General features: G+C 44.9%; 2 protein-coding genes across 11 annotated transcripts; one reads left to right on the top strand and one right to left on the bottom strand.

Moving 5' to 3' along the window:
* The first annotated feature begins 735 nt into the window (after positions 1-735).
* LOC129821131 (serine/threonine-protein phosphatase 6 regulatory ankyrin repeat subunit B-like) lies at positions 736-29489 on the top strand. 3 transcript variants are annotated; one of them, XM_055878463.1, is made up of 27 exons: positions 736-1220; positions 7048-7131; positions 10204-10282; positions 10517-10587; positions 11204-11404; positions 13099-13186; positions 13489-13631; positions 13749-13961; positions 14838-14916; positions 14989-15103; positions 15263-15345; positions 17171-17234; positions 17475-17543; positions 17931-18071; positions 19156-19221; positions 19569-19680; positions 19949-20020; positions 20282-20483; positions 20796-20883; positions 22600-22717; positions 22852-23071; positions 23996-24083; positions 24195-24278; positions 25027-25255; positions 26823-26905; positions 27061-27152; positions 27705-29489. In XM_055878463.1, exons 1-27 carry the CDS (start codon positions 1179-1181, stop codon positions 27956-27958), a joined length of 3180 nt encoding a protein of 1059 aa, XP_055734438.1. In that variant the 5' UTR covers positions 736-1178; the 3' UTR covers positions 27959-29489. The 3 variants fall into 3 exon arrangements, with proteins under 3 accessions (XP_055734438.1, XP_055734437.1, XP_055734439.1); XM_055878462.1 differs by having other exon boundaries at positions 17108-17234; XM_055878464.1 differs by having other exon boundaries at positions 17108-17234; positions 27802-27926.
* A 246-nt stretch (positions 29490-29735) lies between these two features.
* LOC129821128 (1-phosphatidylinositol 3-phosphate 5-kinase-like) lies at positions 29736-58608 on the bottom strand. Of its 8 annotated transcripts, none has more exons than XM_055878448.1 (46): positions 58243-58608; positions 56551-56741; positions 53194-53355; positions 52686-52712; positions 51919-52028; positions 51414-51585; positions 50604-50814; positions 49732-49758; positions 49447-49536; positions 47877-48015; positions 47038-47195; positions 46770-46881; positions 46364-46520; positions 45897-46064; positions 45275-45334; positions 43175-43304; positions 42474-42654; positions 42054-42128; positions 41828-41935; positions 40991-41131; positions 39995-40121; positions 39060-39730; positions 38805-38966; positions 38155-38532; positions 37707-37807; positions 37490-37561; positions 37151-37322; positions 36732-36910; positions 36450-36563; positions 35927-36035; positions 35588-35742; positions 35345-35435; positions 35172-35232; positions 34936-35073; positions 34653-34773; positions 34471-34512; positions 32822-32917; positions 32591-32674; positions 32410-32510; positions 32222-32281; positions 31915-32091; positions 31603-31706; positions 31209-31406; positions 30782-30974; positions 30563-30637; positions 29736-30392 (listed from the first exon to the last, which is right to left on the bottom strand). In XM_055878448.1, exons 2-46 carry the CDS (start codon positions 56729-56731, stop codon positions 30277-30279), a joined length of 6306 nt encoding a protein of 2101 aa, XP_055734423.1. In that variant the 5' UTR covers positions 56732-56741; positions 58243-58608; the 3' UTR covers positions 29736-30276. The 8 variants fall into 8 exon arrangements, with proteins under 8 accessions (XP_055734423.1, XP_055734424.1, XP_055734427.1 ...); XM_055878449.1 differs by having other exon boundaries at positions 32222-32278; XM_055878452.1 differs by lacking the exon at positions 34471-34512.
* Positions 58609-60948: the final 2340 nt, after the last annotated feature.

Raw genomic sequence — 60948 nt, 5'->3', positions numbered from 1 at the left:
TTTCTCCCCAATTTTGTGATTATGATCTTGTCTCCTCGTTGCACCTCCCCAACGGGCTCCGGAGAGGCGAAGGTCGATTCATGCATCCTCCGAAACATGACCCACTAAACCGCGCTTCTTAACACCCGCTCGCTTCACCCGGAAACCAGCCGCACCAAAGTATTGGAGGAAACACTGTTCAACTGAAGACCGAAGTCAGCCTACAGGCACCCGGCCCGCCACAAGGAGTCGCTAGAGCGTGATGATCCAAGTAACTCTTTCTTGGTAATTCACCTGTAGTGTAGCTAGCTGTAGACCACTGAACATTACCAAAGCAATTTACAATTTTAGGCTCCCTAGTGGCGCAGCGGTTTAAGGCACTGCATCTGTGCTAGAGGCGTCACTACAGACCCTGGTTCGATCCTTGGTTCGATCGTGGGCTGAATCACAACCGGCTGGAATTCAGCTGTGAGTCCCATAGGGCGGTGCACAACTGGCCCAGCGTTGTCCGGGTTAGGGGAGGGTTTGGCTAGGGTAGGTTGTCATTGTAAAATAAGAATTTGTTCTTAACTGACTTGCCTAGTGAAATAAAGGTTCAATATAAAAAATTATAAAATAAAAACTCTCTCTTCCATAACTAAGAATAGTTGTTTTTCCTATTCTAGCCACTGGAGGGGAGCAGAGGGAGAGATCTACCGAGCGTTGCTGCTGACAATCAGCGATGACTCTCCTCAAATTCTGCATCTGAGTGGAGGAGAGAGCGAGAGGCTGGAACTTCCTGTGTGCAATCTCTGTTCACCCGTTTTACATACAGTACATAAGAATATTTCCGGAGCTGCAAAGTGAGAGAGAGGGCGTGTATGGCGATTTAGAGAGAAAGTCCTCAGTGCAGAAGCAGTAAATGCAGATTGTTTACATTAGTCGGATAAGCTTTCCTTCTTCTGCGCACTGTGCCGGCGGTTGCCTCGACTCACCTTCGCCGCAGATAGCGTCAGTGGAGCTGGCCATGGGGCCGTGATACAGCCCGGGCCCTGACCGAGGATCTGCGTTGCATGAGAAAACTAACATTATTTACTTCCCTGACTGCTGCATCAAACAAGAGCGATAAAGGAAAAAACTGCTTTTTTCGAACTGAAATATTGTTCCAAGACAATTGCATGATCTGATGTTTGAGGGAGTGTGTTGATGTGCGGACCAAGATGACCGAGATTATTATGGCTGTTCTAAAACTCGTCGAGCAGGTAGCTATGCCAATTCGACTAATAATTTAGATTTCGTTTTTCATAGATGGTCTATAAGCATTACTATTGTGGTTACTCTATTGACAAAGAAATGCCTAAGTAAGTCCTGGGCAAGCAGAATGTTTTTGGAAACGTATTTGAGAAATGATTCTTAATGCATCGCATGCAAGCGAGAGGAAATTGATTTTCTGGTGCCTATAAGGAACAGATGCGGTCCGCTACGCGAGCGAGGTGTGCTTGGCATCTCGCGCTGTGTTATCGCATTTTATAGATGCATTTGTAGTATTTCTTTAGTTCTTTGTTCCGCTCACATTTTTAAAATTAGGACAACGGATTCGGGTTGACTTCCTGCTTGCTCTTCTGTTTAAGAATCTGTACCCTGGTTATATCACCGCCATCGGAATTCAGCTGTGAATTCCTTAATCGTCTCTAATGATAATGTTGCTGTCTGCCCCTGTTTATGATATTTCAAGTTATCTCAAGTTGATACTTGCTACACTCTCTTTATGACTACTTTTAACTCGCCATTTTTTTTCAAAAGACTGTGTTCTGCATTTTGAGCTTGCCTAATCAAGTTCCCCATTTCTTTCTTCCTCCTAAATTAAATTCAGCAAGAAGAGTAGGATGTTGAGAAAAATTGCCTACTTGTGTCACTTCAAACTTCACCATCAGAGCATGGGAGCATATACAATATTTTTTACACCCATTGGCCACAATGCAATGTTTCTGGCACCACTAGCATATTTGATTGGTTGTTCACCATGTAAGGGTCTGTTTTGGTTTTAGAGGTGCTGAGTGACAGGGTCAAGGGGATAATAATGACATCTACAGAGGTCAAACAAAAAACACTGATTTCAAAGTTTAAAGGTCTAATGCAGCTGTTTTGATCTCAAATCAAATAATTTTGGGGTAACAATTACCTTACTGTGATTGTTTTAAATTAAAATGGTAAAAACAAAATAGCTTCTTAGCAAAGGGCAATTTCTCAAACGAGAATTTAGATAGGATGTGTTCTGAGTGGGGAGGGGAAAACAGAAAACTAGCCGATATTGGCAGAGGTTTGGAATTCTCTTTCTTATTGGTCTTTTAACTAATTTACCGCATGGAGATGTCACCATGGAAGGCCATAACTCCATCCAACCAAAAATGTTCAACCAGCTCTTACACTAAAAGTGTGTTAGAATAATTTTCACAGTATTATTCCAACCTCAGTGTGGAAATGTATATACAACACAGGAAATCGTGTGTTTGACTGTACTGAGCCTTTAACAAACCATGCAACTCTGTGCTCAATTACCACTTTGAACAATTTACACAGTAAAACATTTTTTACTTAAACTGTGCAGATGCAAAGTTTGGTAACAGAATTACAATAAAGTCTCCCTCAGTGGTATTCTGTCTGTGATCTGCATAGTTCTTCCTAAAGATGTGTTTCTGTAAAAATTTTGAAATTGTTAAAAGTATACATTTTGCATAGAGTTCTATGGTTTGTGAAACTTTGAAATCAATGGTTTTTGTTTGGTATACATTTTAAAGTGAAAATTTGGACTCTGTGTAGCTTCCTTAACATGGAATTGCCCGTATGCATAATGAGTCAACTTTGAGCACCTCTATCTCCTGATTGTTCTGGTATTCAGGTCCAAAATATCACTTTCTGACCACTTCTACCATGGACGAACATGTATGGAAGGTTTTGTTCAAATCAAAAGGGGTGCAGTCCAAAAGTGGTTGGAATCATATGGAACCAGCCAACGGATGTGTATGTTTGCAGAGAGATTATACAAGTGTATGGCTCTGTCGGCTGTGTGTGTGTACTGTCCAGTGAGTGTTGTGTCCAGTGTAATCCCTCTTCTGTGTTCAAGGAAAGGGACAGGACGTTATTGGGTCTTATCATCCCCCTCCCATTTTCTTCATTTTTCTTTTTACTTGATCCCATGGGTTGTTCATCTGGGTGTGCATGTGTGTGTGAGCATCTGTGTGTGTGGGATCTGTGTGTGGGTGCTCATGAGATATTGTCCCCCCCCCCCCCCCCCCCCCTTCTTGTTTTGAATGCCGCTGGGCTTCCCGTGTTGAGATAGAAATATCTCCTTAACAGGAGAAACGCCTACACGACCCATATATGTGCGTTTACTGTCATAGACAGACGCACACACAGACAGACTTATCTTTTCCCTCTCTCTTTCTGTGAGGCGCTGCCAACAGTGAGGGAAGGAGAGGGAAACACGGTCGTGCGCAGCATGGTTTTCATTCTGCAATTCATTTTTAGTGGGACATCATCGGCATCGGCAGCGTTTCATTTTGGAGCTGTGCTGTGGGAGTGGAGATTCAGATCTGTTCTGTACCCTCAGGCACCAATTACAATGCGGCTCTGATTATTCACCATCCTTATGTTATGGAAGAACAATCGCAGAAAAGCCCAGAAAGTGCTTTTGTGTGTGTGTCAGTGTGCGCATGCATGGACGAACCAGATTGCATGTGTGTTGTTTGCAGATTAAAGAATGAAAACAGAGTTTATCAGATGTAGGAAGTATGTGTAGGATGAGGTCAACATAGAGAGAGAGATGTAGAGAGATTGAAGGGGAAACATCCATTTGTTTTGTCAAATGCCGGGGACCGCTCTTGATTCCATTGGGACTCTTTGAGACAGGACTAGTTGATTTAAGAGGCTGGCCCTACGGCTGTTCTAAATGTAGACAAGGAAGATGCCACTCTCCTATTGGACAATTCCTATTAGTTTTGAGAACATTCGTTGGCCCTTGGAGTCAGGAGGAGGGAGGAGGATGAGGGTAGTGTGCTGTGCCATGGCAACAATGGGCTCAGTGTTAGAGGCTTTTGGTTTGCCTGGAGGGGTGGTGGTTTGGGGAATGTCCTCATTCAGGACGACTGCTTGCTTTCAGCCAGGACCTCCCCTCCCCAGCGCTTGGTAGCACTGTCCTCCAAATCCCCAGTGCAATTACAAAAAGTGACAGACACCAGCTTTGTGACCAGTAGGTGATGCCAGCTGTTTGTGTGTGTGTGTGTGTGTGTGTGTGTGTGAGTACTTGAAAGAGACAGCAAAACATAAAGCAACATGCTGCCAAGTGCTCTCTCATCTCTGTTTTAAAGGCACAGCTCCTCTTTGCCTCAACTTCTTGTGTGATTGTGAACCATATCAAGCCTATTCTCTTTAAGGACTTGTGTCGCCCACATGGCCACACAGATCCTGCTATTAGTTGCATTTCCTGTCTTAGTAGAGTGAAATGAATTATGGGTGTGGGGGTGTGAGAAAAGGCAGGAAAATGTTCCAAATCAATCCATAAGGAGGAGAGCCCCATTCATATAAAACACTCCTCTGGCAGAGTGGCCACTGTGGTTGTTTAGATCACCATGGGAAAGCTGGGATGTGGGGAGGCTGTAGGGTATTACGCTGTGGCCTGCCCGCCTTTGTCTCTCTACCTGCTGTTTCATATAGGCCTACACATTTTCTGTGCAGGTCCTTGCAGATTATAGGATCAGTAGGCTAGTGTGGGTGTGTGTGGTCTAGAAGCGGAACTGAAAATGCAGAGTTAGCTAGGCTTCCTCTCTGCGTGTCGATTCTGAGAAGGTGACAGAGTTTAACAGGAAGTCAGGCGGTGAGGTGGAGGAGGGACAGCAAGTTAAGATGCAGCAACATGGTCTGGTCTGACTGTAGTACATAGGGCTCAGTCAGTCATGGCTCCAACTCAATCCTCTTCCTGTCTCTCTTCATGAACTTTTATGTTGTATGTAACTAACAAGCTGTGGAAACAATTTCCCGCTCAGTCATCATCACATGACGAGGGCCTGCTCTGCAGCACCCAGAAACAGCATCAATATGGAACCAGTCTGTCTCGCCCTCTGAACCATGTCTCCCCTTGTCTGTCACAAAGACTTAGCGCTAGGAAGGTCCGGTAGGGATACTTTAAAAACTGGGCGCCTTTCTTTCCTCCCTTCCTTGAGGGTAATTGTAATCTGTGTGTTCTCGGATAAAAGAAAGGCAGAGTTTCTACTACATTGCTTTCACCAATCAAACCTGGTCAGATCAGTGACTAGTGACTTTCAAAGGAGATGGGTAGGTAGGGATATCTCAACATTTTGGGGCCTTCCTTGAAGGATGGATGTGTAAGGAATGAATCTATTCTACAGCCTACAAGTATTAGAACATCGCCAGTCCCCATCATGCCGTGGCCAGTCCCCATCATGCCGTGGCCAGTCCCCATCATGCCGTGGCCAGTCCCCATCATGCCGTGGCCAGTCCCCATCATGCCGTGGCCAGTCCCCATCATGCCGTGGCCAGTCCCCATCATGCCGTGGCCAGTCCCCATCATGCCGTGGCCAGTCCCCCATCATGCCGTGGCCAGTCAGTTAGCCCTTTCCACTGTGTCTCTCAGAAAGCTGACTGAGTGTGATGATCTAAGGCCAAGTATTGATTGACACTCTGATAATTTGTGCCTGCATGCCGGCGACGTCTGGGACCTTAATTTAGGTTGTGGAGAGAGAGGCAGGAGGCACTGTGACCTCATTCACTAGACTAAGATAATGGCCTCTACATGCTGCTGTACTGTTCTCTTGTTGAGTTTGAGGTCTTTTATATCCCTCTTTGTAAATAACTACATACAGTTGTCTTATAAAACCCACCACAGTCTTAACTACACCACTGTAGGCCTATACCAAATGTAGGCCTACAGTGAGTCTCACTCAGTCACTCAATTCTCCAGCTTTTTAAAAACAGATTGAAGTGTCACACTGCTGCTCATTTCCAAGCATTTCGCTACATCCGTAGTAACATCTGCTAAATAAACTTGGAGGTGGAGGGTCCATCAAGGTCTGGGGTGGTGCATCATCGGACTGAGCTTGTCACTGCAGGCAATCTCAACGCTGTGCGTTACAGGGAAGACATCCTCCCTCATGTGGTACCCTTCCTGCAGGCTCATCCTGACATGACCCTCCAGCATGACAATGCCACCAGCCATACTGCTCGTTCTGTGAGTGATTTCTTGCAAGACAGGAATGTCAGTGTTCTGCCATGGCCAGCGAAGAGCCCGGATCTCAATCCCATTGAACACGTCTGGGACCTGTTGGATCGGAGGGTGAGGGCTAAGGCCATTCCCCCCCAGAAATGTCCGGGAACTTGCAGGTGCCTTGGTGGAAGAGTGGGGTAACGTCTCACAGCAAGAACTGGCAAATCTGGTGCAGTCCACGAGGAGGAGATGCACTGCAGTACTTAATGCAGCTGGTGGCCACACCAGATACTGACTGTTACTTTTGATTTTGCCCCCCCCCCTTTGTTCAGGGACACATTATTCAATTTCTGTTAGTCACATGTCTGTGGAACTTGTTCAGTTTATGTCTCAGTTGTTGAATCTTGTTATGTTCATACAAATATTTACACATGTTAAGTTTGCTGAAAATAAACGCAGTTGACAGTGAGAGGACGTTTCTTTTTTTGATGAGTGTATGTGCCAATACAATTTGATTTGATGTTGGCAGTGCTCTAATTCCATACCATGGGAAGGACCACTCCCCCTCTTCCCTTGTTTACACTCACAGCTGATAAATCTGATATCTTAAGATTTATTGTAGGGTCACTGTTTAGACACGTATTGGAGAAAGACCTGGTCAGTATTTGGGGAGACGTACATTTGCCCTGCTTGTGTTTTGGACATGTATCCACGTGTGTTGATGTTTGAATGTCATACGAGGGCAATACAGGTTTCCTCTACTGTTCTATTATTAGGCTAAGTAGGATCGGTGAACGACCTTGGATCTATAGAGGAGGATTAGTGAATGACTTCAGTCTGACCCCTTCTTCTTTCTCTCTTCAACTCAGCCTCCGCTGGTTCAGGCCATCTTCAATGGAGACCCTGAGGAGATACGCATGCTTATCTACAAATCGGAAGACATCAACGCTCTGGTAAGACCACTAGACATTCACTGTACTTCCATGCTCCGGAGCACGCAAACGGAGCATGGATACTGTCCGGTTATTTAGTTTCCTATGGGCGGTTGGCTGCTATCAGAGGCTCTACAATGAGAATGCTGTCAGTAACCAGGTTGCCAACCTTTTTATGCGATTAAAATACATGTCGGATAAAAAATGTCAGGACCGGCCTGATGGAAACAGCAAATGTCATGGTAAACTTTCCAAATGTCAACAAAACAAAATACGCTAGATACCGTGTGATCTTTTTGTTTCTGTAAAATTAATTATGTTGAGAAATGGCGGTGAAATGCTTTTATTCGCAAATATTAATGTAATAATCATAATATTGAAGTAAACTTGGAGTCACGCGATAATATGTTGTGTGGTCCTTCCACTACGACTCAGGAAAGCTTGCAGTTTATTAAGCTACAGATTAAATAAATTATGACGAACTTCACAGGGTGGTGAAAGTGCACAGTGATGAGCTTGATACTTCTTTCCAATAAATATTGAGGGTCTTATTCTGGTGACATGATGATCGATTCTTGGCTGCCGTTTTACAAATAAAATGACTCTCGCTATTTTGTCGTTAATAATCTCATCATGTAGGCTATACCCTCACTGTATCTGCCAGCTGTTGGAAGGAGCGCACGTGCCAAGACCACAGTGGGCACATTTGCTATTCAGTATAACACAGAACCTAAACCGGCTGCGCGCGTGCGCCATCGTGCATAAATGTATTTTGTCCCTCCACACCAAACACGATCACGACATGCAGGTTAAAATATCAAAACAAACTCTGAACCAATTATATTCATTTGGGGACAGGTTGAAAAGCATTAAACATTTATGGCAATTTAGCTAGCTAGCTTGCACTTGCTAGCTAATTTGTCCTATTTAGCTAGCTTGCTGTTGCTAGCTAATTTGTCCTGGGATATAAACATTGAGTTGTTATTTTACCTGAAATGCGTATGGTCCTCTACTCCACCAATTAATCCACACATAAAACGGTCAACCGATTCGTTTCTAGTCATCTCTCCTCCTTCCAGGCTTTTTCTTCTCTTGACTTTCTTGCAATTGGCAACTTTCATAAATTAGGTGCCTAACCGCCACTGACCTCGTTCATCTTTCAGTCACCCACGTGGGTATAACCAATGAGGAGATGGCACGTGGGTACCTGCTTCTATAAACCAATGAGGAGATGGGAGAGGCAGGACTTGCAGCGGGATCTGCTTCACAAATAGAACTGACTTCTATTTTAGCCCTTGGCAACACAGATGCTTGTTGGCGTGCGCGAGCAGTGTGGGTGGAATAATTGAATAATATAGATTTCTAAATTTATTTTGCAACGCGAGCGCACGCGACGTGAGCGGTGTAGTCAGCCTGTAACGCAACATGTTTTGTGACAAAACTATCAGTGGAGTTGAAAATGCGATGTAAACCCATTTACCTCTTATGTTTTATCCGGTACATGGGAATTTAACCGCAAAAGTTATTTTATGTGCACTCCGTCACCACACAGCCTTTAATCTGTAACAATTCAATTTGATGCAAACACATCTCTGATGGGAAAATGCACATATTGTTTTTATGTGTATTTTAGAATATTTGCATGAAAATATGTTGCCAATTTTGATGGAAACCTAGCCAGTGTCCGGTTTTAGATGTGTTTTTTGTTTGAGAGGCAGTGGAGTGCCGGGCCAGCTGGATTTGAAATAAAATACATCCATCCAAACAAACAAACAAATGTCTGTAGTGCATCACTCACATCACTCTGCTGGAAGTTGGCCTTGGCAGCGTGGACAAAGTCAGGTCTGTCGACAGTCCAGATCCACTTGTTTTTGGTGGCCTGGTACTTCTTCCTGTAGTCCAGCTGGAAGGAGACAAGTCAGACAGGAACAGAACCGTGAGTGAGTGAAGGGCCTGTCTCAAGCAACCATTCAAGTGGGGTAGAACACATCAGGTATAATGCCTGTCCTTAACAAGCCACATTCTTTTATTTTTATTCATACATGCATTTATTCATTGTTTTGTGTGCTAAATGGCCAGTGGCCACCAGGACAATAGATATTTTGACCCAGCGCAGTAACCATTAGCTTAGCTCATTGCATATATTAACTGTTAGAGCCTCTTCTGTGCTCGGCTAATTCTAACTCCACTCCAAGCTAACTGTCATACCCATGGGCTCTGGAAATGTTTCCCTTGCCATTGTAGATGGAGTTGAGCTCTGGAAATGTTTCCCTTGCCATTGTAGATGGAGTTGAGCTCTGGAAATGTTTCCCTTGCCATTGTAGATGGAGTTGAGCTCTGGAAATGTTTCCCTTGCCATTGTAGATGGAGTTGAGCTCTGGAAATGTTTCCCTTGCCATTGTAGATGGAGTTGAGCTCTGGAAATGTTTCCCTTGCCATTGTAGACGGAGTTGAGCTCTGGAAATGTTTCCCTTGCCATTGTAGACGGAGTTGAGCTCTGGAAATGTTTCCCTTGCCATTGTAGACGGAGTTGAGCTCTGGAAATGTTTCCCTTGCCATTGTAGACGGAGTTGAGCTCTGGAAATGTTTCCCTTGCCATTGTAGACGGAGTTGAGCTCTGGAAATGTTTCCCTTGCCATTGTAGACGGAGTTGAGCTCTGGAAATGTTTCCCTTGCCATTGTAGACGGAGTTGAGCTCTGGAAATGTTTCCCTTGCCATTGTAGACGGAGTTGAGCTCTGGAAATGTTTCCCTTGCCATTGTAGACGGAGTTGAGCTCTGGAAATGTTTTCCTTGCCATTGTAGACGGAGTTGAGCTCTGGAAATGTTTCCCTTGCCATTGTAGACGGAGTTGAGCTCTGGAAATGTTTCCCTTGCCATTGTAGACGGAGTTGAGCTCTGGAAATGTTTCCCTTGCCATTGTAGATGGAGTTGAGCTCTTTGGCCTAACTCTGCCTAAAATGTCTGACTTCAGTTGGTTTAAACAGAACAAAAAATTGTACCAGTGCTCCTGGATGTTGTACACACAGAGATCAAATATATATAAATAATAATAAATAATAATACATCTCTCCCTCCCTACCACTCTCATCAGGATGCAGACAAGCGCACCCCGCTCCATGCTGCAGCCTTCCTGGGTGATGCTGAGATCACTGAGCTTCTCATCCTCTCTGGTAAACCAACTTCCTTCCACTATCTCCTCCTCTCTCTCTCCCCTCACACAATATCCCCTGTTTTACAGCCTGAGCAACAAAAAAATAAGAATTGATATGGTTACAGTGTATGGAGTAGATAGTATCTTTTGTCACATTGTTTGGAGAATGTGGCTCCAAAATCTTAAATTTTCCCTCCCTGCTAATGCTACATTTCCTCTCTTTATATTTCTCTCTGTCTGTCTCCATCTCTAGGGGCGCGGGTCAACGCCAAAGACAACATGTGGCTCACCCCTCTCCACCGCGCGGTGGCATCCCGTAGTGAGGTGGGTTGGTGGACACACACACACACACACTCTGCATGGGGTCTACTCGGTGTACTGTGGCCTTGACACACACATTTCTCATGACATACAGTGACAGGCCAAACAGCATGGCGACACATTCTCAGGGCCCCATGCTGAGACTCAGGTGGTAAGATGCTAAACCAAGCCTAAGCTGCCCAGCAGGATCTGTGGTGGAGAGGAGAGGACACTCGACTACCGTCACCAGTCTGACCATTGTCCACCACTCTTTGCACATTCAGCATCAAAACTAGATCCAGACCGATAGCAGAGCCGTATCAATTTATCAACACAGCCAACACAATACTCTGTGTCAGTCCCCTGGAGTGAAAGTGGCAATTCAACATGGCTAGGATAGCTTAGGATCGACTGACTCACTAATGTGTGTGCCTGTGTATGAACTATGAATAAGTGCATCTTGGCTTATGTCTATAAATGAATGAATATGTTTATTAAATGCCTAGTTGTTGAATGTTTGTGTGTTTTAAAGGCATTTCCTGTATACATGTTAGTCTCTCTATGCTGCTTACAGAACACACACATTGTACCGTCTCTCCTCTCCTCACACGTCATGTTGTTCTATCACGCTGGTCTACAGGAGGCCGTTCGCGTGCTGATCCGTCACTCTGCTGATGTGAATGCGCGGGATAAGAACTGGCAGACGCCGCTTCACGTTGCCGCGGCCAACAATGCCCTGCGCTGCGCTGAGGTCATCATCCCCCTGCTGAGCAGCGTCAATGTGTCGGACCGCGGGGGGCGCACCGCCCTGCACCACGCTGCCCTCAACGGGCACACTGAGGTACTACAGACTGCGGGACATAATATATATTTTTTTACATCTCTTATGTACAGCCATACAAATGCTCACAGTTAGGCTCAGGCCCAATGCATTTCACTTCCTGAAATCAACCCCTAGTGAGACTATCACCTAGGGCCTAGGCACTCCATGTACACTGAACAGAAATATAAATGCAACATGCAACAATTTCTAAGATTTTACAGAGTTACAGTTCATATAAGGAAATCAATCATTTGAAATTAATTTATTAGGCCCTAATCTATGGATTTCACATGACTGGGAATACCGATGCATCTGTTGGTCAGAAATAGCTTTAAAAAAGGTAGGGTAATGGAACAGCAAACCAGTCAGTATCTGGTGTGACCACCATTTGCCTCATGCAGCTCGACACATCTCCTTCACATAGAGTTAATGAGACTGTTGATTTGTGGAATGTTGTCCCACTCCTCGTCAATGGCTGTGCGAAGTTGCTGAATATTGACGGGAACTGGAACACGCTGTCATACACGATCCAGAGCATCCCAAACATGCTCAATGGGTGACGTCTGGTGAGTTTGCAGGCCATGGAAGAACAGGGACATTTTGAGCTTCCAGGAATTATGCACAGACCCTTACAACTTGGGACCGTGCATTATCATGCTGAAACATGAGGTGATGGAGGCGGATGAATGGCAGGACAATTGCCCTCAGGATCTCATCACGGTTTCTCTGTGCATTCAAATTGCCATCGATAAAATGCAATTATGTTCGTTGTCCGTAGCTTATTCCTGCCCATACCATAACCCCACCGCCACCATGGGGCACTCTGTTCACAACGTTGACTTCAGCAAACCCCTCGCCCACACGACGCCATACACGCTGTCTGCGGTTGGACGCACTCCCAAATTCTCTAAAATGACGTTGGATGCGACTTATGGCAGAGAAATTAACATTAAATTCTTTGGCGACAGCCTTGGTGGACATTCCTGCAGTCAGCATGCCAATTGCACGCTCCCTCAAAACTTGAGACATCTGTGGCATTGTGTTGTGTGCCGAAACTGCACATTTTAGAATGGCCTTTTATTGTCCCCAGTACAAGGTGCACCTGTTAATGAGCATGCTGTTTAATCAGCTTCTTGATATGCCACACCTGTCAGGTGAATGGATTATCTTGGCAAAGGAGAAATGCTCACTAACAGGGATGTAAACAAATTTGTACCCAAAAATTGAGAGAAATACGCTCTTTGTGCTGGAAATTTTGGGGGATTTTTTATTTCAGCTCATGAAACATGGGACCAACTCTTTACATGTTGCGTTTATATTTTCGTTCATTGTAGATCTGAAAGACATGGGTAGAGGTGTAGGCAATGTGGTAATAGTGCCATCTTGCCCTCGGAATGGCTAGTGAGTGACAACTGTATTAAAATATTTTTGTGTCCAGAAAAAAACAGTCCCACACAAGCATCATAGTAGGTAGTAAAGTCACACAGGCACATATTTGAATTGCTGATTTTGCTTAAACACTAGTCTGATTGAAGTATTTAGAATGCTTACATAAAGAGCCTCGTCCACTCTTGGCCCTCTGAGGTACACACACACACACACACACACACAGACCTGACTCACCACTGAAAAACACACCGCTCACACACTCCCCTCTCCCTCCTTTCCACTCTCTTTCTGTCTCTCACTATCTTTTCCCCTCTCCATTTCAGATGGTTAACCTGCTACTGGCTAAGGGAGCCAACATTAATGCCTTCGATAAGAAAGATGGCCGCGCCCTGCACTGGGCAGCATTTATGGGTGAGACATATAGACATTATAGAGTGTACCTCTCTGTACCAAGTCAGCCTCAGGCATTCATATCGTCATTCGTGAAATGGAAATTATATGTATGAGTCACCTAATAGTCAGAAAACAGAGCCAAACAACATTGGTTGCTTTCTTGTGAGATTTCTCATATTCCTGAACATTTGATGGAAACATTATGATTTTGAATGGTTACTTTCTTGTAAGATTCCTCATGTTGCTGAACATATGATGGTAATATTCGTTTTTGAAACGGAGAACTGTACAGTGAGTGTGCTGTGGTGTGCCCCCTGCAGGTCATCTGGATGTAGTGTGTCTGCTGGTCAGCCAGGGGGCAGAGGTCAGCTGTAAGGATAAACGTGGTTACACCTCTCTACACACGGCCGCTTCTAACGGTCAGATCGCTGTGGTCAAACACCTGCTCAACCTGGCCGTGGAGGTATGGGGAAATGGACACACACATACATACACACATACATACATACATACATACATACATACATACATACATACATTGGTGGATGTTGACTTGCTCTCCGCTCCTCTGTGACTGCAGATAGATGAGGCCAATGCGTTTGGTAACACGGCTCTGCACTTGGCCTGTTTCAACGGTCAGGATGCTGTGGTCAGTGAGCTGATAGACTACGGGGCTAACGTCAGCCAGCCCAACAACAAGGGTTTTACCCCCCTGCACTTCGCTGCAGCCTCCACCCACGGAGCCCTCTGTCTGGAGTTCCTGGTCAACAACGGGGCTGACGTCAACGTGCAGGTGAGGATAGACACTGTTTCTATCTTGGAGAGAATGGATGGTCTGACTAGCTAGGTTTCCATCAATTTGTGGAAAGATTTTCAAGCGAGTATTGTAATATTCGCACAAAAATATGGGAATTTTACCAGCAGTGGTGTGTTTCCATCAAACTGGCTTCTTGTAGTGCAAATAAAAAGCACTTTGTCGTGTAACTGTTCATTGACCAAATAAAAAGCAGAAGTTCTATCAGACTTTTTAACTCTATCAATGGTTATAACGCTATCAATGGTTATAACGCTATCAATGGTTATAACGCTATCAATGGTTATAACGCTATCAATGGTTATAACGCTATCAATGGTTATAATGCTATCAATGGTTATAACGCTATCACTGGTTATAACGCTTATCAAAATGTCTGTGATAAACAGCAAATGTGGCCACTGGCACATGCGCTCCAGCCAACAGCTGGTAGATACAGTGCAGAGTGTACATGATGAGATTATGTTTAAGAGCAGGATCATTTTTATTTGTCAATTGGGAGCCAAGCACCGATCATCATGTCACCAGCTTACAAATGAAGACCCTCAATATTTATTGGAAAGCAGCATCAAGCTCATCACCGTGCACTTTCACCACCCTGTGAAGTTCATCACAATTTATTTAATCTGTAGCCTAATAAAGTGTGCATGCTTTTCCAAGTCGTAGCAGGAGGACCATACAATATAGCATTGTGTGTCGGCAAGTTTACTGCGTCATGGTTATTCTATCAACTGCCATTTGTCGGGTGATGGTTAATGACTGTCTCTGGATCGGTCTTTCTGTGACTGACTCTCCTGTTAGTCTTTATGTCAGTCTATTCCACTGCTGGTATCACTCGCATATTTTTTCTCTCAGAGTCGGGATGGGAAGAGCCCCCTCCACATGACAGCTGTCCACGGCCGCTTTACTCGCTCCCAGACACTCATCCAGAATGGTAAGACCTGTGTGTGTGAGTTAAGTAGTATTATTGTAAGTATCCTTATTAACCAAGCTCTCTGTACTGTAGGTGGGGAGATTGACAGTGTGGACAAGGATGGAAACACTCCTCTTCACATCGCTGCTCGCTATGGTCATGAGCTCCTCATTAACACACTCATCACCAGTGGAGCCGACTGCACAAGGTGTGTGTGTGTGGAATGGATGCTTGGATCCCTTTTCTTTCACTTGTTTTGGTGTAATATATAGCAGTACAGCATGTATTTATAGTAAAGACCTCCTCTTGCTCTCTGTCTCGCTCTCTCTGTCTCGCTCTTTCTGTCTCGCTCTCTGTCTCTCTGCAGACGAGGAGTCCATGGTATGTTCCCTCTGCACCTGGCTGCTATGAACGCCCACTCGGACTGCTGCCGGAAGCTGCTCTCCTCAGGTAACCTACCAGCACCGGCACAAAGCATTGGCTGTGTGTACCCTGTTTTACCCTCTTCCTTGGACGAAGGACAGGAATGTCTTACTGCTGCTTTCCAGTCCTGAATTCCTCTACAGGGGGAACAATTCAGCCTGGGTCAGATTGAAGTCACATTGTTCCTCTAACAGCAATACAAGGCAATGGGCATACAAACACAGGCAGGCATTGGGCCAGCATACAGAGATGGTCTGATCAGGCATTGAGCCAGCATACAGAGATGGCCTGATCAGGCATTGGGCCAGCATACAGAGATGGCCTGATCAGGCATTGGGCCAGCATACAGAGATGGCCTGATCAGGCATTGGGCCAGCATACAGAGATGGCCTGATCAGGCATTGGGCCAGCATACAGAGATGGTCTGATCAGGCATTGGGCCAGCATACAGAGATTGTCTGATCAGGCATTGAGCCAGCATACAGAGATTGTCTGATCAGGCATTGAGCCAGCATACAGAGATTGTCTGATCAGGCATTGGGCCAGCATACAGAGATTGTCTGATCAGGCATTGGGCCAGAATACAGAGATTGTCTGATCAGGCATTGGGCCAGAATACAGAGATTGTCTGATCAGGCATTGAGCCAGCATACAGAGATTGTCTGATCAGGCATTGGGCCAGAATACAGAGATTGTCTGATCAGGCATTGAGCCAGCATACAGAGATTGTCTGATCAGGCATTGGGCCAGCATTCAGAGATTGTCTGATCAGGCATTGGGCCAGCATACAGAGATTGTCTGATCAGGCATTGAGCCAGCATACAGAGATTGTCTGATCAGGCATTGGGCCAGCATACAGAGATTGTCTGATCAGGCATTGGGCCAGCATACAGAGATTGTCTGATCAGGCATTGGGCCAGCATACAGAGATTGTCTGATCAGGCATTGAGCCAGCATACAGAGATTGTCTGATCAGGCATTTCTAGCGGTTTCTCTCCTTGCAGACAAGAATTTGGCTAAGCCAGTGCTCCTCTTGAAATAAGAGGCCTGATTGTTTGATAGATACTGGCAAACCTTTATCTAGAGACAATTTTGGCTCCAGTCTGGAAGTCTCAGGCTCTGTTTGAAAGGAGCTGTGCAGTTTCATTTGACTGTGGGGTCAGACCCATACGGTAGGAGGAAGTTGAGCTCTGTGAGGGCTCTGAGGCCTCTACTGTAGGAAAACAACAAAGGCCTTTGATGTTGAGTGATTTACATGAGCTGGAGCACTCTGCACAGTTTTATTTGTGCTGAGGAGACAGCCGGCTTGAACCGCAGGGTTAGAGGGGTGGTTTTAAGGGCAATATTCATAGCCTTCAGTATCCATAGCTGTTAACCCCCCTCCCCCTTAATTGACTAGAATGGTTTGACCCAGCATACTCCGATTCTAGGCAGGACCAAAGTGTGACAGCGTGATGGGGATGCAAATAGAACTCTGCACGAACACTCCTTAACTTATAGCATGCTTCCCCTGCCTACAGTCTTTCTCTCTTTCTCTGTTTTGTGTGCTTTCAGAGTAGAAGTACGTGTACAAGTCAGAGTATTAGACTATATCTCAGCATGTGTGTTTTCTAGCCTGCCTGTCTCTCACCTTACCTCACCTTGTAATCCTGTGTGTTTTCCTGCGTTAACAGCCGTCTCTTTCTCCACCTCCCTGTCCCTTGTGTCTCTCCCACTTTCTTCCTCTGTCTGTCTTCCCTGCTATGTGGCTGTATGTTGCCTCTCTCTCTGTGTACATCACCACCTGTAGGAAGGAGGTATGGCATAATGTGTCCCCTCAGTAACGACCCCTCGTCCTCGGCCCTGTCTGCAGGCTTCCAGATCCACACCCCAGACGCACTGGGGAGGACCTGTCTACACGCTGCCGCCGCTGGGGGGTGAGTCTCTCTCTCTCTCTCTCTCTCTCTCTCTCTCTCTGTATGTTTGTGTGTGTGTGTGTCTGAGTAAGATAAATACCTGCACACTATTGTGTATGCTCCTGTACATTATTTCAACATTTCTGTCAGAAGGGCTTCATCAGTTGTTTGTGTCTGTACATTTTGCTTCATGTCACTGTACTCTTCAAAACAGAATTTGTCATGATTATAAAATGTCTTCTCCTCTGTCTCGTTCTGCAGTAATGTTGAGTGTGTGAAATTGCTTCTGAGCAGCGGTGGGGACCATAACCGGAGGGACAAGTGTGGCAGGTGAGTTCTCTTAGAGGGCAGGTAGAAGGGTGGGGGGAGGTCTGAAGAAGGGGCAGATGAACAGGGCCTTAGTGGGGACAGTGAATTGGTGTGTATGGATGACAGTTGTTGAAAGCTGGTTCTTACTGAACTGAGGACCCTGCTGAAAGGAGATCATGGAGAAAGAGAACAGAGCTTAGAGTGGTGGCTGCATCCGTTTGTGGTCTTTTTCTGTCAGTTCCTCTCCAGTTCCTGTGTAGGTGTGTTTGTGTGGTCACAGCCACTCAGTCCTCTGACTCAACACTTTAGTTAACTCTCTTCAACCTTTTTAGATCTCTAAAGTGTGACTCAAATCAATGTGCAGGCATTTAACACTGTCCTCCTGTGTGTGTGTCTCTCTCTCTCCAGGACCCCTCTCCACTATGCGGCTGCCAGTCGTCACTATCAGTGCCTGGAGACCCTGGTGTCGTGTGGGACCTGCATTAATGCCACTGACCAGTGGGGGCGCTCTGCCCTGCACTACGCAGCTGCCTCCGACCTGGACAGGAGGTGAAACTCCCTGACCAGACTTAGTGACGAATCCTAACTTCCGCATGAGAGTTAAATTCCCACTTGTCTCCCATTTACAGCAATGCATGACTAAGTGAACATTTGCCTTACATGCACACCTCACCTGCCACGATGCGTGCACGAGCGTTGCAAAATAAATGTACACTTACTTGTTATTCAATAATTTCACCCACACCTCTCACTCATGTGAACGAGCGTCTGCATAGCCAAGTGCCTAATAGAACATGGTTCTAATTGAGACGCTCGATGCGCTGAGAGTCCCCTCATTGGTTATCAGGAAGATACAAACACACGTGGATGCTTGAGAGATTCATTAAAGATGACTAACTATAAACTACCTAGGTGTCTGTACGTACTCGGGATGGGCACAGTTATTCGAATATCCGAACGGACGTTAGTATTCGATCACGTGTAATTATACATTTTTATTTTTATAGTTTGTCAACTGTCAACAGCCTACAGTTCTGAGGACGCACAAAGTAATTGTTTTATTTTCAAGTTAATTTTCTCTCGTGTTGCGCTTTACATGAAAAGGCATCCAGTGCATTTCACCCTCCAGTCAGCCCTGACAACTGTAGCCTGCTGTATTTTCCCCACTTCAAATAGCCTAGTGATAACAGGCACACATCTAACGGAGATTTCACAATACCTGACACAGATCAATGCAGAAAGTTTTTGGAACGGACTCTATCACGGTGAACATCAGACATCTCTGTTACTCTGTTGTTAGCTGAAAACTACCAGAGAATACCAATACCAATACCAGGATATCCAAAGAAATGTCATGATATTATTCGAATAGTGAAGTCATTTCAAATGTCCATGCCAAGTCTGCTGCATAGTCTGTCCAGTGTTCACACCCCTGAGTAGTCTAATACCAGGACATTCAGACTAGCACAGCTGTAAACGCTAGATGACCCTGAATACGAACCCTGAATAATAGATGGAGGGTCCATCTAAACCCCATTTTTCCCATAGGTTTTATTGTTGCATAAGCTATTGTCAGAAAAAATGGTATATTGAGAATGTCTTAATATTTTTCTGCTGTGTGTGTCTTGTGAAGGCGACGTCAGGCTCTGGAGCCAGAGAGTGAAGGGGTCCAGGCAGAGAAGGAGAAGGAGGCTGCACTGTGAGTATACTATTTTATTTCTAGGAGTATTACTCCCTCTATCTGAGCATTCAGGTAGTCAGTCAGCACAGACTATGACTCAGTGCAAACCGTGCCTCTGGTTCTAAGTGTTGTAGAATGACCCTCTCTCTCTCTTTCTCTACTCCGTGTACACAGACCAGTTCAGACAGATAATACCTTCTGTCATTGTCTCTCAGCTTGTTTGAATAGCTTTTGCATATGTCTGTTGAACATGTCTGACTCTCTCTCTCCCGCATATCATCTCCCAGTCTGAGGCTTTGTTAACTTTTGAAGTAACCTTTCATTGTTGTGTTTGCGTCTGACGATATTGTGTCTTTTTGTACTAGATGTCTGGAGTTCCTGTTGCAAAGTGGTGCTACTGCCTCTCTGAAAGATAAGCAGGGTTATAGTCCTGTCCACTATGCTGCAGCCTATGGCCACAGACACTGTCTGGAGCTGGTGAGTACACACACACACACACACACGCTTATGCAAAATCATCTGCGCGTGTACAGCCACACATGAAGAAAATCTATTTTTTGGGGGTTATATAATCTAGAGATGGCTCTTGTCATTTGCCCCATCTGCTAGTTAATGGAATCTGTGTGTAGAGCTTCAACTACAGTCTCACAAGATATCGCCAATACACACAGCTCACAAATACCACTTACCGAATTCAAATGATTTGTTTTGATGTGAACTGTGTAGTCTGTGGTTGTGGTTTCAGCTGTTGGACCGAGACGAGAGTCACCAGGAGGACACAGAATCTCTGAGTGCCAGGAGCCCCCTGCACCTCGCTGTGAGTCAGTATCATACGCAGGCATACATTATCACATATCCACTCTAGCCATGCATTATAATGGGGGTTTTCTTCCTGATCTTTTGACCTGAGCAGGAGAAAGACTAGTTATTTGGTCAGGGCACATGGTCAGGAAAAAATGGATAACTGGCATTATCACATACATACAGCCATACCACAGAGTATACATCGCAAGGACTGTGTCTTTGAAAGCCAACAGCTGGCATGTGTGTAATCAGTCTGTGTCTCCCCATCCTCCAGGCGTACCACGGCCATGCCCAGGCTCTGGAGGTGTTGCTGCAGGGGGAGAGGGAAGTGGACCAGGGGGACGAGGCTGGTCGTACTCCTCTGGCCCTAGCGGCCCTCAGGGGCCACACTGACTGTGTTCACACCCTCCTCAGCCAGGGGGCCTCGCCACGCACCACAGACACCAACAGGGGACGCACCCCTGTACACCTAGCAGGTAATGGAGACCAGTTTGTGAGAATTTGAAATACTATTTTGTTTGTGGTCCGTGTCACAGGAGGTTGGTGGCACCTATATTTGGGAGGATAGGCATGTGGTAATGACTGGAGCTGGAGTGGAATGTTATCAAATACATCAGACACATGGTTTCCAGGTGTTTGATGCCATTCCATTTGCTGCTCCATTCTGGACGTTATTATGATCCGTTCTCCCCTCAGCAGCCTCCACAGGTCCGTGTGCACTAGATCTGTACTCAGTTTCCTCTGTCTGACTTTCTCGCTCTCTCTCTCTCTCTCCTCTCTGTCCTTAGTGATGAATGGCCATACTTCGTGTGTACGCCTCCTGCTGGACGACCAAGACAGTGCAGACCTGGTGGATGCTGCAGACTCTCGGGGACAGTGAGTTGACAAATCCATTCCTCTATCCAGCTATTGTACATCTATTGGATTGGTTTTAGAAATATGTTGACCATTCATGTACACTGAACAAAAATATTAATAGTACTTCTGAAGTGTTGGTCCCATGTTTCATCAGCTGAAATTAAACATCCCAGAAATGTTCCATACACACAAAGCTTATTTCTCTCAAATTTTGTGCACAAATTTGTTTACATCATTGCTAGTGAGCATTTCTCCTTTGCCACACCTGTCATTCACAGTTGTGGCATATCAAGAAGCTGATTAGACAGCATGATTATTACACAGGTGCACCTTGTGCTGGGGACAATAAAAGGACATTCTAAAATATGCTGTTTTGAAACACAACACAAGGCCACAGATGTCTCAAGTTTTGAGGGAGTGTGCAATTGGCATGCTGACTGCAGGAATGTCCACCAGAACTATTGCCAGAGAATTGAATGTTCATTTCTCTGCCATAAGCTGCATCCAACTTCGTTTTAGAGAATTTGGCAGTACATCAACCACGTGTAACCACGCCAGCACAGGACTGCCAGATCCAGCTTCTTCACCTGCGGGATCATTTGAGACCAGCCACTGGGACAGCTGATGAGACTGGGTTTGCATAACCAACGGATTTCTGCACAAACTGTCAGAAATGTCTCAGTAAAGCTCATCTGCGTGCTCGATGTCCTCACCAGGGTCTTCGATGTCCACTGGCACACTGGACAAGCTCTTCATGGATGAATCCCAATTTCAACTGTACTGGGCAGATGGCAGACAGCGTGTACGGCATCGTGTGGGTGAGCGGCTTGCTGATGTCAACGTTGTGAACAGAGTGCCCCATGGTGGCGGTGGGGTTATGGTATGGGCAGGAATAAGCTACGGACAACGAACACAATTGCATTTTATCGATGGCAATTCGAATGCACAGCGATACCATAACGAGATTCTGAGACCCATTGTCGTGCCATTAATCCTCCTCCATCACTTCATGTTTCAGCATGATAATGCATGGCCCCATGTCACAAGGATCTGTACACAATTCTTGGAAGCTGAAAATGTCTCATGTCACCCATTGAGCATGTTTGGGATGCCCTGGATCGACGTGCACAACAGCGTGTTCCAGTTCCCGCCAATATCTAGCAACTTCGCATAGCCATTTAAGAGGAGTGGGACAACATTCCACAATCAACAGCCTGATGAACTCTATGCGAAGATGTCGTGCTGCATGAGGCAAATGGTGGTCACATCAGATACTGGCTTTCTGATCCACGCCCCTACCCTTTTTTTTAAGGTATCTGTGACCAACAGATGTATGTCTGTGTTCCCAGTCATGTTTAGTCCATAGATTTGGGCCTAATGAATTCATTTCAATTGACTGATTTCCTTATGTGAAATGTAACTCAGTAAAATCTTTGAAATTGTTGCATGTTGTGTTAATATATTTTTATTTAGTATAGTTATAAAGGGACTGGATAGGTATACGTTATATGGTAATATCTTGCGCTCACCTTTCTCTCTGATAAGCGAGGTAAAATTTGGGCTGTATTGCTTATACTCATCTAATCCTTTCAGATCTGATTGGATGGATGGAAGTAATATGATGAAAATTCCACCGAACCTACAATACTAGTACATGGGCTTTGATTTGGGATTGTGTATGTGTCTACCGATCTGTTTGTCCTACTCTGACTGTCACCTCTCTGTCCCTGTCAGGACTCCTCTGATGCTGGCGGTGGCAGGGGGACATGTGGATGCTGTGTCTCTGCTGCTGGAGAGAGAGGCTGCTGTAGACACAGCAGACAGCCAGGGCCTGACCGCCCTGCACCTTGGGGTGAGTGTGTGTGATTGTACTGAATTCTGGGTAGCTTGTAACATTACATGATCTCTTTGTTCAGTCTAAAAGTTTAAAGGTGATCTCTGTCTCGTTCCCATTTTCTCCTCTCTTTCTTCCTCCTCCTCTCCCAGCTGCTGTGTGGTCAGGAGGAGTGTGTCCAGTGTCTGTTGGAGCAGGAGGCCTCTGTGTTGCTGGGGGACTCCAGGGGCCGAACAGCCCTCCATCTGGCTGCAGCGAGGGGCCATGCATCCTGGCTTGCTGAGCTGCTGAGTATCGCTTTTTCTGAACCGCCCACGCCCCGCCTCCGAGACCACCAGGGGTACACCCCCCTGCACTGGGCCTGCTACTATGGTCAGTCACTAGACCTACCTACTACATTGGGCCTGCTACTGTGGTCAGTCACTAGACCTACCTACTACACTGGGCCTGCTTCTATGGTCAGTCACTAGACCTACCTACTACATTGGGCCTGCTACTGTGGTCAGTCACTAGACCTACCTACTACACTGGGCCTGCTACTGTGGTCAGTCACTAGACCTACCTACTACACTGGGCCTGCTACTGTGGTCAGTCACTAGACCTACCTACTACACTGGGCCTGCTACTGTGGTCAGTCACTAGACCTACCTACTACACTGGGCCTGCTACTATGGTCAGTCACTAGACCTACCTACTGCATTGGGCCTGCTACTGTGGTCAGTCACTAGACCTACCTACTACACTGGGCCTGCTACTATGGTCAGTCACTAGACCTACCTACTACACTGGGCCTGCTACTGTGGTCAGTCACTAGACCTACCTACTGCATTGGGCCTGCTACTATGGTCAGTCACTAGACCTACCTACTACACTGGGCCTGCTACTATGGTCAGTCACTAGACCTACCTACTGCATTGGGCCTGCTACTATGGTCAGTCACTAGACCTACCTACTACACTGGGCCTACTACTATGGTCAGTCACTAGACCTACCTACTGCAGGCCTGCTACTATGGTCAGTCACTAGACCTACCTACTACACTGGGCCTGCTACTATGGTCAGTCACTAGACCTACCTACTGCAGGCCTGCTACTATGGTCAGTCACTAGACCTACCTACTGCAGGCCTGCTACTATGGTCAGTCACTAGACCTACCTACTGCAGGCCTGCCTCAAACCATTAATTTTTAGTCAATCTCCAATAAGTGTGCCTTAGGATTTTGTTTCTACTTGTATATTTGATGTGAAATACATTTTATGTTGGCATGTTCTAATAATCTTTTGAATGTGTGTCCAGGTCACGAGGGCTGTGTGGAGGTACTGCTGGAGCAGAAAGGTTGTCGATGTATCGATGGGAACCCCTTCACTCCCCTGCACTGCGCTGTGTAAGTCTTCACATACATGTACAAATTGCACAGTATTGCCCATAGATGTCAGTGTTGACTGTGTTTTGCCTCATGGACAACAGTGTTTACATTCTGTGTTTATCTTCCCAGGGTGAATGATCATGAATCCTGTGCCGCACTACTGCTGGAGGCCATGGGATCAGACATCGCCAGCTGTAAGGATGCTAAGAATAGGTAGGTCGTCACCAGTGGTAGAAAAAGTACCCACTTGTCATACTTGAGTAAAAGTAAAGAAAGATACCTTAACAGAAAAGTGAGTCACCCATTAAAATACTACTTGAGGAAAAGTCTAAAAGTATTTGGTTTTAAATATACTTAAGTATCAAAAGTAAATGTAATTGCAAAAATATACTTAAGTATCAAAAGTAAAAGTATAAATAATTTAAAATTCCTTATATTAAGCAAACCAGACCGCATCATTTTCTTGCTTGTTTTTTTATTCAGATTGCCAGGGGCATGTTCCAACACTCAGACATAATTTACAAATGAAGCATGTGTGTTTAGTCAATCCGCCAGATAAGAGACAGTAGGGATAACCAGGGATGTTAACTTGATAAGTGCATCAATCGGACCATTTTACTGTCCTCTTAAGCATTCAAAATGTAACGAGTACTTTTTTGTGTGTCAGGGGAAAATGTATGGAATAAAAAGTACATTATTTTCTTTAGGAATGTAGTGGAGTAAAAGCTGTAAAAAATATAAATAGTAAAGTACAGATACACCAAAAACTACTTAAGTACAAATACTTTAAAGTATTACTTAAGTACTTTACACCACTGGTCGTCACACACCCGATTCAGATACATATTGGAGTTGCCCTGGATCAGATGGAGCTGTATCTAACACAGCCTCAATCTCTAAACTTCTGTGTTCTCTTCCTCCTGCTTTCCTCTCCTCCCACATCCTCCCCTTTCTCTCTCAGGACTCCCCTCCATGCTGCAGCATTCTCTGGTCATGTGGACTGTGTCCAGCTGCTTCTGGCCCATGATGCACCTGTGGATGCTGTGGATCAATCAGGGCGCAGTGCGCTGATGATGGCTGCAGAGAAGGGAGGAGTGGGTGCTGTAGAGGTGCTGTTGACCAGTGCCAACGCCAGCCTGGGTTTGGTCGACCAGAATGGCAACACAGCCCTCCACCTGGCCTGCAGTAGCGTGAGTGTCCACTAGGGAGATTTCTCTCCCCATTTCTTTGACATGACATTTGTACATACCACATACTAAACTCAGCAAAAAAAGAACGTCCACTCACTGTCAACTGTGTTTATTTTCAGCAAACTTAACATGTGTAAATATTTGTATGAACATAACAAGATTCAACAACTGAGACATAAACTGAACAAGTTCCACAGACATGTGACTAACAGAAATGGAATAATGTGTCCCTGAACAAAGGGGTGGTCAAAATCAAAAGTAACAGTCTGATGTGGCCAACAGCTGCATTAAGTACTGCAGTGCATCTCCTCATGAACTGCACCAGATTTGCCAGTTCTTGCTGTGAGACGTTACCCCACTCTTCCACCAAGGCACCTGCAAGTTCCTGGACATTTCTTGGGGAAAGGCCCTAGTCCCCACCCTCCGATCCAACAGGTCCCAGACGTGTTCAATGCGATTGAGATCCGGCCTCTTCGCGGGCCATGGCAGGACACTGACATTCCTGTCTTGCAAGAAATCACACACAGAACGAGCAGTATGGCTGGTGGCATTGTCATGCTGGAGGGTCATGTCAGGATGAGCCTGCAGGAAGGGTACCACGAGGGAGGAGGATGTCTTCCCTGTAACGCACAGTGTTGAGATTGCCTGCAATGACAACAAGCTCAGTACGATGATGCTGTGACACACCGCCCCAGAACATGACGGACCCTCCACCTCCAAATCGATCCCGCTCCAGAGTACAGGCCTCGGTGTAATGCTCATTCCTTCGACGATAAACGCGAATCCGACCATCACCCCTGGTGAGACAAAACCACGACTCGTCAGTGAAGAGCACTTTTTGCCAGTCCTGTCTGGTCCACCGACGGTGGTTTGTGACCATAGGTGACGTTGTTGCCGGTGATGTCTGGTGAGGACCTGTCTTACAACAGGCCTACAAGCCCTCAGTCCAGCCTCTCTAGCCTATTGCGAACAGTCTGATTAATGATGGAGGAATTGTGCATTCCTGGTGTAACTCAGGCAGTTAATGTTTCCATCCTGTACCTGTCACGCAGGTGTGATATACTGATCCTGTGCAGGTGTTGTTACACGTGGTCTGCCACTGCGAGGACGATCAGCTGTCCGTCCTGTCTCACAGTACGGACATTGCAATTTATTGCACTGGCCACATCTGCAGTCCTCATGACTCCTAGCAGCATGCCTAAGGCACGTTCACACAGATGAGCATGGACCCTATGCATCTTTCTTTTGATGTTTTTCAGAGTCAGTAGAAAGGCCTCTAGTGTCCTAAGTTTTCAGAACTGTGACGTTAATTGCCTACCGTCTGTAAGCTGTTAGTGTCTTAACGACTGTTCCACAGGTGCATGTTCATTAATTGTTTATGGTTCTTTGAACAAGCATGGGAAACAGTGTTTAAACCCTTTACAATGAAGATCTGTGAAGTTATGTGGAGTTTTTTCTAATTATCTTTGAAAGACAGGGTCCTGAAAAAGGGACGTTTCTTTTTTTGCTGAGTTTATTTTTACAATCATAGTGCATAATATATTAATTTTGCTTCACCCTCTTTCAGGGAAAGGAGGATTGTGTTCTGTTCATCCTGGAGAGGCTAAAGGACACTGTTCTCATAGGTGCCACAAACGCAGCACTGCAGACGTAAGTGTTCGTCAGAGATAGCCCATGGTTAGTCTAGGAACCGAGAACCAAATATTATGTCCGCTAGCTACCTGAATTTATTCTGGGGTGGAAATGTCTAGCCCCTCCCCACTACAGAAACACTACAAACCTTCTGATTGGTTTGTCCCTCCCAGGCCACTCCACCTAGCAGCTCGTAGCGGTCTGAAACAGGCTGTCCAGGACCTGCTGTCCAGGGGGGCCAGTGTTCAGATGTTGGATGAGAATGGTAGGTCTTAAGGTCTGGTCTGGGCATGAATCAGTACCAGTGCGTTAAAGGGATCTAACTGCATGCTGCTATTATATCAGCTGCCTGTGGTTCTATGGTGTTGGCATGTCTATGTACATCAGCTAGCTACAGCGGTCTGTGTCTGTCTGTACTCTGGTAGGCTCGAGAGAGAGTGGGTGTGCGCACGCAGCTAACTGGTTTGTAGCTCTCTGTCCCAGTTCCACCTATCAAGTATTGTTTTCCTTATCTATAGAATGAATTAGGTTTAGGTTGTACGCATTCCCTGTCTGCTTGTCTGTGTACTGTCTGCGCTGGCTGTGTACTAATGGAATGCTGCTTTCTCCCGTTGTCCTCCCTTCCCTTGTCCCCCTACCTCTCTCTGTTTTTCGCTTTGCTCTCCCCGCTTCTTCCATGTTTCCTCCCCCCTCTTTCTCTCTGTCCATCTTCCCTTCTCTCTCCCTTCCTCTTCCCTACTTATCTCTCCCACCCTCTTTCTCTCTCCCTATCCCGCCCACTCTCTCCATTTCTCTGCCCTCCTCTCTCTTCCCCCAGGTCTGACGCCTGCTCTAGCTTGCGCTCCTAGCAGGGAGGTGGCTGACTGTCTGGCTCTCATTCTGGCTACCATGATGCCTTTCTGCTCCCCTTGCAGCTCCGGAGTCCCCTCCCCAGGTTCCCTCCTGAGGGCCCTATCCAGGCAGAAGGGTTCGCGGGACCCTCGTAGCCCCAAGGCCCCCTCTGGCCCCTCCAGCGAGGGAAGTGCCAGTCAGGGCACCACTGAAAACGACTCAGACTCAGAAACCTTTTGACCCTGACTCTTATCAGACTACCGGTATGTCTGCAGAGCCGCAGTTTCCCACCACCGACCACCCTGAATCCCTCGCTTGTGTCCCAAGAGTAGAACCTGTGTGGGTGCTTGTACAGGACTTTGTCCCTCCCCTAATGGCTGGAGCTCAACCTCATGTGATCCTACCTGCTGGTGTTTCTTATCTAGGTACTCTGTCTCAGCTTGGCTATCTATGACAGCATCTGAGACTTTTCTAATTAAAGCCATTTTGTTTGTATGAAAAGAGGACCTTTTTTAAAAAGTTTATTTTGGTTGATTGATGTACCAAATATTGACATAGTTAACACAAGTATGTATATTTGTGTCAGGGTTCATACTGATCTACCCAGAGCACAAACCAACTAAAGCACAATTCTAGAATTCACTTAAGTCTATTATAAAGAAACATGGTGGAATGTGCATGAGGCGGATAGAAGTGGTACCATTTCAACTTCTTGTTTCCACACCAATAGAAATCACCCACATCAACTGACCTGGAAAAGCTCTGGGCTGTAGCTTTTGGTTTAGCTGACTAGGACCTAGAATTGTTCCTGTCCCTAGTGTTACAGGACCACAATGTTTCAGTAGTTTACATGCTCAGTTAGATCAGGTCTCCAGTGAAGAGGTTGACAACGGTACGGTATTTATTAACTCTTATATTATGGTACAAAATACTGCTTGCACTTAAAATGTAAAGGAGAGCAGGACCTTGACCACTCTTCTCTCCATCCCCATCTAGTCTGTCTACCTACCAGCAATGTGCCAGTCTAACTTGTCCAGTGCCTTGTTAAACCTTTGTATTCATTTTTTTATTTCAATTTTCCAAAAAAAAGCGTACGCATTTCTGGTGCGTGTGGTGTCTTCAATCTGTATCGCAGAAGTTCAGCTTTACATTTAAAGGCAATGTTCCTGCTTGAGCAGAGACTACCTTAACATTTCTATAGCGGAATCTGTCACACTTCAACTGTACAGATTGAGTATTATGGGTGTGTGAGACTGAGATTAGAGTTGATTAACTCTTGGGGGGGGGGGTCATGTCACTTCTAACCCTGGAAAAACACACCAATGTTTTTACACTCCTACGATCAGAGACGTGTGTATGTCTGCAACAATATGTCTAACAAAATGAAGTTCTGCTTTTGTACATTCCGTATGTCATTGTAAAGCACAGCCTTGTCTGTAATAACTCTACGCCAGAGCACACACTTTTTAAAAAGCACAGTGTTAGTTTAAACGCCTCAAGGCTTGTTGATAATGAAAGTAACAAGAGATTGGGTCTGTATCCCAAATGGCCCCCTATTCCCGACAGTGTAGTGCACTATAGGGAATATAGCCATTTAGGATGCTGCCATGGGTCAGTATTATGATGCCAGAAGGAGCATCACACCACCAGTCAGTTGTGACAATCGGATCAGATTGATTTTCATACCAGTTCCTGATGCAGTATGAAATGCTCAAGGCTGTTTGTCTTTTTATGAATGAATTGTACAATAATATAAAAATCTTTTAATTTAGTGCTGTGTGTCATGTCTGTACTTTTCTATTTGATGCCAAAAACATGAGAATGGATCCTCCATTTCAGCCTTGGAACCCTCAAATGCCTCTACATAGATTGTAAGGAGTCAACATACCGGTAAATCAATTCTCACTACATGTAAGCATTTGATGGCGAAGTCTACAGTCTATTCAGGACATCTGAGCTGATGAACAATGACTATCTTCATCTATGTAGTTTTACAAGATGGGACAAACACAACATCTCATTGACACTGAGGTTTAAAACATTTGTGAAATCAGTGTTAATCTTTAATTACATACTCTCTGTACATTTACATCACATTGACCACCAAGTAAGATTTATTTTTCCAGTGCCATCTCACTGTGCCCGCGTGAAACAGTTTGACACATCAAGATCATTAATCCCATCAGGGAGATAATCATGATTAAGTTCTTTCCATGCCAGGATAAACTCCGGCCTATTATTAGGGCCCAGCTTTTACTGGACAGTCATGACTTCCAATAATACTGAAGAGTCACTCGTTTACAGTCTAGTAAATAGTATTATTATTATGGAATGATTGAGTCGTTGTATACTGGCCTTGCATTACTCTTCATCAATCCATCCAGTATGCTTTTATAGTTCCTTATTGGGCAAAGGGTTTTTCTGCATTGTGTTCTGCAGCTAGCAGCGGAGCCCCAGACCCGTTTATGCTGTGGTGCCAAACATGCCGTGACAATGACATAGGAATTGGCTACACGACACAAACAGATCTGGGACTCAGGCTAGCTCCCTGGTGTCAGTTAGCAGTTGACCCCTAGACCTGTCCAGTGGTCAGGCACCATGAGGAAGTATTTGTCCATGGCCTCACAGAAACGGGATCGGTACAGCTCCGGAGACACCACTGTGGGCATCTTACCTGTGAGCGCGACACAAAACACCGCAATTTTCATTTACAGGAAGAAATCAAGAGGTCTTTGTATAATAAACGAACTACTAGAGATCTCAAAGCTAAATGTGAAAGGACACAATCTTAAAATAGACTTCAAGGACTAATGTAGGGGGATGGTGGTGTCTGACATGAATTACCTTGCCCTCCCAGGATCCCTGTGGATTTCACCACCATCTCCAGCTTCTTATCCCATGTGAATGTCCGAATGTAATCTGATACAATGGAAGGAATGTTTCTTTTATAAATACATCACATTTTTTTCTGTAAGCACCAGCAAACAGTTAATCTATGTTTAACAATTATCGATGTTATAGCCAATGAAAATACATTTTCAAGTTTGAAAGCTTTTCTCGCACCTATGATTCCCACCACCAGCTGGTCTGTGGTGTCATCTCGTCCAACCAGCAGAGAGTAGTCTATGATCAGGTGACTAGACAGGAAGTAGGCATCACTGTGTATGGCCGCCCTCAGGATGGCCTTGCAGTGGGCTCTGATGTACAGAGGGTTGTCATGGACCAGCTTCAGTAGGTTCTCATCCAGCAGAACCACCTAATATAGAATAATGTACGCCATTTAGCTGATGATTTTATCCAAAGGTCATTTATCCACAGGTTGTTATTTCAAAAGAGAATGTGTTCTCAATGACATACCTGGTCAAATAAAGATACATGCATAAATAAACAAAGCTACTGACTGTACAGTGAGTGCATACATTTATGTTGTATGTGGCCTCAGCGGGAATCAAACCCACAACCCGGTGTTGTTAACCCGTGCCATGCTCACCTCACAGCTCTCCTTCCCAGAGTCGGTCTTAACATTGCGGTTCCTCAGAGAACCCTTGAGGTCGAACACCTGGGCCATCTTCCTGCCATAGAACAGGTTCTCCATGACCAGCAGATCCAGCTTCTTCTCAGAGTTGTTCTGGGAGTTCTTGTAGCCGATCCGGTACACACCCAGGATCTTAGCCAGGGCAGTGGGTCGCTGTGGGACAGACAGGGGGTTTAGGATAGGAATGTGTTCTAATCTCAGAAAATAAACATCCATCACACAAACAATAGGACAACTCCTTGAAAAACATTTAATAAAGTCATTTATTTGAGGAAATCCAATTTAACACCAAAATAGTTCATTATTATCTATTTAAGTCAAATGTAACTATATGGGTAGTGTAGTTTACCTTCTGCTGCACAGCTCCGGTGATGTAGGTGAAGTAGTGAGGGGCAAAGTCCAGGAAGGACTGAACCTCTAGTCTGGGCATCTGCTTCAGGATGAATCGGTCATCTGAGTGAGGGAGGGAAGGAGAAAGAAAGAGAGAGAGGGACAAAGAGAGCAATAGGTATAACCACTAGTAACCACAGACAAATAAATAGCACTACAGGTGGGTGACATGGACTGCACATATTTAAAGGAGTTATCTTGCCCCCAAATAGGACTTCCTGGTAAATACAAGTTAAATAAAACAATATAACTCTGGTGTTGACGGTCACACCTTCGGTGGCGTAGAAGACGGCCCCAGATTTGCCGCCGCGGGCCTGCCAGTTGACGCAGTGGGAGAGCGAGCGGACAAAGTCATCCTCCGTACTGTCCATGATCTCCTCTCTCATCTTGTGGAACTCCTCTGCATAGTAGATCCTGCAGTAGAACTTAGCATTGGCATCAGAGAACTCTACGAATGAGAGAGAGAGAGAGATGAATGACTAGGCCCTATGCTTGTTATTGAGAGAAAGTTTACGGGCTAAGCACTTCACAGGTAACGCCATCCCAAAGGGCACATAAATCCAATGAGAAACACTCACGTAATTCGATATGAGGGTTTCCGGCTGACTTCTTGTGCTTGTCTCCTATGTCTGCATCTTCTGTTCAAAGAAAAATAAAAAGGATGATAGGAATGCCATTAGAACAGAAATGAACTGAGGTAAAAAAAATACTTTCTAGCACCCCCCTCCCATGTTGCCCGTTTACCCTGAGAGGATCCACTACTCACTGAGAGGGTCAGCGTCCATGCTGCTGCGGCACGGACCCATCTGGGAGGAGGCCGTCTCATTGGGCTTGGCTGGGCTGTTCTTGGCCCGGCTCTCTCCGGAGCTACACACCGACAGGATGAGACGAGGCATTATACATCAGGTAACATACACACAGTCAACATCAGCAGAGTTCGTGTGTACCTGATGGTTTGGGTGGTGTCCTCGCCTCCAGCCTTCCCCGTTGTCTTTGACAGCTCATCCAGAGCGGTCTTATACTCCTTACAGCTAGAGGTCAGGCCGAGGTCATTCAAATAATATTAGAACATCATAACCACTATAACGACAATAACTTTAGAACAACAACAAGACAACATAACACATCAGTGAGTAAGACGTGCAGAGAATGGAGAAGAAATAGAGCGGAGTGGTTACCTGAGAGCGAATGCAATGATGGAGCTGGGTTCTCTCTCACACACGGCTATGGGCACTCTCTCATGCTCATACATCAGGTAATGCTTGTCTGGGTCACTGACAAACAAAGATCACAACAATGTCAGAAAACATACAGGGCTCAATAATACAACACACTAATCTGTCCATTATACAGAGGATACAACCTGGGGTTGGAACCGATTCAGGGAACAGAACCAAAAACCGTAAAATAACAAAGTTTTTCGAAGAACAGAACAAAAGGGATCTATACTGTTCTGAAACAGAACCGTTATTTCAGAAGCAGGGGAACTGGTTAATAGCGTTCTTTTACATTCCAGGCATTTTTTTTTAAGGCCCACAAAAAAGCACCTCTGCATAGCCCTCACTGTCACTCAGAAGCATATTCCAGTGTCTGCCTGCCTGCTGAAAATCCTTCCCAGTGTTTGTAGGCTACCTGCCCCTCCCTCCGAAGCATGCATAGTTTAATGTAGCCTACTGACGTTACGGCAAGCGGTACCGAAGCGCCAAGTCTAGGTCCAAAAGGCTCCTTAACAGCTTCTAACCCCAAGCCATAAGACTGCTGAACAATTAAACCAAATGGCCATCCAAACTATTTACATTGACACCCCCCTTGGTTTTTACACTGCTGCTACTCACTGTTTATTATCTATGCATAGTCACTTTACCCCTACCTACATGTACAAATGGCCTCGACTAACCTGTACCGCCTGTATATTGCCTCAGTATTGGTAAGGTTTTGTATTCAGCGCATGTGACAAATAAGATTTGATTCGATTTTTTTAAATTCAGAAATTAGATTTTTAATTAGATAACGGATTCACTTTTCCAATGATAGTTAAGGCTATTATAGTTATGACGTTTCACATTGGAGTTATTAACTACAAAAAGACGTGCCTTCTATTTTAATTCTGGTGCCGCTCTGAACACACAAGCTTGTTAGCTAGGTAGCTTGTTAGCTAGCTCTGGTCTAGCTCTCAAACTCTAGATGGCATTATGTGTAATGTAATGGAACTCAGAGTCATGATCAAGGGCTAGCTCTGGTCCAACGTTAGTTAAGCCAACTCTCTGAAGTTCAAAGACTTTCAGAGATCCTTCATTGAAGCCGCTCCTCCGTAGGTATAATTCTGTGGGCCTAGCTAATTCAGATAATGCATGTCATAACAACAAGATGCCCAGCGCTCTCCTCGCCTGCAAAAATTCAGTCGCATGTCACACCCTACACTACACTTGTCTGTCCAATGCATGTACATAGAGCAGCTTGCTATGGAGCAGGCAAGCTATCTACTGGTGAAGAAGTGTAATGTTGAGCTAGATGTAAAAAAAAAAAAAAAAAAAAGGTTTGAAGACAGAAAGGAATGATATAAACCGTTACTTTTTGGGGGTTCGAACTGGTTCACAATTATTTTGATGAAAAAAAAAATGGTTCTGTACAGAATGAAGACAATTGGAAAATTATTTTGGTTCCGACCCCTGGATACAACGGACATTTGTTATTTAGGCTTTCACAGTGCCCAGCCCCACCACAAAACAACACAACAGCACAGGTTCAGCAGCAGAGCAGTGCAGTGCTCTGGAGCAGGTTAGGGGTTAAGTGCTTTGCTCAAGGGCACATCGGCAGTAGGTGGCACCTGATATAGTGGTGATTTTTCCCGTCAACACTGGGATTCAAGCTAAACATTACAACAAAGTAAGAAAATGAACAGGGCTCAATATAGCATTATATCAAATGCTATCTTATATGGCTGATCATGAGTCAATTTATACCACAGGCAAAAAGCTTATTCAGATGTGAAGGGCATACTGTACTCACAATGGGAATGGGATGGGGTTGTAACTGTTGCCTGGCAGCAAGTTGGCTAGAATTGCCTTCATGGTGGACTTCTCTTTCACCTGGCTGTCATTGGAGCCCAACAGGTGTCCATCAAACACATCTAGGAGACAACGAGAATGGAGTTAGAGACCAGAGAGGTCTGTATTTAGATACATACTGTAGATCTAGAGAAAGTGAATGGTAAGCATATGTAGGGGGTTGTGTTTGTGATTCTACAGGTGTGTGTGTGTGTGTGTGTGTGTGTGTGTGTGTGTGTGTTCACCCTCTGGGATGCTGACAGAGTCCTGGTCAGGAAAGGATGGTCCAGACGAGAGGGGTTCTGAGCCTGGTTCCCCTGGTGATGGTAACGTTAGCAATGACGACCCCGAGCTCGAGGGCAGGGTAGTGAGGTGACGGTCCTCTGTCAATCGAAAAACAGACATGCCCATCAACTACTGTCAACCAATGAGAGAAGTACTATAGCATTCTGACTGAAAGCTGGGGAAAAAATCCCCTCACCTTTGTCACCATTTTGTACCACAGGAGAGGGGTTGCGTGGAGAAGACTCCAGAACACTGGTCTGTTAAACAAAATAAATACGTAACATTCCATCCTTTATGTTACACTAAGTCCTTATCATATATTAAGCTCATCCTATCATTTGAATTATATCAGGTATATATTGCACTGACCTTGCTGTCGTCTGTCTGTCTGTGTCTCCCAGGGCTGGCTGGGACAGACAGACGTTTCCTGCCCTTCTCCTGCTGGAACAGGTCCTGCAGCCTGGAGGTTAAATGGTTCAACAAATTAATTATATGAGATCAAAAATGAAGCCTAGTACTAGACTAAAAACACTTGTTTATTGGAGATTCATTTATCTGTGTCTAGGAAATCGCCCCTAACATTGAAAGCTGCTCCAATATCAGTGTTCTCACCTGCTGTTCCAGGACTGCAGTGTTTCACACAGGCTCTGTTTCTTCACTACCACTGATTCCAGTACAGTCTGGAGCTGCTGGGGAGAGTCACTACCACAAGCCTGGAGACGAGCCTGCAGCTTTTCTATCCAGCTACGCAGCTCTGCCTCCTCCATCTGAACACGCACAAAGAAAACTGATGGGAACCATGTGTTTGATAACTTTCCATTCAATCATTATAAATGAGCCCGTCCTCCGATTTTAAGTGACAACACTGTTGCAAAGTCAGCCTCCACTGCACTATACATACACATGAGACATATTTGGAGTGTAGCTCCCACCCTTCGAGGGGGAACCTACGTCTTTCTGTGCAAACAGGTCCTCCATCTTCTCTTCGCGTGTCTTGCTGAAGGTGTCCGTCTTCAGGGAGGTGAGGCGGTCCTCTATGGCCAGGTACACCTGATTCACCCTGACAAGAGGGAGAGGACGGAAAAGGACTGGTCAGAACTAGAAAGAAGGTCAAAACTAGTCAAACTAGATTATTCAGATTCGTCAGTTGGAGCCTGGTCCCAGATCTGTTTGTGCCAACTCAGAGGACAATAACCATAGGACTCCGCTATACAGCACAAATGGCAGGTAGCCTAGTGGTTAGAGCGTTGGACTAGTAACGGAAGGTTGCAAGATCGAATCCCAGAGCTGACAAGGTAAAAATCTGTCGTTCTGCCCCTGAACAAGGCAGTTAACCCACTGTTCCTATAATAATTTGTTCTTAACTGACTTGCCTAGTTAAATAAAAGGTAAAATATAAATATATATTTTTAAAAACAGATCTGGGACCAGGATACTTAAGGCCATGGTAGACAGACAACAGGTAGACAGTTACTTCTGTGAGAAGTCCTTGAGGTCCTGCTGCATGCTTCCCTTGGATGGCCCCTGGTTCCTGATGAAGATCTTAGGAGGAGGGAGGCAGATCTCCAGCAGTCTCACTGAGATGTAGCTGGGGGTTAGACAAGTGGAATGGCATGGGCATATACAGGTTGAAGATGTTTTGAATTGATGCAAAAATGATAAGAAAAAATTGTAAGACTGATAAATGATGGATAGATGTATGAATGGATGGCAGGTTGGATGGATGAAAATAAAAGACATGGACTGTGTTTCCCACCTGAATGAGGCCACCATCTGGTTGTAGGAGAAGTACTGGTGGTAGTCTTTGTGGATGGAGTGGCCACAGGGTTCAGCATTAGCCCTCCTGGTATACTGGTGACCATAGAACCTCAGCTCCAGGTACTTAGCAAAGGACATGGACCACGAGTCATTGGACAGGGGCACCACAGGAGTCACCTACAGAGACAGCAGAATACAAGGATCAAAGCTCTGTGAGCAATAGAAGCTAAGCAGACCTGGACAGAAGCTTTTTGCTCTAGCCAAAAACTGGCCATTCTGATTAGCAAGAATTTGATTAGTTGAACTAGGTGAGCTCGCTATTAACTAAAACAAACAGTTAGGTGTGATAGCTATAGAGCAAGTCCTGGGGTTAGTCATGGAACAGATAAGGAAACGCAGATTAACAAGTTACTGTACCTGTTTGCATATGCGGCACCAGGAGTAGTTGAGGATGGTGTGTTGGTATCCAGGCACAGGAGAGTCCAGCTCCTTCAGTACGATCTGAACACAGCCACTGCCATGGACAAACCGCCGCACATGGTGCACCATGGGAGTCTCACAGAACATACTAGGGCACTGATAGGATGGCCTTTATCATGCATACACAGACACGCGCACACAGACAGACACGTCAGAGCAAAGAAGAGGGACTTCATTGAATGACATTTTATTACATATCAATGACACATTTTATGGTCAAATATTTTATCGGAAATTCAATAAATCATTTGCCAGGTTCTGATATTTCTCCCTCACCTGAAACAGTATCTCTCTAGGAATATTCCTAGTGTGAGGTCATTCTTTCCGTAGAACTCCATCGTGACAATCCTGTTGAGAACAAATAAGTCTTTGTGAATAGCTGACCTTTCAGAGTTCAGTCAGCTGGTATTTCACAGTGGGTTCACAAGATTTCTATTGCTCCTAAGGAGATAAATAAAGCTGTTGAAGACCACCAGGGTTGAGTGGGGTTTACCAGGGACTGACGCAGGGGTTGGGGGAGTTGTTGGACTGGGCTGAGGAGCTGCTGAACAGAACACACAGTCTCTGGTGGTTCACCGGGTTCAGGCAGTCCAGCTAAAAACACAGAGAAGTAATGGTGGTCAACAACAACAAGCACATATGCTTTACAATTCAAGAGCGCACTTCACCTCTTCAGACCTCCCCTAATCTCTCTGGAGAGTGAGTGAGGTGGTGTGCTCATCAATGGAACACACTGAGCAGTAAACTAGCACTGACCAAGGGAGATGTTAACATAGGTTGTCTGTAATGGAAAAACCCTCAATATACATCAGAACAATATTTAACGCCACAGATACATCAGCGAGACTGTTGGAGATCTGTCTCCCTCCTCTGCCTATCTGTCCCATCCATCTCCTATTATTGTGGTGTGTGGATGTGCTAATTAGCTGGCCATGTCTCACCTTGGAGGCCCAGGTCATTTCGTTCTGTCCTGCTGGCTTCTCTTCCTCACTATCAGCCTTGACGGGGTGCTTGGGCGGTGGAGCCTCCCGGACTGGTGGCTGAGGTAGGGGCTGGGTGAAGGGGTCTGCCTCCTGCCGGAGGCGGCCCCCCTGGGCACGGTAGTCCGCCAGCATCTTGGCCAGGTCCTGGCTGCTGCCCAGCTGATCTGCAATGCGGGCGCTGGTAAGGTGGTGGGAGGGTAACACCTGGATGGGGCGGGGGGGAGGGACTCCGTTGGCGATGCCTCCACCTGACGGGGCGGAGTCTTTGAGGAGTTGTCGCTTACGTCGACAGTCTAGTTCTTTGAAGTCCTTGTTGAGCAGCGGGGAGAGGTACACCTGCACGAGGAACTAGTATGTTACATCTCAAATACCAAAATAGCTTATCGGCTCATTCGCCTAGCACTTAAGTGTTATGAGATGTGCGTAATGCATACGCATGACAACAACCATTTTGGTAGACATCTCCACTATAACTAACAACTGAGTACAGCGGAATTGACGGTCACGTAAACTGATGATCTGATATTCTATTGTACATTACTGAACTACATTGAGCGAATTGATAGAAAGCAGGTTGAAAAACCTTCAGTGAATGTAAACCAACAAACCTTTTCAGGAAAGTAGTCTCTGCTGGGGCAGCGTAGGCCAGCAGGCGTGAGGAGGAAGGGCTCTCTAAAGGTGATAAAGGGGGAGATACAAAGGATGATGTCCTTCAGCTCCTGTTTGAAGCCTGCCGTAAGCGTCTTGAGACGGTCGTCCGTTGAGGCCACCTGCTCGGTGGCAAAACAGAAGAGGATATTGTAGGACAATGGAAACCAACGTGTTTCTGTCTGTATACTTAATCAGTTTTTTTTCTCCCTCACCTGCTCTGTGACAAACATCCCTGTGTCATCCTGCAGGGGGTCTCTGAACAGCCTGGGGGGCGTCTCCGAACCCGAGCTCTCCTCCCGCGACTCACCCCTCCCCAGAACCCCCGACCCCGACCCAATCTCATCTGCCAACTCCTCCAGGTCATCAATAAGATAGGGTGGGGACACTGGAGGTGGCAGCACCTGGCGATTGGACAACGGCGTGGATGTCATGACCTCTGCTGACTCCACCCCCTCAGCCCCCAAGGAGGAAGAGGAGGACAGGAAGTGTTTTTTGTTTACTTTTACACCATGGACATCTTTAGGCGAGGAGGAATCTGATACAGATTTCCCAAGGGAAGCCTTCTCCTCCTCCTCCCCCAGCACAGTCTCTCCTCCCTGGGAGAGGGTGCTCTGGTCGGTCCCATTTTCCTGGCTCTCCTCCTCCTCAACAGTAGTGCTCTCCAGGAGACAGGGGAAGGAGTTGGTCTTGGCCAGGCTGGGAGGCATGGCGAACTCATCCATGAGAAAGGATATCTCTAGCTGGGAGTGGTAGGCCACACACACCATGAGGACGATGATCTCTTTAACCCTGGCCAGCTCGTACTCAGACGCCCCGCGAAGCTTTATGGTACAGCCCAGCTGGGGAGAGCAGCCCTCAAAGAACATGAGAGTCTTCAACTCATCTGTCAGAGAGAAGGGAGAAGGGAAGAGAGGAGAACACATGACATAGTTGTGCTGTGGAACTCAGGGGAGTCAGAAGGAGGAATCTGGAGATAAGTCTAGACTGGGCGGGAAGAACTTGTGAATGAACGCACCTGGTTGCAGTAGGTTTCATGTGTTGGATTATTTAAGTGAAGTAAGTTTTATGAACGGCTTACAATATCTAAGATGTAGAGACTAAACGTAGCTGAAGGCAGGAAGTTGAGGACAGAGTAGTTTCCACTCACTGTTGGCCAGCTGGAAAGAGTGTAGGTAGAACTTTTGGCAGGTTCCCAGTCGAGGCTTCGTGAGCAGCTGGTCCATGGACATGACTAGGTCCCCCTGGGTCATACGACTCACCCTGTCCAAGACTTGCTGCAGAGAACCAGAGGTGGGAAAGAGAGACATAGGGCAGGTACGGCTAATAGACAGTTGAATGGGTTAAGCAGAAGAATAGGCTAACATGGCTAAAGACACCATCAAAAAGAGTTTAAAACAAAAAGCTAACAGCTACATAAAGGTAACTGCCAAAAATAATGGGAACACTTGAGTGAATGAGGGACATGAAGTATATTGAAAGCAGGTGCTTCCACACAGGTGTGGTTCCTGAGTTAATTAAGCAATTAACATCCCATCATGCTTAGGGTCATGTACAAAAATGCTGGGCAAGCTCACAGGGCATGAGTGGTCACTGAATGGTTTGGAGCATGAAAATGACGCAAACCATATGTCATGGTCATCTCAGTCACCAGATCTCAAACCAATTGAACACTTATGGGAGATTCTCGAGCGTTTTCCACCACCATCAACAAAACACCAAATGATGGAATTTCTTGTTTACGAATGGTGTTGCATCCCTCCAATAGAGTTTCAGAAACATATAATCTATGCCAAGGTGTATTGAAGCTGTTCTGGCTCGTGGTGGCCCAACACCCTATTAAAGACACTATGTTGGTGTTTCCTTTATTTTGGCAGTTACCTGTATGTAATATGTTCTAAAGCTAGCTAAAGGTGGGTTTGGAAACATAACCCATGCTAGTACGGTAACTAGTACAGAGAGCTAGAGAGAGGGCAGGGCAGTACTGACTGGTTTGATGTTGATAACTAGCAGTAATGTAAGTAGTGACAGAGGGCAGAACAGAGGGCTAGAGAAAGCTAGTGAGATATCAGTAATGACTGGTTTGGCATTGATAACCACAGCTAATAAGGTAACTAGCGGTACAGAGAGCTAGAGAGGTACTGACTGGTTTGACATTGATGACCAATGTGATGCCGTGCTCCAGCAGCATGTCCTGAGCGATACGAGACACGGTCTTCTCTACCAGCACCAGGTTGGGACGCACGTCCGCTATACGCTGCACATAGTTCTTCAGAAACTCACGCTCCTGGGGAACAAAGACAGGCAAAGATTTGTTTATTTTTCTTAATTTCTAGAAATTATGGATAAGTGCCAGCAAATTAGGAATTAGTGAGATATATAATTTTTTTTACCCCGTTTCCTCCCCAATTTCATGGTATCCAATTGATAGTTACAGTCTTGTCCCATCGCTGCAACTCCTGTATGGACTCGGGCGAGGCAAAGGTCGAGAGCCGTGCGTCCTCCGAAACACAACCCAGACAAGCCGCACTGCTTCTTGACACAATGCCCACTTAACCCCGAAGCCGGCCGTACCAATGTGTCGGAGGAAACACTGTACACTGCGCCCAGGCCGCCACAGGACTCGCAAGTGCGCGATGGGACAAGGACATCCCTGCCGGCCAAACCCTCCCCTAACCTAGACGACGCTGGGCCAATTGTGCGCCGCCCCATGGGTCTCCCGGTCGCGGCCGGCTGCGACAGAGCCTCGACTCGAACCCAGAATCTCCAGTAGCACTGAGATGCAGAGCCTTAGAACACTGCGCCACTCAGGAGTCCAGGAATTAGTGAAATATGTATTCTAAATTTGCTTGTCTTAATGCCTAGCCCTTGATTAGGTTATTTGAAATTATATTTGTCATCTTGTTAATTTAGCTACATTAATCATTCATGCTTAAAATCAATATGACAGCCCAATCCACAAACCACTGAGTGTCTGACTGACCTGAAGCACGATGGGGTCAATGCAGGTGAATTTGGTCTCCTCTCGATAGAGATACTCTATGGAACACTTCAGCAGCAGGATCTTGGGGTTCTTGATGTACGAGTTCATCTAAGACAAAATAATACTTTGTTGAGTTCATCTGCACATAGACAAGCAATAAAGAGTGTCGTTCTGGCTCGGTTTACAGGGATAGATGTTGGTGGTTATTACAGGAGAAGGAACCTACCTTTTTGTGGGCAATGTTCTTGGTACAGACAAAGCCATTCACTACGGCAGAGTCAAACTTCTTCCCTCCAGGAATCTAAAAAAAAAATATAATAATAAAATAGCCATTTTGGTCACATTAAATTACTCAAAATTCAACCCCTACAGTGTGTGCAGTATAAGTACAGATACATGACAAATAACCTGATTCAGAGTTGAGATAAGTGCAGGCAACTCGGACTTTAGCGTAAATCTTTCACTGAATTCAATATGGAGACTTGCACAGAAAGTCAAGTTAATCACCCAAATCTCAAGTCAGAATACCTCCCTGAGAGCGCTGTCAGTGTAGCCTCTTAATTACCAGACTAATTACCGCTGCGCTACTGAATGTAAGCTTGCGAGACTTCTGGATGGTTGTACGAGGTTACTGTCAGTGAGCTACCTTCTTGATGTGGACCAGTTGTCTGATGTCCATGTCATCATCACAGCTGCGAACGTCCGGCCGCACCGTTTGCACCACTTGCCTCACCACGGGAACAATGATGTCACGCCAGGAGAGGGACAGGGACTCACTGTACAGCAGCTGCTGCAGCAGCGCCATCATGTGACTGTGGTTGGCAGAGCTGGGGAAGGGAGGGAAGAACACAGCAGTTTTAGGCCAGTATACCATGCGGATTCACCAGCAAAATATTTTAAATTTTTATTTAACTAGGCAAGTCAGTTAAGAACAAATTTGTATTTACAATGACAGCCTACCCCGGCCAAACCCTAACCTGGACGACACTGGGCCAATTGTGCAATGCCCTATGGGACTCCCAATCACGGCCGGTTGTGATACAGCCTGGAATTGAACCAGGGTCTGAAGTGATGCCTCTAGCACTAAGATGCAGTGCCTTAGACCGCTGCGTCACTCTGGAGCCCAAAATAACACCATAGTATGCTCCAATTTATACTGAGATGTTGTTTCATCTAAAATAATGACTCAAATATGTTCCACTTCAGTTCAGTTTTACTTCACTTCAGTAAGCTAAAGACTAGTCTTTAGTTTCCAAACATCCAAAATTCCTACAAATAAATAAATAAAAGGAATGACAAAAACATTTGAGCAACTTTCAAACCTCTAAGTTATCTGACTGTACTCACAGTAGCCTCTCCATGGCCTTCTTCTCTCCGTTCTCCTCTCTGAGCTGGTCCAGGGAGCTGTGGTGCCAGCCCAGAGGAGTGAACAGCATCTCTTTAGCCTTCTCCTCCACACGACGGTTAAACAGGGACTCTACAGCACACACACAGACAGAGAGAAGAGTGAGAGCACAAGATATAGAGAGAATGTTAGCTTGGCTTACAGCTACAATACATTAGGTTCAGTACCAACTGCTTGTTCAACAGAAAGAATACACAGCTGCAAAAGAGTTGAAAAGGAAGCAACACTTGAACTAAACAAGGAAGTGGGGAATTCCCGGGTCATTCCACGAAAAGAGTGCCTTTTGCGTGCATCCCATTGATATTTTAAGTAGAAATTGTGCAACAATTTTGCATTTTAAATGCCTGTTATATTAAATGAAGTGCCCTTTAATATAGATCACATGGATAATTCAATAATATAAAAAAATATGATTAAAGGCTCCGTTTATCAACCCCGTGTCATCACTCCTAGGAAGGTTTCAACCGACTTAATCCCAACATTCTCCAAGTTTCAACATCATTGTAAAGCCCTAGTTATTTTGTTGATTTGACAAAGTCATTTCTGAAGATTATTATTTATGTGAGTGATTAATTTACGTCTGTCCCTCATTTTGAGGTCAACCCTGTTATGTGAACTGAACTGTCGTTTTAATATGGTGAACAGTGGCGGCCTGTCCATTAGGGCATTAGGGGCAGTGCCCCACTTTTGGTTGGTTTAAACAAGTGAAAAATAATAAATTGATAAAAATCAAAAGTGATCAACTGCTCTGCAATCAGCAGCACTGGGCATCCGGCTGCATTGCCAGCTCTTACATTGCTTGGTATTGAGTCTGCTCACTCTGCAAATGACCTTGTAAATAAATAATCATGACAGTCATTGGGAGCCTGGGACCTAAACCAGACATCCACATCCATCACCAGTTGAAGGACAAAGGAATACACTTGCTAAAACCTTCTCATGGATCTGGTAGGACAAAAAAACATGTTTCTATGCCCAATTCGCAACACTGTTTTGTGTTTCCTGCCGTTGGATGCAAGCTAGTGGATACTAGTTACCGGAAAGCTCACACACCGGTCGCACACCGGAAGCTAGCTAGCTCGCTCGCACACCGGAAGCTAGCAAGCTCGCTCGCACACCGGAAGCTAGCAAGCTCGCTCGCACACCGGAAGCTAGCAAGCTCGCTCGCACACCGGAAGCTAGCAAGCTCGCTCGCACACCGGAAGCTAGCAAGCTCGCTCGCACACCGGAAGCTAGCAAGCTCGCTCGCACACCGGAAGCTAGCAAGCTCGCTCGCACACCGGAAGCTAGCAAGCTCGCTCGCACACCGGAAGCTAGCAAGCTCGCTCGCACACCGGAAGCTAGCAAGCTCGCTCGCACACCGGAAGCTAGCTAGCTCGCTCGCACACCGGAAGCTAGCTAGCTCGCTCGCACACCGGAAGCTAGCTAGCTCGCTCGCACACCGGAAGCTAGCTAGCTCGCTCGCACACCGGAAGCTAGCTAGCTCGCTCGCACACCGGAAGCTAGCTAGCTCGCTCGCACACCGGAAGCTAGTTAGCTCGCTCGCACACCGGAAGCTAGTTAGCTCGCTCGCACACCGGAAGCTAGTTAGCTCGCTCGCACACCGGAAGCTAGTTAGCTCGCTCGCACACCGGAAGCTAGTTAGCTCACACGGCAATCAACTCCAACTAAAGTTACTGGTGAGTTCATCATGCTATCTAGCTATCCCCAGTTAGATCATTTGTTTTCACTTGTTGCATTTGTGCTTGTTGCGTTTTCCCTTCGATGCACTCGTAAGCTGGCTGCAAGCTGCTCGTTCTGAAAATAACTTTGGTAATCAAAACAGTGGCAGCATGTGCAGCAGAGATGATTTAGTTTTTACATCCAAAAATAAATTGCCGTATTTATGCTATTGTTCAAATGCACAGATCACTTTATACATCTTCCCAAAGAAACAAGTGGTAATTTGAAAACTTGTGTTAATAATTCTGTCATGCTGCTTTGTTGACAGAATGACAACTCCCCAGTTGACAGTAACCGAATTTGTGGAACGACCCTCCTACCTTTGATGAAGGCGTCGCTAATGGAGATATTCTGTCCTCCGTCCTCTGAGACCAGGTACTCTGATAGGAGAAAGCGGAGAAATGCATCAACACACGCACAACTCCCCCTTTCAAAAACATATACCCTTTATGGAAACTGGCTACGTAAACTTTGTGTGCTATCCTATATTTCTTTCTGACCGCCACACATTTATATGCATAGCTCATTTCCTGTAACTGTTCCTTTAAATGTTGGGGTGGTTGTTGTTGGAACAACAGGTCATGTGCAAAATTCCCAAACAAATCTGAATTGAGCTTTCAGACTAAGGTCACATATGAAACATCGGATTTGTATCAGGATTGCGTTTACACAGGCAGGCCCAATTCTGATATTTTGCCCAATTATGGGCAAAAGAGCTGATCTGATTGGTCAGAAGACCAATTAGTCAAACAAATTACTGAATTGGACTGACTTAACGCAGCCATACAAATGTGAACTCAACAGAACCAATTCGAGAAAAGTATCAGATATGCCAATACATCACATTTTGGGTGATTGTGTAAACACAGCCTTAGTAAAAGGTGTTAGCCTACAGCAAGACAACAGCAACTAATCATTATTTTTGTGTGTTTGGCTCAGTACCTTTCTGCTCCGTAGGGTGCGGGGGTACATGAGGGTACTTGGACTGTTTCTTGATGTGGAAGTTGACATTGTCCTGCTCCATATTGAGATTGATGGAGGCAGCAGAGTCACTGTCCACCGCTGACTGGAAACTGCTGACTGACGTCCTCTTACTAGGACTGGACGAGTCTGATGGGGGGGGGGGGGGCATTAATTGATCTTTATTAGTCATGTAAAAAAAATATATATATTTGTCTTCTTGATGCATAGCAGCATGGAGGGGGATAAATATGAAGGGACATCAGAGACAGTACAAAAGGGCTCTTAGGATCCCTTATTAGTTCATTAGTTCAAGATAAATACAAAGAAACATCTCAGACATTACAGAAGGACTCAACTACCTATTATTTAGGAAAGCAACATACATGGACATGAGGCTAGTTGTTGTAATGCGTAGCCAGAGTCACAAGGCATACAGGGATACTTACTGGGCGTACTGGGCATGACATAGTCATTCTCGTCAGCCACCTGGTCTGTGTCACTGTCGTCAAACTTGATGTCTTTAAACCAGGAAGGTTCTGAGTGTCCCTCCAGAGAGTTGACACTGTCACTGTCAGGAGACGGGGTCTCAGAGAAGTCTGTGCTCTGTGAGGATAGAAGACACCTTCATCATCAGTCATGAGCAACAGCGTCACCACCATCATTATTATCGTCATCAAAAAAAATCATCAACACAATCATCATAGTCATCCTCAGCAGCAATAGCATCACCATCTTCACCACTATCGTCATGATCACCATCCTCACTATTATGACCATCATCAACACCACCCCCATCAGCATTGTTAAAAATATGTGTCCTCTTCCCCTTATTCCCGCAAAACAGTATCTCACCTGGAGTGGGCGATAGAGAGCATACTCATCTCTGAACAGTTGGTCGTGGTGAGTGACACAGTCCAACCAACGACCATCTACCAGAGCCTGACCAATGGCTATCGCCTGTGCCCTGCAAGAGTGTGAATGAGCGATAGAGAGACAGAGAAAGAGAGGATGGATGAGGGAGAAAGAACATTTAGTAACTCATGTAATCTCTGCTTAATACAACAGGATGCTTACTCAGACATCCAGAATGGTTTTCACTCAGCATGATGTCTGTCTTTACCTGGTGGAGATAGTTCCATTCCTTAACAGCCAGTTGACCAACTCCTTCCCCACAATGCAGTTGGGGTATGTACGGAGCCAGTAGCGGTGGTCCTGGAACTCCATACCAGTAGTGTTGTGACAAATCTTCTTCCACAGGTCTTTGAGCTGGGACGAGTCCTACATGTCATGACATTCAGTCAAAAATGACTTATGTTTGCTTTGTCAAGAATGGATTGTAAATTGGACAGAACAAATTATACAGACAGAGATAGAGGGAAAGATTGAGGATAGACGGAAGCAAGAGAGAGAAAGCGTGAGAGTAATTGCGAGATGGAGAAAGAGGGCGAGCGAGAAAGAGAGTCAGAGTGAGAGAGCGGGATACAGAGTGAGATAGAATAAGGTGAAAGGGGCCCTCGAGTGGCGTAGCTGTCTAAGGCACTGCATTGAAGTGTTGCGGCGTCACTACAGCCTGGGGTTCGATTCCCGGCTGTGACCGGGAATCCCATAGGGCGGCGCACAATTGTCCTAGCGTCTTCCAGGTTAGAGGAGAGTCTGGCCGGAGGGGCTTTACTTGGCTCATCGCGCTCTAGCGACTGACTTCGGTCGTCAGTTGAACAGTGCTTCCTCCGACACATTGGTGTGGCTGGCTTCCGGGTTAAGCGAGCAGGTGTTAAGAAGCGCGGTTTGGCGGGTCATGTTTCGGAGGATGCATGAATCGACCTTCGCCTCTCCCGAGCCCGTTGGGGAGTTGCAGCGATGAGACAAGATCGTAATCACGAAATTGGGGAGAAAAAGGGGGTAAAAATGAACAGAAAGAATAAAGGGAAAGAGGGAGTGAAAGTAAGAGTTCATCATTACCAACAGTATCTTCCTCTCCTCTTCGCTGTGGTCAGGTTTTGGCATGGCCCTGCTGGTCTGGGGGCTCACTGAGCTGTCATAGGAGGGCACCATGGAGGAGCCAGACCGGTCGAGGGACAGGTTGGTCACACTGGCTGACCTGGATAAGACGGGGCTGGCATTACAGGGCCATCACACAATAGATGCAGCAACATTTTCATTTTGTACCTTACTTCTCATTCTATATTATATTTCTCTAACTTGTGTCTGTGTGTCTGTGTCTCTGTGTGTGTGTGTAATAGGGATTAGAAATTATTTCACTATTCAAATAATATTACTTTTTTCTGGATAGTTGAACTCTGTAATTTTAATTCCATTATGCATAGATACAATTCTCCCACTACATTTGCTACACATGACCTCTAACCTTGATGACAATAACAAGCTACACGTGCGAAACGTGTGTAGGCTACCAGTGAATATTTTTTTAATGGGATGCACTCGTAAAAAATGTCATAAAACTGTTGTTTTAATAAAATTGTAATGTAATGGTCTATCCTTGAAGGCTATGTAGCAATGTCACATAGATAATTATACTTAATTTTAGACAAAGCCTTTTCATTGTTAAAATAGGCCTATATTTTTTTGGTTTCTCAAAAATGAATACTCTCCCAAGTAATCTAATACTAACGTCCTGTCGGATATTACAGTAACTGTGCCAAACCCCTAGAGTGGAATGGGGGGGGGGGCTAATAGATGTCAAAAAGGGTCCAACAGAAATAGAATGAACACACTATCATAACTATTCTATATTTTATTTCACCTTTATTTTGACAGGGACACTAGGCTGTCTTTCACAGACAAACCCTGCATAAATACATCAAACATATACAATATACAAAATTACAAGGCAGATAAGCAGACACCTTTATCAATATAGAGGTCTCTGATCATGACTCTCAACTGACCAATGGGGACCAGAACATCTCATTTCAGAGAGCTCTGGAAGTTGTTCCACATAAAGGGCCCAAAAAAACTAAAATCAGCTTGACCCAACTATGTGGAGACTGAAGGGGCCTCCAGGGTTATCCAAGGCTGAGACCGGGTTTGGTCATTTGGAAGTCTAAATGTAATTAATGATAGGAAGTTTCTGCATGAGTGCTTTGTAAATAAACAATAAAATGCTGCTCTCTCCTTACATACAATGAGGTCCAACCCACTTTTTGATTCAAAACACAATGGTGAATTCTAGAACCATGACCAGTAATAAACCTAAGGGCACAATGGAAAACAGCATCTAGTGGTTTAAGTATAAATGCTGCTGCATGCATATAGATTATACCCCCATAATCTAAGAGACAAAAATGGCCTGGACAATTTCCTTCCTATTAACTAAAGTCAGACATGCTTTGTTTCTGTAAAAGAAACCAACCTTGAACTTAATATAAATCTCTCTATAAATCTCTTTCTGTGGGATGCACTATCAGAAAATAGGGCACCAAAATACAAACCCTAAACCTAGCTGGAAGAATGTAAAAGAAGCTGTAAAAGGGTTCTATAAATAGATGTTGGACCAAAAGCAGACACTCACCGCTTCCTTATTGGGGACTTGCCTCCATCCTCTTGTAGCGTGCTCCGTCTAGAATTCATGCCACTGTTCTGAGACTCCTGGTGAATCAAACTGACACAGACATAAATACAAACAAATTCATTCTTGAACTAAATCATTTCACATCCATCTTTGATGTCAATATAACACTACCGCAGAAGTCTCAATATGGTAGGGCTAGAATGGTAAAGCTCAGGTCAAAAATAAAAAACTGTTACAAGCTGTCAGAGAAGTTGGAACGTTGATAAAAGTAACAACAGGACTCACTTCTTTCTCATCCCAATGGGAGTTTTTCTATGCCAGGAGAGAAGGGGGAAAATATTTCATTTGAGCAAGAGCAGAACACTGAAAATTGGATCAAAGCTGGTTATATAGTTCAAAGGGATGGCATTTTATTAGAGCTAAACAATATAAAAGCATGCTTCCCTGTCAAAATCAAACAAAGGGATGTATTTGAAAAACACAATAGGAAAGGTATGTTCAATTGAATAATAATACCTCTTGGTATTCTTTGTTTTTAAAGTCAAACATTTATTTGAAATCCCTTTTGCTGAGAAATGTATGTTTTTCAAAGGCACCCCTCTCAAAGGTAATACGATTGATTGATTGGTTAGCAGGAAGTAGAGCTCCAATAAAACCATGCACGTGAAAGTGGACCAAGCAGGGAGGAACCCACCCAGTATACAGGGGAAGAAAAGGAAGGCAGACAGAGGAGACAGGAGGATGGAGTGGACAGGGAGGGAGAGGAGAGGACATGGAGGGGAGAGGATATAGGGGATGAAGAGCGCTGAATGTTTCTCTCTCCTCTGTCTCTTCAACTCTGCATTTGAAGGAAAAAACAAAGATATGAGAGTAGGGATACACAGAAAATCATGCAGGATATACACAGACAGAAATAAAAACACTGTGGACAAGAGGTGAAGAGAAGACAACAAAAGACTAGAGGTCAATGCGAAGGAGAAGTGCATGCATCATTCGTAGGACAGGACGGGGACAAAATTACTAGAGTAAGGATGCAAGACTGGAGAGTGGTTCGATGGTTCCTCCCACAGACTTAAACCTATGATTTCTCTCTATGGTTCCTCCTCTCGGTCTGGGTTCTTAGGGTGGGTGCCATTTGGGATGCAGCCTTATTTTACCTCTGCCAGGCCAGGTCCTCCTCTAGGAAGATGTTGCGGCTGGCCTTCCGTCCACCGACCGGGGTGCGAGGCTCGCTGGGCTCCAGGACGCAGGTGGAGCAGGGGGAGGAGTCAGACAGAGCAGACAGGTCCTCCCCTATGGAGCCAGAGTCTGCAGAGTGGGAGTAGCTCAGAGCGATCTTACGGCAGTAGGTGCAGGCCCGCAGGTCTCCTACACAGACAGGCAGACAGACAGACAGGCAGACAGACAGACACAGACAGACAGGCAGACAGGCAGACAGACAGGCGTGACAATGGCGGGAGGGAGGGAGACAGTGAGAAGGGTAGAAGTCAGTGAGAGGAAGAGCAGGTCCTGCTATGATCTAGGGTGGAGGCAGTATTGTGGTTACTGTGGTGTTGTCACTGCATGGCATGGTAAGGTCACAGCACATCATCATCAAAGGACAAACATGCTATTGATTAGATCTCTTGGTCTCAGATTCTCACATCACAGCAATGTTAGCTCAAACGTCACTGGTCAACCAGTCAACTTACCCAAGTCCTACTTCAGTAACACATACTACCACAGCATAAAAAACACCATGCTGAGCACCCATAGACCTCTGTACATACACATGATCTCAGCGATGGCTCAACTAGATCTCTTCCATTGGACCTCTCTAACACATTGTGACCCTGCTTTGGGATCATTCTTAAGGAGCTGTCTCCCCTCTCAGGAGGTCACTAGGGATAATGATGATGCAGCCAAGGGGTGGGCATGGTCTAGGGGTCATGCCCCCACCCCCTCCTGTGAGTCCCCAACGCACTCACCCGTGTAGCCCATGAACTTGCCAGGGATTTCCTGGTTGCAGCAGCGGCTGCAGAAGATCTGGCCGCAGAGCCGGCAGTGGTGGCGGCGGCGGAAGGTGGTGAATTTCTCATTGCAGTCGTAGCACTCCTTACATTGGCTGTCTGGCATCCAGTACTGCTTCAGGTCACTGTCCTGCAATATGCCTTCTTTATTTAGTGGACCAACTAGCACTGAGGTATAAAGTAATGCTGAAGCAATCTTTTCAAAGTATATGGAAACTATATTTCACTGAAATCAAACGGTTAGATGAAACAATAACAGACTACTTTTAAAGAATAAGATGCATCTTCACATGTCCCATATCTGGAACAGTTGCCTGTGTGTGATTGTGATAGTTAGCTAGGTTATATTACTCCAAGTAAAAACAAGCAGCACTAGAGTAACGGTGTGTAAAACAACAGCAGCGTATTGTGAAGTACAATAAACAACAGCAGCAGTGTGATTGTGAAATGGTATGGTAGATACCTGGCTCTTTCCCTCCATGATCTCCTTGAGTCTCTTCAGAGCAGTGCGGAGCTGAACAGCCGTACGAGGATCGTGAGTGCCCAGGGGGGTTTCCGATTTCCTACGGCCCTCTAGGAGCGCGCACACACACACGGACACAAAAAGAAACACACACGGTGCAACCATTCAACACAAGTCATAGCAGATTTCATCTAACCATTCACATCATGCAAATGCTCCCTTTTCATGCAAATAAAATGCAGAAAGGTAAAGGAGGGAGACTACTTTTTATTTTATTTTTTATACCTCTCTTAGGTAGGTTATAGCCCAAAACAGGCATGGAAATTGACAATCTCTACAAGGATTTGCTTTGATAATGGCAGGTTAAGTTGAAAAAGGATTGCACAATAACAGAACAGAAGCTTACCAGTATATCAGTAGCCATAAACTAGGCTCTATTGAACAATTATGGTTATGAACAAAATTATACAGAAAACGCAAATTGGACAAATGCCATTGAGTAAGAAACAAAAAAGGTAGAATGATGTTAGTTCTTATATCATTATGCAAACACATACAACTGATCAAATATCAGTGTTGGCAACAAAATAACATCAGAAGGCACTTTATCCATACATGCCAAAAGTAGCTAGATCAACCACACTCACACCAAAACCACTCAGGTGCTTGGGTTAGCCGCCCACTCTATGAAACCAGGTTGTTAAAAAAATCAAGCGCAAAAAACATTTCAGAATTCTTAGCAAACACACAGTATAGAAGGCCCTCACCCTCACCAGGCCATAATGGCCAGTCCACTGCAAAAAGAGAAGACATACATCAGCTTTTTTGAATAGACGTCATGTTACTCACACTGTGCATCCATTCTTATCTGCACGTCGCTAACTTAAAACTATAAAATGTCAAAATGGATAGCCCTCACATAAAGAGCAGTAGTTCAATACGTATTCTAGCCCATGGTAGAAACATAGCAGCTCTCCTTTAAGCTTGCCTAGGGGATATAACGCCTCCAGTGACTCAGATCTCTGACTGATGACTAAACCTATCAGCATGAAACATTCATCACCATTATCAGGTCAAGCCAGAGAGACAATTAATGCAATCACGCCAAATGTAAATGAAAGCACAAAGAATCACTCAAGTTTTATTTGTCACATGCATAAGTACAGTGAAATGCTTAACTTGCAAGCCCTACCGAACAGTGCAGTATTCAACCCCCCACTGTATAAGTATACTGTACATCTGATGTATTAGAATAAATGTGTGTGCGTGTGGTACCTGAAGCAGTAGAAGTCCTGCGTAAAAGATCGTGGTGTTGTTTCCTATGCGCCCCAGAGCCGTGGATGGAGTGTGCTGGTATGGTCCAGTTCCTACGCTCCCCAGTGGGTGACGCCACAACCACATCCGGTTTCTCTGTCACTGAGGGTGGCCGCCCCTCCTCTGTACACATAGACCAATTAGAACAGTGGCACTCCAGTAACTTTTTTACCTAACTTAACACCTGATTTACTTAACAAAAGGCACATCTTTAGATGACACAGGTATCCTCATGACATGGGGGGGTTATGTAATTTTAAAAAAGCACATAAAGGCTTCATAATTCAGAAAGGTCATGTTAACTGACTGATAGCTCATAGAACAACATTTTCTGAGCCTGTGTCAACCTCGGACCTTATTTTGGACATTTATCCCAAAACCCTATTCTTTCCCCATTCATTTTCCCTGTATGAATAGCTGAACAAACCAGAGGCAACTAATTTCCGTTTTTTAGGACACCACGCTCTATTGTTCCCACAATCAAAGGGGAAGTCGATACCATCAAAGGGCACCATCAGACCAACTCCTTGAATGGCCTACTCCTTGAAGTTTGCCTTTGTGTCTAAAAAAACACTACTTTCCCCTTAAAAGGTGCACTATGCAGAAATTCTAATAGTTCTAATATACACTACCGTTCAAAAGTTTGGGGTCACTTAGAAATGTCCTTGTTTTTGAAAGAAAAGCACATTTTATTTTTTGTCCATTAAAATAACATCAAATTGATCAGAAATACAGTGTGGACAATGTTAATGTTGTAAATGACTATTGTACACCAGTCTCAACATCAACAGTGAAGAGGTGACTCCGGGATGCTGGCCTTCTAGGCAGAGTTCCTCTGTCCAGTGTCTGTGTTCTTTTGCCCATCTTAATCTTTTCTTTTTATTGGCCAGTCAGAGATATGTTTTTTTCTTTGCAATGCTGCCTAGAAGGCAAGCATGCCAGAGTCGCCTCTTCACTGTTGACGTTGAGACTGATCTTTTGCGGGTACTATTTAATGAGGCTGCAAGTTGAGGACTTGTCCTCTTGCTCAGTTGTGCACCGGGGCCTCCCACTCCTCTTTCTATTCTGGTTAGAAACAGTTTGCGCTGTTCTGTGAAGGGAGTAGTACACAGCGTTGTACGAGATCTACGGTTTCTTGGCAATTTCTCGCACGGAATAGCCTTAATTTCTCAGAACAGGACTAGACTGACGAGTTTCGGAAGAAAGTTCTTTGTTTCTGGCCATTTTGAGCCTGCAATCAAACCCACAAACGCTGATGCTCCAGAAACTTAACGAGTCTAAAAAGGCCAGTTTTATTACTTCTTTAATCACCACAAAAGTTTTCAGCTGTGCTAACATAATTGCAAAAGGGTTTTCTAATGATCAATTAGCCTTTTAAAATGAAAAACTTGGATTAGCTAACACAACGTGCCATTGGAACACAGGAGTGATGGTTGCTGATAATGGGCATCTGTACGCCGATGTAGATATTCCATTAAAAATCTGCCGTTTCCAGCTACAATAGTCATTTACAACATTAACAATGTCTACACTGCATTTAAAATCAATTTGATGTTATTTCTAAGTGACCCCAAACTTTTAAACGGTAGTGAATATATATTATATATATTTTTATTTTTGGGGGGGTGACATAACAAGCAAGTATAATCCTTGTACCATCTGAACCGCTGTGAAATATATTTACCATACCCCAAAATATTGTATTTTCAGCTGGTGTACAAAACCGAAACTTAAGAACAGGAAGCATAGAAAAAGTGCACAAATTTTAGCTATACCGCTTCTTAGACTTGCTTTCAATGAAAATGGCAGATTTACAAATCAGATTTCTATGTGAATTTGGTTGGGTCGCCCAAAAAGTTACATATTGCAGCTTTAAGTGTGTGTACATTATTGTACTTATAAGTGTATGCATTGCTGGTGTTCATAAATGTTTCCTCGCCCTCACTAGATCTAATCTTTTCAGCGTAAAGTGATTCACCATTCCTCTAATAATTCCATATATATATATATATATATATATATACATTTTTTTTTATATAAACAAAATAGGTGAAATAGAATGTTAACGCTACAGTATATGAGCAGCGCCCTGCTCCCTTGGTGAGGGGCCTGCCATTCCTTGCACCTAGCCAACAGGCAGTGTCACATCACATGACCTCACGGGACATGGGCTCTGCTCTGAGTTGCATTCTGTTCCATTATGCTTCCTGTTAATCTTAAACTGACTGTAAACCGTGGTGGTCAAGGCTACAGTACCTTTCCCTGCATCCTAGGGTACAGTACAGTACTGCATAGTATAGACTGCTATAGGGCAATGGACAAATCTGGGTTTGGTGGATGCCAGGAGAATGCTACCTGCCCGAATGCATAGTGCCAACTGTAAAGTTTGGTGGAGGAGGTATAATGGTCTGGGGCTGTTTTTTATAGTTCTTAATTCTATTGAATACAATGACATTCTAGACGATTCTGTGCTTTGTGGCAACAGTTTGCGGAAGGCCATTTCCTGTTTCAGCATGACAATGCACCCGTGCACAAAGCGAGGTCCATACAGAAATGGTTTGTCGAGATCGGTGTGGAAGAACTTGAATGGCCTGCACAGAGCCTCAACCCCATCGAACACCTTTGGGATGAATTGGAACAACGACTGCGAGCCAGGCCTAATCACCCAACATCACTAATGTCTTTGTGGCTGAATGGAAGCAAGTCCCGCAGCAATATTCCAATGGACAGCCTTGCCAGAAGAGTGGAGGCTGTTATAGCAGCAAATGGGGGACAAACTCCATATTAATGTTGACGATTATTTTGGAATGAGATGTTCGACAAGCAGTTGTCCACATACTTTTGGTCATGTGGTATAGTTGCCACAAAGTTGGAAGCACAGAATCGTCTAGAATGTCATTGTATGCTGTAGCGTTAATATTTCCCTTCAATGGAACTAAGGGGCCTAGACCTAACCATGAAAAACATCCCCAGACTATTAAACTAACTGACTGTAAACCCAGCTGGTGGTCAAGGCTACAGTACCTTTCCCTGCATCCTAGGGTACAGTACAGTAACCTAGACTGTACAGTACTGCATAGTATTGACTGCTATGGGGCACTCCACAGAATTAGAAATAACAGTGTGACAAAACAACGACTCAATTATTCAGCTTTTTTGTCTTGTCTCATCTTAATGCACAGGCCTACTAGATGACTGTCAACCATCTCAAAACAACTACATAGAGTGTAATTTAAGTAAGTTTGTGTGACTGTCTGCAATCCCTGAAATCTTGTCTGCTTTCACCATGCGTATCACGTGTGTTATCTTAGTAATGACCTTTGTTAAAGCGGAACAGGTTGACAAAGGAGCTGTATGCTGATCGGAGCGGGGGCTCGTCCTGCTCTGGAGTCAGGGGTTTGAAGTGTGTCAGGTGAGATGGGCTGCCAGGGGAAATAGGAGGCGCCACACTCCAATCCAGCGTAGAGGACGAGGAGGAGGATTTGTCGTCAGCAGCCATGTTACTGCTCCTGTTGGAAAGACAAATGATCACATGAGACCGGAACATTGTGGTGACATGGTGATCCTCTGCTTAACCGTGTGTAAACAGGCAGCCCTAAACAGAGGCATTGCCTCCTTAACATTTCAATGCTATTCAAACTATTACTTTGGAACAGTTTACCTGTGATTTGTTCCTCTAGTCTGAAATAAGTAATTTCAATGATTCCTCTAGTCTGTCTAACTGAGCTGCAAGTGAGACATTTTAGCCTCTGACCTGAGTTCTTCTACTGTTAATTTTAGCCACTCACCTTTCCACAATACCCCTTTAGTCATTTCTTGAGAACCAACACCAAAATAAACATTAGTACTGTTATTTCTACTAAAACTGAACATATTTTGGTGTCAGGTTTTTAAAAATACACAAAATTGTGTGATTTTATTTGACAATGGAAACCAGCAATTCTGGTTTGATAAAATTGAGCCCATAGCTTAGGTAGGTCATAATTCTAAGAAACTCAATGACTGCAGAACAGCCCAGAGCTACTGTCGGTTGCAAACCATGCTTTACAGGCTTACCCTCAACAAAGACACATTATTCTTCTCACTCTCAGCGTATTTTATAATAGAGCAAAGAGGTACTCAGAGGTGTAAAGAAAACTGTCACTATGACACACATATCAGAAAAAAATAACAAGAAAGAAAATCCTGTCCCTTTTAAAGAAAGTGTACCCGATCTTGTTTTCCACCAACTACAGAGAGAGAGAGAGAAAGATGGAGAATTAGAATGCACGAGAGAGGATTTGAGAGAATACACTGTCACTGTACTAAGGAACGTTTAATGATGGCTTAAGTTTATAAAATGTAAATAAGGCTAAACTTAAGCTAATGTTTGATAAAAACAAATGGGACTGACTCGTGCTGTTTTTCTTCAAACGAAGATAAAACGTTGCTCTTGACAGCAGTAGTTACCACCGGTGGAGGGATGGATCAGAGGAAAATGACAACCTCACCAGCAATAATTTCCACCCCGTCATGTGACCATAGGCCTGATGATGGCAGCTGAGTTAACCAGCATCAACAGCCTTGAATGCCCACGGCCTCACCTTCAGCTAAAGAGGCAACTAGGTGAATGTGTGTAAACTACATAGCCATACTGTTGGTGTATAATACTACAAACGGACTAACGTTAGCTTGCATCAATGCAGCAGTAACAACACATAGGGTTAATTATAACAAATATTCGGTAACACAGCTAGCTTGCTATCACCGCCAAGCCGTGCAAGAATACAAACATAAATTAACCCAAATAACCACTGCAAAGCAGTATCGTGCAGATAAAAATCATTGATCTCAACAGCTGTCACATACTAACTACAGTTGCAGACTCTGTGTCCGCTACTGTGTCCGGCGAGTCAGTGAGCTAACGTTAGCTAGCAGTTAACGTTAGCAGGCCCACTGTAGTTAGCTAAATGAAGGAAGAGTGAAGTGAACACTCATATAATCAAATTTCCACTAAATAACACAAATTACCTGTGTGTTGGTCTCCTTGGACATCCCTGTATGAATAAATTACATTAGGTAAATTCCTGTGAAGTCGAGTAGCCGCCCTATCTTGAGATATGTATTTCCAGCAGTCAGACTGGTCCTGAGCAAGACAGAACAAGTCGTGATCACAACAGTTCGATCAACTGTTGTGATCGCATTAGTGGAAACCAAGAGTGTTCTCAGGGCAGACCTGGTTGTAGCTAGATACAGTATGTTGTGTGTTTTTGCATTTTATCTAACCGTACCCATTTTCCTAAACTTGATCGAATTGTCATAGCCTGCCACTAAAAGTAACTTCTTCTAGTCAAAACCGGCAGACCCGCCCTGAGAACAGTCTTGGTTTCCACTACAGCGTTGTGATTACGAAACAAGACAGCGCCCATCTATTACCTATTTAATCGATTGACATGACACGTTCCCTGCACACACCATAGCATGTTTTACTTAGTTTCTTGTGAACAGACACTTTCAGGGAACAACAATTGCCATGTAATTTAGCTATAAGTGAAAACTTTAGTATACCTGAGTTGTGTTACTTGTGGACGTTTTTGTCCCCATTTATTGTAAAGATAAAAATATCATGAATATATCTGTCCTTAGTGCCCTGTGCACTAATATGTATCAATAAATGACTGCTTAACTCCACAATTACTTTATGCAGAGTATTGCTTGAGGTATGCCAAATATAACCTACCTGAGCCTGGTTATTCTGCTGTTTTGGGCCAGTAGCTATGAGCGCACAGAGTCCATCCCTGCTTTACTTTGAAGAGAATGAACTGTGAACAACCTATTTTCTGGTCAACCCATCTACTATTCCATCAATCATTGCAGTTTTGCTTATGCGACTGTCATGTGATATCAGTTTATAGTAATCCATGAATGCCTCTAAAGGAAATTAATAATTTAACCGTTAATGGTTCAAACTGCTTTCAGCTACTGACTGTTGCGTGGTTTGAACTTGTTTATATTAAATCAAATTTTACTTGTCACATGCTTCGTAAACAACAGGTGTAGACTGACAGTGAAATGCTTATTTACGGGTCCTTTTCCAACAACGCAGAGTTAAAGATAAAAAATAAAATAAAACAGAAATAGTGACATGAGGAATAAATACACAGTGAAAAAACAAACAACAATAAAAGTAAAAATAACATGGCTATATACAGGGAGTAGCCATGGCCATAACTACATATGAGGACACCTGTAATGTTTTATAGTTTGGTGAAAAAAAATATATATATATATACACTATATATACAAAGGTATGTGGACACCCCTTCAAATTAGTTGATTCGGCTATTTCAGCCACATCCGTTGCTGACAGGTGTATAAGATCGAACACAGCAATGCAATCTCCATAGACAAACATTGGCAGTAGAATGGCCTTACTGAAGAGCTCAGTGACCTTCAACATAGCACCATCATTTTACATTTACATTTACATTTTAGTCATTTAGCAGACGCTCTTATCCAGAGCGACTTACAGTAGAGTGCATACATTTTATTACACTTTTTACATTTCATTACATTTTACATACTGAGACAAGGATGTCCCTACCGGCCAAACCCTCCCTAACCCGGACGACGCTATGCCAATTGTGCGTCACCCCACGGACCTCCCGGTTGCGGCCGGCTGCGACAGAGCCTGGGCGCGAACGCAGCCCAGCCTGGGCGCGAACCCAGAAACTCTGGTGGCGCCGCTAGCACTGCGATGCAGTGCCCTAGACCACTGCGCCACCCGGGAGGGACCTAGCCACCTATATACTGTAGGTTAAGGCTTGGTGAGTAGGCTACATAGAGAGGCCCACAGAACCACACTGACCTGTGTGGCTAGGCCTCTGACTGACCCCTGTGTGGCTAGGTCTCTGACTGACCCCTGTGTGGCTAGGCCTCTGACTAACCGCTGTGTGGCTAGGCCTCTGACTGACCGCTGTGTGGCTAGGTCTCTGACTGACCCCTGTGTGGCTAGGTCTCTGACTGACCCCTGTGTGGCTAGGCCTCTGACTGACCGCTGTGTGGCTAGGCCTCTGACTGACCGCTGTGTGGCTAGGCCTCTGACTGACCGCTGTGTGGCTAGGTCTCTGACTGACCCCTGTGTGGCTAGGCCTCTGACTGACCGCTGTGTGGCTAGGTCTCTGACTGACCCCTGTGTGGCTAGGTCTCTGACTGACCCCTGTGTGGCTAGGTCTCTGACTGACCCCTGTGTGGCTAGGCCTCTGACTGACCCCTGTGTGGCTAGGTCTCTGACTGACCCCTGTGTGGCTAGGTCTCTCGCGTTCGACGAGCCAACCCCAATGAATATAGTTGGTCACGAATGTTTGATCTTGAACAGAACTTACAACATCAATCAACATGCCTCAATCAAAAATTTACAGAAGAGTGGGAGTCTGTACCTGAACAAATGTCAAATCATATTTTTTGCCGAGATGGCCAGTCAATTTGAGTAACGTTATTGTGTATTCTACGTAATGACATGACAACGTCATTTAGCAACAAATCAACTTGCCTCTATAAAACATTTTTTATTCAAGTATTTTATGATCAGTTTTCATATGCACTTAAAATAGTAGGTACCCTTTTATTTAAATTATTATTTTATATTTTATTTCTCAGAATAGTTCCTGATTACACTAAAGAGGGTTTTTAGTCTCAATTACTACAAGAACCCTTGGTTTGGTCTTGAACATAATT

The sequence above is a fragment of the Salvelinus fontinalis genome, chromosome 23 (assembly GCF_029448725.1).
Source record: "Salvelinus fontinalis isolate EN_2023a chromosome 23, ASM2944872v1, whole genome shotgun sequence".
Taxonomy (NCBI): domain Eukaryota; kingdom Metazoa; phylum Chordata; class Actinopteri; order Salmoniformes; family Salmonidae; genus Salvelinus; species Salvelinus fontinalis.
Note: the sequence above shows the minus strand (reverse complement) of the source record. Positions and strands in the feature narration are given on the sequence as shown.

Excerpts from the sequence above, each read along its gene's own strand:
- LOC129821131 (XM_055878462.1), top strand. The coding sequence starts at position 1,179 with ATGACCGAGATTATTATGGCTGTTCTAAAACTCGTCGAGCAG. Across the intron at positions 18,072-19,155 it reads GCCTCCGACCTGGACAGGAG|GCGACGTCAGGCTCTGGAGC; the intron begins GTGAAACTCCCT and ends TGTCTTGTGAAG. Across the intron at positions 20,484-20,795 it reads CACCCCTGTACACCTAGCAG|TGATGAATGGCCATACTTCG; the intron begins GTAATGGAGACC and ends CTCTGTCCTTAG.
- LOC129821128 (XM_055878448.1), bottom strand. The coding sequence starts at position 56,731 with ATGGCTGCTGACGACAAATCCTCCTCCTCGTCCTCTACGCTGGATTGG. Across the intron at positions 37,562-37,706 it reads AACCCCTGCGTCAGTCCCTG|GATTGTCACGATGGAGTTCT; the intron begins GTAAACCCCACT and ends TGTTCTCAACAG. Across the intron at positions 37,323-37,489 it reads CTAGAGAGATACTGTTTCAG|GCCATCCTATCAGTGCCCTA; the intron begins GTGAGGGAGAAA and ends TGCATGATAAAG.